Source organism: Onychomys torridus, chromosome 2, assembly GCF_903995425.1.
Source record: "Onychomys torridus chromosome 2, mOncTor1.1, whole genome shotgun sequence".
NCBI lineage: Eukaryota > Metazoa > Chordata > Mammalia > Rodentia > Cricetidae > Onychomys > Onychomys torridus.
This window is the reverse complement of record NC_050444.1, coordinates 147,357,138-147,427,387: the sequence shown is the minus strand read 5'-3', so window position 1 is coordinate 147,427,387 and position 70,250 is coordinate 147,357,138. Positions and strand designations below refer to the sequence as shown.

At 50.9% G+C, this 70,250-nt stretch overlaps 1 protein-coding gene and 1 pseudogene across 3 annotated transcripts; both read left to right on the top strand.

Moving 5' to 3' along the window:
* Positions 1-25,967: 25,967 nt before the first annotated feature.
* On the top strand, positions 25,968-64,332 carry Rps6ka1 (ribosomal protein S6 kinase A1). 3 transcript variants are annotated; one of them, XM_036178003.1, is made up of 22 exons: positions 25,968-26,268; positions 32,759-32,803; positions 41,574-41,690; positions 42,040-42,121; positions 44,454-44,534; positions 44,697-44,776; positions 46,195-46,301; positions 47,373-47,410; positions 47,915-48,057; positions 48,435-48,505; positions 48,756-48,844; positions 50,172-50,236; positions 50,554-50,656; positions 53,170-53,300; positions 54,933-55,058; positions 55,255-55,344; positions 55,604-55,762; positions 60,541-60,702; positions 60,902-60,978; positions 61,093-61,210; positions 62,979-63,116; positions 63,427-64,332. In XM_036178003.1, the coding sequence occupies exons 1-22, from the start codon at positions 26,206-26,208 to the stop codon at positions 63,547-63,549; spliced, it is 2,208 nt and encodes a 735-aa protein (XP_036033896.1). In that variant the 5' UTR covers positions 25,968-26,205; the 3' UTR covers positions 63,550-64,332. The 3 variants fall into 3 exon arrangements, with proteins under 3 accessions (XP_036033896.1, XP_036033897.1, XP_036033898.1); XM_036178004.1 differs by lacking the exons at positions 25,968-26,268; positions 32,759-32,803 and adding an exon at positions 36,404-40,768; XM_036178005.1 differs by lacking the exons at positions 25,968-26,268; positions 32,759-32,803 and adding an exon at positions 36,405-39,096.
* Positions 30,245-30,358, top strand: LOC118578987 (annotated as a pseudogene).
* Positions 64,333-70,250: the final 5,918 nt, after the last annotated feature.

The following is a 70,250-nucleotide window of genomic DNA, read 5'->3' as shown; positions in this document are numbered from 1 at the left end:
CTGCTGAGCTCCAGGTCCGGCAAGAGATTCTGCCTCAAAAAGAAGGGGGAGTCCGGGTTAGTGGTGCACATCTTTAATCCCAGCACTCAGGAGGCAGAGGCAAACAGATCTCTCTGAGATTTGAGGCCAACCTGGTCTACAGAGCAAGTTCTAGGTTGGCCAAGATTACATAGAGAGATTTTGTCTCAAAAAACAAAAATGAGGGGTTGGGGATTTAGCTATGTGGTAGAGTGCTTGCCTAGCAATCACAAGGCCCTGGGTTTGGTCCTCAGCTCTGGGGTGGGGGTGGGGGGTAGGCAAACTAACAATAACAACAACAACAAAATGAAAAACCACAAAACCAGAGAGCAGTTGAGGAAGCCACCTGGTATCAACCTCAGGCTTCTGCACACACATGTGCACACACACAAAGAAGAGTGTGAGCTTCCTGACTTATGGACCTTATTACTCTAATACATGCCCGGCACTCTCCACTTGAAGATGCACTTGAGTTATATGTTAAAGTGATTATGCAATAGCCATCTGCTACCTGAAGCCTCTGTGGCTTCCCACAGTACAGAACATTATGCTCAGAGGCTGCTGATGCCTGTGGGATTTTCACTGGAGGGCCTGGCCTGGCCTCTGATAACTCCTCCCCCAGGCTCTTGCTCACACCTCTTCAGGCTCTCACACTAGGACTCTGATTATAGCCCTCCTTGCTGGGCACATGTTGGTGGCTCCCTGATTCCTTTAGATTAAACAATATGGCCCTAACATGGCCTATTAGGACTTCCCAGTCTTTTTCTTTCTTGGTTTTCCAATCAGGACACCTGTGGAGAGTGTAAGCTATTGAAAGTGGCCATACAGATGAGCTCTGGTTCTGAATAAAGTGGAAAAAACCGTTGAGGAGGATGCCAAACATACACGTGTGAACCCACATGTACGTGTAACCATACACACATATGACTACATCCATGAAAATGGGAAAAATAAACAAGCTCCTTTCAGCTGCTGCTTCCACCACAGGTCAGCTAGGTGTCAGTTCAAATGTTACTTCTTCCACGAGGTCCTCCATGCGCCCAGGTCCCTTGTCACCCATAAGGTCATGGTAGGCTGGGAGGTTCTCACCTGGTGGTGGTGGTGCACACCTCTAATCCCAGCTCTCATGAGGCAGAGGCAGACAGGTCTCTGAGTTCAGGGCCAGCCTGGTCTACAGAGTGAGTTCCAAGATAGCCAAAGCTCCACAGAGAAACCCTGATTGGAAAAACCAAGAAAGAAAAAGACTGGGAAGTCCTAATAGGCCATATTGTTTAACTTAAAGAAATCAGGGAGCCGCCAACATGTGCCCAGCAAGGAGGGCTATAATCAGACATGCCAGGTTTGGGGCTCAAAAAGAATTGTGAACAGAGCAAACTCCTTATCTGGGAAATCAACCAACAATGACGTCATCTTGTTGCCCCTACCCAGGGCACGTCCATGGACTCCCACTGGTGTTTTCATCCAGAATGGCCCTCCGGACTAGCCACCTGTAGGGTCAGATTGTTCTTAGGAACTAAGTATTTCTTTCTATTGATATTCAAACAGGTAAAAGTTGTATATTAAACCCATGATTTTGTAGTTATTGTTGCTCAAAGCAAACTCATCCAGTACACTTGAAGTCCAAAACATCTATCTTCCTTTTTCCCTTCCTCCCCTCTTCCTTTCTGTGGTTTTGGAATGGTAAATTTCCCACCACTGACTACACCCCTAGTTTCTCAGTTCTTTGTTTTCATTGTTTTGATTTGTGTCTTAGGTTTGGATTCTTTGAGACAGGATCTTATTTTGTAGTTAAAACTGCCTATGGACTCCTTTTGTAGCCTAGGCTAACCCCAAACCCAAGAGCTTCATGCCTCTGCCTCTCAAGAGCTGGATTACAGGCATGTACCACCATGCTTGACTTGTGCATCTTTATACATACAGTTCTCTTGCTTAGAATGTTCTTCTCAAACACATCCTTCCAAGTCCCAGGACACTGGGATAGGGATTAAAAAACATGGCTTAGAAATAAGTGGAGGATGGGCTGGAGAGATGGCATCAGTTTCAGGGCATCCAATCCCTTCTTCTGACCTCCTCAGGCACCAGGGATGCACATGGATGCACACATATACATACTGGCATAACATCCACACACATGAAATAAGATAAATAACTTTAAAAACAAAAAACAGGGCTGGAGAGATGGCTCAGTGGTTAAGAGCACTGGCTATTCTTCCAGAGGTCCCGAGTTCAATTCCCAGCAACCACATGGTGGCTCACAACCGTCTGTAATGAGATCTGGCGCCCTCTTCTGTGTCCGTAATAAATAAATAAATAAAATCTTTAAAAAAAAAATTGGAATCAGGTCGGAGCTGGACTCCCACAGGATGTAAACTGGGAATGCAGCTCAGTTGTAGTGTTATCTAGCATGCCCTGGGTTTGATCCTCTCTACTGAATTAAACTAGGCATGGTGGCACAGACAGTGCGGAACACTTGGGTAGAGGGATAGAAGCAGAAGAATCAGAAATCAACTGTGCCTGCGTTGAAGGTCAACCTGGGCTACACAGGACCCTGTCTCAAAAAACACTACCAACTTATTCCACCACTGTATTTGATTTTGCTGTCCCAAGGACTGAAAACAGCGTTCACATACTGAGTAAGCGCCTTACCACTGAGCTACATCCCCAATTTGACTTTGGACAAGCTATTTCTCTGGATCTAAATTTCCTTATCTCTTAGATAAGAATGCCTACCCCTTGATCATGGTAAGGAATGTAGTTATGGCGTATACAAAAACACTGAGTAGGGAATTAGCATGTCAGCCCTCCTTGAATTTTATCAACTTGACTTTTTTTTCTATTATTGTCGGGGACGCGGAGTGCAGCTGCGTGCATATGGGGGTCAGAAGACGATTTTGTGGGGTCTTGTTTTTCTCCTTCCGCCACTACATGGATCCTGGGGATCAAACTCGGGTCTTAGGGTTTGCATGGCAAACGCTTTACCCACTGATCCATATTGCTGACCCAAATATTACACATTTACATAAACTGGGAATGAGAGGACTCCTAGTATTATTGATCTTTGCCTTCACACAGTAGTAGGCTTTTAGGAGAGGCTCATTTGTCCTTCAGGGCCTTGCTGCTTTGGGGAGGGATCAATCCTCATCCATTTAGGTTACAGAGCAGGACGATGCAGAGAGAAGCCGGGTAACCACGCTCCAGTCCTCTCTGTCCAGAGTAGGATTCACGGCAGCCAGAGCAAAGCGCTACATCCCTTCAGCGGTCTCCATGGCAACCCCAACCCGTTCTCCGGACTGTGGGCGGCGTCTGGAGAGCCGACCGCCTCGGTGGCCGCGCGTGCCTGGGTCGCGTGCAGCTTGCAGGCGTCCTCCCGCCGCAAGCAGGCGCTGCTTCCTCCGGCCACACGGGGGCGACGCAGAGCCAGGCTCCGCGCGTGCGTGGGAGCCAATGCCCGTGCTGGGGCCTCTGGGCCCGAAACTGGACGCTCCCCCAGGCCTCTTCAAGCCTCTCCCAGGACCGCCCTGCTTGAGTTCGGCTGCCCAGGTCCTCACTGTCGCTCACCCCGGCACATACCACCCCCGGGCTTCCCAGGTCTGGGCCTTCAGGGCGGCCGGACAGTCCCGGGAGGCCAACGGAGCACGCGCACGCACGTGTGTGGGCGGGGCTTCGGGCTGGGGCGGCCTCCCGGGGGCGTGGCCAGAGGCTAGGGGCCGCACAGGGTGATGGGAGCACGAGAGACGGGCGGAAGCGGTGTGGGCACCCGAGCTGGTTCGCAGGGGATCACGTGGTTGATGGGTTTGGGTGCTGCATGGTGGCCCTCGGGTGTCTCGACTTTGGGGCCCAGTTGTGTGATGGGCCGGACCGCGAGCCGGGGGAGGACCAGACGGATAACACTTGGGCCCAGTCTGGAACTGGATTAGGGCCTTGCTTTGTAGAGTTAGTCGGGGCCTTTGGTTTGTCATCCACTCCTTTACATTCCAGCAACTGCCCAGGCTTGTCATTCGGCGGCACCCTCCCTCCACACACTGGTGGATAGGCCCTACTCAGAACCCAGCCAAGCAGAGAAATTCTTGAGCCCTTCATCTTCAGTTTCAACAAGATTAGGAAGCCAGGCATGGGGCCGGAAGGTTACCAGGAGTTGGAGCCCAGCCTGGCTTCATAGTGAGTTCCATTCCAGATACTACAAAGTGGACTACAAAGTGAGACCCTGTATCAAAAAAACCTAAAACAGCCGGGCGGCGGTGGCACACGCTTTTAATCCCACCACTCGGGAGGCAGAGGCAGGCGGATCTCCCGGAGATGGAGGCCAGTTACAAAGCGAGTTCCAGGACGGGCTCCAAAGCTACACAGAGAAACCTGTATCGAAGGAAAAAAAAAAAGCAAAATAAACTTTAAAGTCCTCATCTTTTTATTGATATATCCACAGTGTTTTTGTGTTTACATAATTAAGAAAGTCTACACATAAATATAGAGGTCGCATGCCTTTGGTTTGTTCAATGTATACTGCCCTGTATTTGTGTTATTACAATAGACATGCTTTATTATTTAAAGTCAGTATTTCCAGAAAATGGATATTAATAATTCAGTAGTTCTCTACTAATGAGCTTCTAGTTTGTGCCTGTGCTTATAACAGTCTTTATAACATTATGAATACATGTTCATAGTAAATAGTTTTAGAGAAAATATTGATAGGAGCCAAGAAATTGATAAAGATTAAGTTTACTACATGTTCTTCTCCAGCTTGTACTTATTTATTTATTTGGTTCTGGTTTGGTTGACAGGGTCTCTCACTTTGTAGCCCTGGGTAGCCTGGAACTCACTCTGTAGCCCAGGCTGGCCTCAAGCTGACAGAGATCCTCCTGCTTCTCCCTCCCTAGTGCTGAGGTTGAAAGTGTGCACCACCGTACTGGACCACTTGGCTTTGTCTTATTTTGTTGAGGCAGAGTCTCTGTGGCCCAGATAAGCCTGGAACTGGCAATGTGACCCAAGCTGGCCTTGAACGTCTAGCAGTCCCCCTGCCTCAGCTCCCTAAGAGCTGAGAATACAAGTGTGAGCCACTCAGCCTTGACTGCTTTATTCTGTAAACTCTACGCCCTGGGGTGCTTAATGCTTAGTAATTCCTGCAAAGGAATCTGGGGGCTGGAGAAAGTTCTTGAGCCAGGTGTACTTCCTGAAAGACACACAGCTGGGACAGAATGGCACAGCCCCAAATCAGGCCTAGTTTTATCTGATCCCATGACTCTGTAGATCTCTTCCTGTTAGCGTTCTGTGTGACTTCCTTCCAATCTTTATTTCTGTGCAACAGGGAAAAAATATTTACATGTAAATATTCATGGTTTTTCATCCTCCAGTCTGGTTTTGAAGCATATTGTGAAGATTGCCGAGAGAGGGGGTAGACCAAAGCAAAAAGCCTGCTGTGATCTGGAGGAATTTCCTCGCAGGCCCACTCAGGAAAAGCTGCTGGCAGAGAAGTGGGTTGGCAGAGCCAGGGTGGTCAGCAATTTGGAGGCAGGAGAGCAAGCAGAGCTTTCTGGAGCTGTTCTGGAAGCTTGGGCCTCGGATGAAGACTTGGGACGATTCTGGGCAGCAGTGCAAACACTGATGCAGCCTTTCAGTTAAGGCTTTTGCCTCCTGTCTGTGCTTTCTGGATAAGTGGGTTGCAAGGAGAGAGAAAAGGGCTACCTTATTTAGGTATGGAAACTTGGTTCTCTTTCTCGCTCTCCAAAGATTGATCTTTTATTTTAATGTATATGAGTGTTCACCTGCATGAATGTATATGTACTACATGTATGCCCAGTGCCCATGGAGGTCAGAAGAGGATGCCAAATGCTCTGGAGTTACATACAGTTGTGAATCACCACACACACACTCACCTACACACACACACACACACCCCTATACACAGACATAAATAATAAATAAATTTAATTATTTTTAGAAAAAGAATTTATTGGAGCCGGGCGGTGGTGGTGCACACCTGTAATCCCATCACTCAGGAGGCAGAGGCAGGCTGATCTCTGTGAGTTCAAGGCCAGCCTGGTCTCCAAAGCAAGTTCCAGGAAAGGCGCAAAGCTACACAGAGAAACCCTGTCTCCAAAAACCACAAAAAAAAAGAGAGAGAGAATTTATTGGGGTTGGGGATTTAGCTCAGTGGTAGAGCGCTTGCCTAGCAAGTGCAAGGCCCTGATTTCGATCCTTAGCTCCAAAGAAAAGAATTTATGCAGGAGCCAAGCATTGTGGTTAATGCCTGTAATTCTAGCACTTGGGGGATGGAATAGGAGGACCAAGAGGTCAAGGTCATCTGTGGCTACATAGCAGTGACACACCCCAAACCACACACACACAGAGAAGCGCAGAGCAACTGCTGCTTTGCAGGTTTCTCAGCCTTCTGGTCAGGGGACTCTTCCTGCATTGTTTGCCTTGGCTGCAGAAATGCAGCGCTTCTGTTTCTTGATCTATATTTTCTTTGTTCCAATTTCCTTTTTGATTCTTAAGATTTATTTTCATTTTTATTATGTGTGCATGGGTATGTGCATGTGAGTGCAGGTGCCCGAGGAGGCCAGAATTGTCAATCCCCCTGGAAGTGGAGCAGCAGGCCAGGGTGGGTGCTGCGACCCAAACTCCCATCTCCTCCATAGGAAGAGGGTGTGCTCTTACCACTGACCCCTTTCTCCAGCCCTTGTTCCAACTGCTTAGTGACTTTTAGGGCTTTTTTTTAAAGTGTGTGTCTGGGGGAGGTATATGTTTATTTACTTGAATGTGTGTTTATGCACTGTGTGTGTTCCCGGTGCCCACAGAAACCAGAAGAGGATGTCGTAACTGGATTTACAGATGGTTGTGGACCATTGAACTTGAGTCCTCTGGAAAAGCAGCTAGTGCTCTTAACCACTGAGCCATCTCCAGTCACAATTTTAAAGCCTTTTTTTTCCCTTCGAAACAAGAGTTTCTCTATGTAACAGTCCTGGTTGTCCTGGAACTCACTCTGTAAACCATTAGGCTGACCTTAAACTCAGAGATCTGTCTGCCCTGCCTCCTGAGTGCTAAGACTAAAGGTGTGCGCCACCACGTCTGACTTTAAAACTTTTTTTTCTATAGAAAATGTCTGGTGTCATAGGCCTGGAATCCCAATGCCTGAGGAGTTGAGACAGGAGGATTGCAAATTCAAGGCCAGCCTGGGCTACAGAGTGAGTTCGAAGGTCAGCCTTGGCAACTCAAGGAAACCCTGTCTGAAACTAAGAAGTGAGAAGAGGCTGGGGAGCTAGCTGGCCGGTAGCGCACTTGCCCAGTGGCCTTCACTGTCAGTTGGGCTGGCTTCAGACTCTCTTAGGAGACCGCCGCACCTGTGGGTGCTCCTGAGCTCTTTCCCTGAGGGGAGGACCCTCTCTGAATGTGGGTGACAAAAGGAAAAAGGAGAGAGTGAACTGGGTACCAGCGTTCTTCCTTCCTCTCCTTCCTGACTACAGCTGTGTGACCTGCTGCCCGGAGTTCCTCAGGAAGCACCTTGTAGTCTGTGTCCCTTAAACTGTGAGCCAACACACAGTCTCCCTGAAGCTGCTTTTCATCAGGTGTTTGACCATGGGACTGAGAATAGAACTAATTCATCTAGAGTGCGTGAAGGCCTTTATTTCATGACCCAGTACCGGGAGAATCAAAATTCCATAAAAATTTTTTAAAAAAACATGTAATCATTTGACATTACCTTTCCCACATTCAATAATTATTAACATTTGCCAAGGTTTGTTTTTCCCTTTGGGACTAAAATTTCTATAAGTCTGGCCAAAGTGTCTCCTTTTTATTTTGAAAGTTACCATTAGTGCTAGCAATATTTGGTTTCAGGGCCTCACATACTCAAGTCTGGCTTTGTAGCCAAGGACGACCTTGCATCCTGATCCACCTGCCTCCATCTCCAGGGTGCTGGGGTGTCAGGCTCCACCACCATACCCAGCTCTGATGTTTCTCCTTTATAACCTTTAATCTACAACAGTTACACTTTCCTTTCATCTTTTTACAAATTTTAACTACTTGTTTATTATTGCATTGTGTGTGTGTGTGTGTGTGTGTGTGTGTTTGTATGTGAGAGAGAGACAGAGACAGAGAGAGACAAAGAGAGAGACAGAGACAGAGAGAGAGATGCAGGGAAGAGCCTGTTTCCTAGTCATGTGTGGAGCTGAGAGGACAGTTGGTGGAGTCAGTTTTCCCCTCACCTTTGCATGACTCCAGCAGTCCGACACAGACCACCAGGTTGGCATAGCCAACACCTTTACTAGCTGAACCACCTCACGACTCTCCTTCTTCGTGGAAGAACCAGAGTGTTTGTCCGATAAAGAGTTCCCGTAGAAGACTTGGTGCTTCCTGACCGGCGACAGTACTTTATTGGTGGAGGCCATGTGCACTTGTGGTGTTTGTTCTTCATACAGGGTTGGTGGATTCCAGCCTGACCTCAGACTCCCCCCTGAGGCAAGGATGACCTTGAATCCTGATCTTCCCACCGCCTTCCGGAGTTCGGGATTATAGGTGTGTATCGCCATGCCCACTCAATTCAGTGCTAGGGACGGAAGCCAAGCTTCCTGCGTGCTAACAAGCACTCTGCCGTCTGAGCTGCCCCCAGCACTATATACTCAGTAGTGCAGCAAGTCTGGAAGTGTACAATGTCTAGCTGCAATATTCCAGCTGACTATCAGTGGACTTAATGATCTCTTTATTATAAAAGTCTCCATCAGCCCTTCACCTGTTGGTTTTAACATCCACTAACGAATCATTATTTTATCAGGTATTGCAAGATGGTGATTTTCCTTATTCTCTTAGCATTCGTTACCTGGATAATTCTTCCATAAAAATGAACTGGTCCTCATAATTTCATTCTCCTGAAATACAGTTTATACTAGACAGGAAATGCTTTGATCCTTGTGGGTTTTTTGTTTGGGTTTTTTGTTTTGTTTTGTTGAGAAAGGGTCTTACTATGTAGCCCTGGCTGTCCTAGAACTATGGAGACCAGGCTGGCCTCAAACACGCAGCAATCCACCTGCCTCTGCCTCCCTAGTGCTGGGATAGAAGGCATTTGCTATCACACACAGGTTTGTTTGTTTTAAAATACAACTTTATTTCCTTTATTTTATGTGTATAGGTGTTTTGCCTTACATGTATGTCTGTGCACCACGTGTGTGCAGTGCCTAGAGAGGCCAAAAGTGGGAATCAGATCCCCTTGGACTGGAATTTCAGATGGTTGTGAGCCACCATGTGGGTGCTGAGACTCAAAACCCAGTCCTCTGGAAGAGCAGCCAGTGCTCTTAACCACTGAGCATCTCTCCAGCCCTTTCTCTGATTTTTGTGGTTTGTTTTTGTTGTTGTTGGGGTTTTTTGTTTGTTGGTTTTTTGGTTTAAGACAAGGTGTCCCTATGTAGTTCAGGCTGGCCTTGAACTTAAGATCCTCCTGCCTCCACTTCCCAAGTGTTGAGTATTACAGGTGTGTACTGCCTTAGTCTTCTCTCTCTTACAATGTTTTCATCATTTTTCTGTGAGTAGAACCAAGTGTTCAGAGAATGAATGGAGAAGGGCCTTGAACTGAACTCAACTCCATGGCTTGTTGCTGTCTACCCACAGTAATCCTCTGAGCCTGTTGCCTTAGCCAAAGAGGAAGGCTTCCAGACCCCCAGCTTTTCTGGACTGTCCATGGAATCACATCTAGGCCTAGATCAAGCAACTCCTTGTATAGGAAATAAAAGCAAATCAACTGAAACTAAACACAAGGAAGGGGACAGGAGTGTGGAGGGAAGCATGCAGTCTGAGCTCAGCACATGGCAGTTCCCGATGACAGTCTCAACACCCGCTTGAAGAAAAGGCCTTTAGCCAGAGATTCCTCCAGGCTCAGCTCCAAACATCCAGGCTGGTGTGAGAGGAGCTGGCTCTGGAGGGGAGCCGGAGCTCTGGTCTTCTGTCAAGAGCTGGTACAGAAGTTACACAGATCTGCCCTGAGCTTGCTATGAGATTCTGCCAATGTCAACTGCTGCCCTGCACTGTGGCTGCCTAGAGGATAGAGGTGTTGGGGGTGGCATGGCAGGTGGGTGCAAATGTACCCATCACAGTACTGCATGTGGGTGTAGTCAGGAAAAAGTTGGCTTGGTCTGAGCTGGGAAACTCCCTTTTGAGTTCCCATCACACTTGAGGGTGCTGGCAATTGTCTCTGTCACTCAGGGGCTGTGTGAGGCTTGGCTTGGTGCCTGCATTGTCACAAAGCCACTACATACCTGTCAGCCTCTTCCTCTCTGGGATTTAGGAGTCGTCTGATTGTAAAATCAGCACCGTGAACGTGCATTGTAAACACCCACGGGAGCAGCAGGGGGCTTGAGTGAGGAGGAGCTCAGAGGGCGGGCCATGGCAGACCTGTGGCAGTCATCTAAGGGAGAGGGCCAGCTGATTCCTACCTACGGGTACAGGCAGGACAGGGACCCAGGGGACCAATTTTGTTGTTGTTGTGTTTTGGTTTTCAAGACAGGGTTTCTCTATGTAGCTCTGGCTGTCCAGGAACTGATTTTGTAGATCAGGCTGGCCACAAACGCACAGAGGTTGGCTTGCCTCTACCACCCTACAAGATGGCCAAAGTTTTAAAGAGTCTAGAAAGCTTTATTTTAAATTGGAGGCGAGCTGGGGGGTGGGGGGTGGAGGAGAGGTGGCACAATCCGGCCCTTGGGAGGCGGAGGCAGATGGATCTCTGAGTTTGAGGCCAGCCTGGTCTACAGAGTGAGTTCCAGGACACGAAGGGCTACACAAAGAAACCCTGTCTCCACTGTGGAGGAGGAAACATGAACAACAACAAAAGACCCAATGTTTTAAATAATGTCATTTATTTGTTTATAGTTTTTTGAGACAGGCTTTCTCCATGAAAATTTTTTAAAGATTATTTATTATGTATACAGTGTTCTGCCTGCATGGATCCCTACAGGCCAGAAGAGGGTGCCAGATGGTTGTGAGCCACATGTGGTTGCTGGGAATTGAACTCAGGTCCTCTGGAAAAGCAGCCAGTGCTCTTAACCGCTGAGCCATCTCTCCAGCCCATGAAATTTTTATATGAAATTCAATACATTGGCCCACCATTCTCAATCAGAGTACAGGTGTAAAGGTAGGTACCGTACCACCATGCCCAACTCTTTTTTTTTTTAAACACAGGGTCTTGCCTCCTGAGTTTGTGGATCACAGGCATGTCCCACTATGCTCAGCTATATGTTATATTCTTAAATTTCATTGTAATAACACAAATTGTTTAGATTTTTGGCTAACAGAAAAATCTCTTTGGGGGCCAGTGAGATGGCTCAGTGGTTGAAGGCACCTGCCACCAATCCCCACAAGATGTCCTCTGACCTAACCACTGTGACATGCAGTTGCCCCCCACACCCTGTGACCCAGTAAATCAATAAATATAAAATAAAGATTTTGCTATTTTTTTTTTTAATAAAGGGTCTCTTTAGAAATGACAGTGTTGTTGGTGCTGGGGTTTGAAACCAGGACCATGTACATGCAGGACACACACCTCCACCACTGACTTCACCCAAGGAAAAATCAGTTTTGCTTTGAGGTAGGATCTCACAATGTAGCCCTGGCTGCCCTGGAACTCACTCTATAGACCAGGCTGGCCTTGAACTCACAGAGATCCACCTCTTGAGCACTGGGACTAAAAGTATGTGCCACTATGCCTGGCTCAAAGAAAAGACAATTTTATCACCAACATTAATTAGAATTGCCAGGATATGGTGACAATAAAAGCCTACCCAGTGTCATCAAAATGTCTTAAAATTCTTGCAGATAAGCCGGGCGGTGGTGGCGCACGCCTTTAATCCCAGCACTTGGGAGGCAGAGCCAGGCAGATCTCTATGAGTTCGAGGCCAGCATGGAAAACCAAGTGAGTTCCACAGACAAATCCTGTCTCGAAAAACCAAAAAAAAAAAAAAAAAAAAAAAAATCTTGCAGATGATACATGTCTTGGTTCTTGAACATACCTGACTGGTCTTAGTGGATTAGTTTCTGCCGGAGGCCATCAGTTTCTGAACTCTGGCTAAGGTGAGCCCAAAAAGGCATCTCCCAAAGCTAACTTTCCAGTTCTGACACCATAAGGGATGGAGGCTCATCAGTGTTTATTGATTTTCCCTAGAAACGAATCTATAATCCATACCTACCCTATCAGGCAGATAACTGGACACTATCCAGAAGACAGGTACACAGATGGCAGGCCTTATAGGTACCGCAAAGGTGACAGGCTGGATGTGGTGGCTCGTCCTTGCAATCCCTTCATTTGAAAGGCTGAGGGGACAGGACAGTTGCTAGTTTGGAACCATCCTGGACTACATGGTTCTGGACTCACATGGGTTAGACGGTGAGAACCTGTCTCAACAACAACCCCCGCCCCAGGAAAAGGTGATGGGTACCTTCAAAGTCCCCCAAAATGGGATGCTGAGCTGTTGAGTGACAGCCTAGAGGGTGGATCATTTCCCTTCCCTAGAGTGGGGCTCCAGAGAAGCAGCCTGTGAAGAAATCTTGCAGCCTCTGACAGACCTGCCCTGTCCCTCTGACTGCCTGCTCCGCTAAGAATGTGCTTTCCTGGAGCCCGCCACACACTGTTCCCCAAGAGTTGCTCGTAAATATTTCAGACTTTGCAGGCCATATGGTCTCTGTTGCAACTACTTAACGTAGTGAGAAAGAAGCATAGAGGATCCACAAATGGAGCATGGCCGTGTTCCAATAAAACTTTATTTACGGGTGCCCAAATCTGAATTTTTGTTTTTTAAGACAGGATTTTTCTGTGTAACAGCTCTAGCTATCCTGGAACTCACTTTGTAGACCAGGCTGGCCTCAAACTTAGAGATCAACCTGCCTCTGCTTTCGAGTGCTGGGATTAAAGGCATGGGCCACCACTGCCCAGCCAAATCTGAATTTTACACAACTGTCACACATCATGAATTTTTTTTCACTTAAAATTACTTTAACATATAAAAACTATCAGACTTGGTGGCCTATATCTATAATCTCAGCACTCAGGAAGCAGAGGCAGGTGGATCTCTGCAATGAGGCCACCCTGGTCTACATAGTGAGTTCCTAGTTAACAGATGCAAAAACTAAGGCTCAGAGTGGTTAGTTTAAGTACTCAAAGTCACACAGCTAAGAGATGAACTGAGAACTCAGGTGTGCAGAGCTGTACCCACAAATACGATTTGTGGCCTACATGTATCCTGTGTCTTCATGCACACAGCAGTAAACAAGAGGTGGGTCTGACTTTGGTCCAGGGTTGGTTTTAATTATTAATTATTTCTTTATTTTGAGATAAGAGTCTTAATGCGGGCTGGAACTCACAGTCCTGCCTCAGCCTAAGAGCTAGGATCACAGGAGTGCATCCCCATCCCCTCCTGGAGCTTGCTACTCATGGGGAAGACAGACAGGCGTGCAGACACCATGGCATTGGGTTACAGTTGTTGGGCCTTGTTAGTGTCCACAAAATCCACTCTGAGGTGGTGTCAGTCATCACAGTGGAGACATGGATGACGTGAAGGTGTGAGAACTGGAGAAAGAATGTTCCAGACAGAGGGTGCATACAGCAGGAGCAAACTGAGAGGAGAGCGGACCCGGCATGTGCGGTGGGCCACAGGTATGATGGTGGCAGAACAAACAGCACCAGGGGAGTGCAGGGGGGCAGGCACCCGTCCTGGGGAGCTCTCTGCAGGTGTGGCAAAGGCTTGGTTTTCTTTGAAGTGCTATGGAGGAGGTGCAATAAAGTTTGGGACTAGAGGTGACACCAGCCACCGCCTCAGACCTGCAGGAGTCTGTACCCCTCACCCCAGCTGGTCCCCACCCTCCTGCCCCAACACTGGGCTGTGGGCGATTACTGATGCCGATGCCAGTCTTCAGGTCTGAGATGCATGAGTTTCCAGGCCAGCTACAATATACCTGCTGTCTGGCTGTGGGCAGTCCTGTTCCTCTCTGAGCCTCAATTTTCTTACCTAGAAAATGGGAGCAGTAACAGGAGCTTGCCTGCCAAGCTTCAGCTCAAACCTCTACATACACATGGTGGAAAGACAGAATTGACTCCCACAAGCTGTCCTCTGACCTCCACGGGAGTGCGGTGCCCTGACCCCAATAAATAAAATCATTCCAAAGATCTGGTAGAATTAAAAAAAAAAAAGAAAGAAAGAAAAGAAAAGAAAGAAAGAAAATGGGAGCAGTGATTTCTGGCTTGTGGCCTTGTTGGGAAACATATGATATCTTGGCCTGCAAAATTCTCAGTTCCAGACAGGAAACACAGTTGTTCCTTGGGCCCTCATGGTGCTGGGGAGGTGGCTGGGGAGGTAAATGACAGAGCATTTACCTAGTACGCTGGGGGTTGTGGGGATTCTGGGTTCTGTTTCTAGTATAGGGAGGAAGGGGTAGAGGGAGAGAAGGAAGGAGAGAGGCAGGTAGGGAGGAAGGAAAGAAGGAAGAAAGGGAGGGAGGGAGGGAGAAACACAGGGAGGCAGGGAAGCAGGCAGGCCACAAGCTCTCCCGCTGTGGTGGTTATGATTTAAGTGTTCGGCCTAGTTCTGACACATTGTGTAGCTTGTCCCTGCCTCACGCTGGCCCACCTGCTGCCAGCAGACATCAGACCCTCCTCTACTGAGAGGCCAAGAGAGAATTCTAACAGAGCAGCTCCCTGGGGCAGGCCCCATCCAGACAAGGAGTTCTTCAACACCACAGGCAGCAGAGCTCAGGCTAGAGCAGAGAGCCATCCCTAGGCCTCAGCCCCCATTTCCGGCTAGAGTTAGCACTATGACAAGGCACAGAATGACGATCTCACTGTGCCCAGTGTGGCCTCTCATACTCATGAGTCAGTCAGTTAGCAAACACCTCAACCACCCACCTAGAACAGCCTGTTCTAACTCCGTTTTATTGCTCTTATTAATACCCAGCAGCACTGGCCATGGAACATGTCAGAATATGGAATTAGACATGGTGTTTGGATTACAAGAGAACCTTGGTCATTTGGTCATTTCGTGGCTTGGCCACATTGGGCATTGCACTTTGCCTCTTTTTCTTCTTTTGAGGAGTAATTGTTGTGCTGATTACGATGGTGTGAATGAGAAATGTCCCCCATAGTCTCTGGCATTTGAATGCTTGGCTCCCACTGGGTGGTCTTGTTTGGGAAGGCTTAGGAGGCGTGGCCTAGCTGAAGGAAGTATGTCACCAAGGGGTGGCTTTTCTGAGTTTTCTCTTTGTTCCTCCTTTTGAGACTTAAGCTCTCTGCTGCTGCCATGCTGCCTTCCCATGGCGGTGATGGGCTCTGGAACCATAAATCCCAAATAGACTGTCTTTTCCAATTCACCCGCCTGAGTGCCCCATGGAGAGCCCATCTGTTCTCTGGTTTCCTTCTTGCCACAGTGATACCTGGGTCTGCAACATCTCCAAGGAAGGAAACATGGGAGGTGGAATGTATTCATCAAAAGTTCAAAGCATCCTGCACTGGTAGCTCACGCCATTACTCCCAGTGTGAAGGAGGCAGAGGCAGGTGGATCTTTGTGAGTTTGAGGCCAGTCTGGTCTATAAAGTGAGTTCCAGGACAGCCAGGGCTCACAGAGAAACCCTGTCTTGAAAAAAAAGTTCAAAACAACTAGGCAGTGGTGGTGTACAGCTTTAATCCCAGCACTCGGGAGGCAGAAGCAGGCAGATCTCTGTGAGTTCAAAGCCAGCCTGGTCTACAGAGTAAGTTCCAGGACAGGGTTTCTCAATGTAGCATTTGAGCCTGTCCTGGAACTTACTCTGTAGACCAGTGCTGGGATTAAAGGTGTATGCCACCACTGCCCAACTGAGAAACCCTGTCTTAAAGAACACAAACAAACAAAAAGTTCAAGGCTGAGGGCCTGGAGAGATGGTTCAGTTAAGAGCACCTGTTACTTTTGCAGGTGATAACTCACAGCCATCTGTAACTCCAGTTCCAGGGAATCTAATGCCCTCTCCTGGTCTTCAAGGGCACCAGGCATGCACATGGTATATACATATATACATAAAGGCAAAGTTGTATGGTAAAATTTCCTGGGGAAACAAAACACACTTAGCTACTCACCCTAGATAAGGAGCTCAGGACAGACCAACCTATGGATATCACTAAAGTTCAACTTAGTGAACCAGTGAGTTGTATTGGGTCACTTACAGGAGCAGAAATGACTCAAAGACAGCTCTGTCACCAAGGTCCACCCCAGCACAGGTGACAGCTCACAACGCTGGGGACCTGGAGCACTGCACAGCCTGCAGGTCGCTCAACAGGTCCTTTCCAGGTGCCTCAGTTGGTCTAAACCTCTCAGGCAGCTCGGCAGCTTTCTGCTTCTTCCAGCTAGTCTGGTCTAAGTCTTCTTTGCAGCTTTTCTCCTCTGAGATTCTTTTTTTCTGAGAGGGAGCTCAGCTTTTATTGTTTACTCTGACAAGAAGAGCTTAGTGAATCTGGTCAGTTTCCCGGAGTCCTTCTATCTTCAGGAGACCCTCTGCAGGATGGAATGTTTTGATCTCGGAGGAAACTGTTACACAACACACCACCCTTTCTCTTACATTCTTTCTGCCCCCTCTTCCGCAATGATTCCTGAGCCTTGCAGGGGTGACTACAGATGCCCACTGATGGCTAAGAACTAGGCCACCATGTCAGGCATGGTAACAGTCACTTGTGCGTAGCAGCTTCCCTGGTGGTTGTGAGTTGAAGGTGACAACCGTGATCTGTGGTCATAAACACACGTATAAAGGCAGTTTGACAGGTCCATCTCATCCATCTAGAAAAACCATAGATGTTGCTTCCCCATTGGGAACCTATGACCTTCCTAGCTACCGGTGTTTGTCCTAGCTTACAGTGCCAGATGTGAACTCCCTCCTGAGGAGTGGGCTTTAAATCCAACTGGAAAGCTGTTGGTCTTCCCCAAGATAGCCGAGCCACTATTGCACAAGCAGGCACATCCGGCCTAGCATGTTGGTATTTCAGGACTCAGGGTCCATAGCCAAGCAGTAATGTTGGTGACCGTTTTCTACAAGCAGCCTGCATTGGCCACCTCTGGCGTTATGAAAGCCAGCCAGCAGAGTGGGAGTTTCTGGTTCAGTCCCAGCTGAATTTCTCCATGTCCTACAATCAAAGCATGCACATGCTATGTCTGCAGCAGTAGGCTCTTACCATCTAGTTCTGGTGTACAACCCACAGCAGTAGCAATAGCCTTTATGGTTTGTGCGGCAGCCTCAGGTGCTTCTCCAGTCAACAAATCACAAGAGTGTAGCCCACATTCAACAACCTTATGGCCTCTGGGAGTGTTCTTTTGGATTTTTTCCCTTTCGGTTAATTAACCCAATCCGAGTAGGGTTGTAAGATAGGTTGTACTTGGTTGTGTCTCTAATGGCTTTCCAAATCTGCAAAACACTTAGCATTATGTCATCTGAACCACCATTCCACAATAAATACAAAGATAACCTTGGTAAAGCACTCTGGAAGTCTCTTGTCACCTGCTCTCAACAGTGACAGCTGGCCCTTAGGGATCACAACTAAGAAGACCAAATGGAGCAGGAACAAGGTCTAAGCCAGCATGGAAGGGTTCCATCCATTTGTATCAATTGCTTCCTCCATAGATTAAGGTTGAGTATAAAGCATGGACAGAAGACACTAACTTAATTAGCTCCCTGCTCTCCTTAGTCATTCCCTCCAGTCGTTACATTTCCATATCCTGGAGCTGGTCCATGGAGCCTCCCTACATTTCTTCGCACCTGATAACCTCAGTGGCCTGCTGTGGAATAATCCTATTGTACATTGTGAAGATGTGTTGCTCTCATTGTTAATAAAGAGCTAAAGGACCAATAGCTAGGCAGGAAGAGGTTAGGAGGAAGAACCAAACTAAAAGAACTCTGGGAAGAAGGGGAGCAGAGTCACCAGCCAGACACAGAGGAAACAGGAGATGAATATGCCGTGTTGAAAAAAAAAAAAGAATGTACCACCACATGGTAGAGTGTAGATAAGAAATACGGGTTAATTAAAGATGTAAGAGCTAGTTAGTAACAAGCCTAAGCTATCAGTCAAGCATTTATAATTAATAAGTATGTGTTTTTTTGGGAACCAGCTGGCAGGACAGAGTTGACTGGTGGTCCTAATGGAAAAACTCATCTTACAGTGGGCCCCACTTAACTTGCTCAGACCTACTCAGGTCTGAGGGGAACAAGCCCTGCTCTGCCCAGATACACCCACTGACTCCCTAGGTCAGAGTTGCCATGGGTTGGCACTCTGGATATATCTGTAGCTGTTGCCTCTCCATCCACCAAAACTGGTAATGTTGGAGAAACCCCTAGCTAGGCAAACCATCTCCACCCCTAGTACAACCTTTTCCTGGGGAGAAATGTACCCTACTTAGTCTGGGGGGATATTACCCACTCCTGGGAAGGGTTTGACCATCTTCACTTGTATTATTCTATCATAGGTATCTTCTATGAACTGCTCCTCAGGCTTTAAAGCCTTCCAGAGCTCCTGGGCAGACAGTTTGGCTTTCTACCAATTTTTTCCTCAGAAACTCCAGCTCAACAAAAAATCTTGCTATATTTGTCTTGGAGTAACCCAGACAGACCTCTTCCTCTGCTTTACTTTTTTTCTGATTTCCTTCAGGTAGCTTTCTTAAACCTCACAGGACTCTCTTTACATGCTTAGTCACTGAGGTCTGCAAAAGCCTTCCCCACTTTATAAAGATATGGACCCAGCAAAGACACTCAAGGTCCACACCAGCCCTGAGCTCTCTGCTGGATCAACCTTGTCTTTAACTCCTCCGCGAATATGGTTCTATCTGGCCCAGGGAACTGGGGTTCAAATACAGCTTCTCTCTCTATTTTTTGGGGGGGTGGAATTGTTCAAGACAAAGTTTCTCTGTGTAGTCCTGGCTATCCTGGAACTCACTCTATAGACCAGGCTGGCCTCGAACTCAGAGATCTGAGTGCTGGGATTAAAGGCGTGCGCCACCACCGCCCAGCCTAAACACAGCTTTTCTTATTCCCAGTTCCTTCAGTAGCACCCGCCTCCTCCTCTACAGACCTCCAGTTCCTGGTGTTTATGGGAACCTCAGATGAAGATAGCTAAGGGTTCCTAAAGGCTTAGATAAGCCAGTCTGTCAGGGACTGATTTCCTGCACACTGTCTCAGGTCACACTGTCTCAGGTCTTAAGGAGGGATGAGTAGTTTCATGACTCGGGTTTTCCTGCCTCCATCCTCAGTCAGACTGGTCTCGTTCACTCATATGTCCCACAGCTTCACAAGCCATGCTGTGACAGGGACAGGCTCTTTCACAGCTTGGTTAAGTCTTCCTAATTGCAGCAGCTTAAACCCAAATATTTCATGATCACACTAGTTCTTGCCTGGGACCATGGCTAATACCCCATCTGCATGCTGGATTATAGGCGTCCTCCTTTTTTTCTACTAAAGGTTGGACGTGAGGGGTACCTTTATTGCTTTTACCATCTCTCCCTCACCCTCTTGTTTATCTAAATCAGTTGCCAAACCCAAGACTAACAGGGAGGATGCTGCCTCATCTCCTTTCTTACTGCAATTTCTCCTTTACACAAACATGTTCTTGCTTTACACATACAAGCTCCTGCTTGGCCAGCATCTTAGACTCAGACACATTTCCAACTACACACAACACAGGCCGGGCAGCCTCCGCTATTACTCATTACCAATAACCTCAACCCTTGTGTGCTAATCTCAATGACAGTAAACCTCCTTCTAAACCTCTAACAATTTTCAGGGCACCTCTGCATCCATGAGGCACGGTGGACTCATCAAGCAGGAGGCAAGCCACCCCACAACCACACTGACAAAGACTGCCATCCTGGGACTCCTCCTGTAGACACTCCTAATCCTGATGGCTCAGCCTTCATTTCATGTCTCCCATAGCAAGAACCATCCAGCTGCTGTCATAGCACACAGGCACACTAACACATCACACAGGAAGGGAAACTATATTGGAATTTCCTCTTCCATACTCCTCCTGTCCCATCAAATTTTGAAGTGTGATCCTAATTAATCTTAGCAATGAAAACCAGGAGTCAGATATTGGGGTGAAAGGTGAAAGATCAGAGAAGCAGAGCAGCAGCCACTAGTGATTCCTTACCTCTCTGGATCCTCTAACTGAATAGGGGCCGAGATCCTGTCTCCACCTGCCTTATATTCCTGTCTCCACTTCCCAAGTGCTGGGATCAAAGACATGAGCCTTCCAAGTCCTGGGATTAAAGGTATGAGCCACCACCGCCTTCTTCTATGGTTAACTAGTGGCTAGCTCTGCCCTCTGATCTCCAGGCTGCTGTGGATATGGTCTATGTGCTGTAAATGTGTTGCTCTGATTGGTTGATAAATAAAATGCTGATTGGCCAGTAGCCAGGCAGGAAGTATAGGCAGGACAAGCAGAAAAGAGGATTCTGGGAACAGGAAGGCTGAGTCAGGAGTCAACAGCCAGACACAGAGGAATCGAGATGTAAAAGTACTGGTAAGCCACAAGCCACGTGGTAACTTATAGATTAATAGAAATGGGTTAATTTAAGATATAAGAACTGGGTGGGGGGGTGCTAGAGAGATAACTCAGTGGTTAAGAATATGTATTGGGCCAGGCGGTGGTGGCGCACGCCTTTAATCCCAGCACCCAGGAAGCAGAGGCAGGTGGATCTCTGTGAGTTCAAGGCCAGCCTGGTCTCCAAAGTGAGTTCCAGGAAAGGCGCAAAGCTACACAGAGAAACCCTGTCTCGAAAAACCAAAAAAAAAAAAAAAAAAAAAGAAAAGAAAAAAAAAGAACATGTATTGTTCTTGCAGAGAACTTGAGTTCAATTCCCAGCACCCACATCAGGCAGTTTACAATTGCTCGTAACTCTGGCTCTAGGGAATGGCTCTAACCTCAGGTACATGCACATATACAGATATATGCACATGTACACATAAATAAATAATAATAAAAACATTTTTTTAAAAATACAAGAACAGATAGCAAGAAGCCTGCCACGGCCATACAGTTTATAAGTAATATAAGTCTCTGTGTGTTTACTTGGGTCCAAGTGGCCAGCCACCTGCAGGAACTGACCAGAACCAGGAAAACTTTAGCTACTGCACCAGGCAAGCTTCATTTGTCAGAACACAAACAAAATATCATAGGACAAGGCTTCTTGGCCTCAGGTGCAAGCCTCGCTACCCATAGTCGGGATCATGCACTCACTCCTCCCCAGCTCATCTCTGCCTCTGTTGGGTCCCTATTTGGGGCCAATCCTGTTGTGGGACAAAACTTTTCCTGGGGAAAGGAAACATACTGTCTACTCACTCCCAATAGGGAACCTACAGTGGACCAAAGTATAGATACCAGCATAGTCCAAATCTGTGAACCCCGAGTTTTATTGGGGTTACTCACAGGAGCAGAAATGATTCAAAAACAGCTGCATCACCAAGGCCCACCCTAGCATGGATGACAGTGGCACACTGCACAGCCTGCAGGCAGCTCAACAGGTTGGCAAGTGTCCTTTCCAGGTGCCTCAGTTGGTCTAAATCTCTCCTGGCAGCTCAGCCTATTTCTGCTTCTTTTGGGCAGCTGGCCTGGTCTCTTTTTTGCAGCTCAGCTTTTTTTCTCTCTCAGCTTTTGCTGTTTCCTCTGGCAGGGAGGGGCCTAGTGAATCTGGTCAGTTTCGGGGACTTCTTGAAACTACTTTTCAGTTGTTTAACCCTTGCTTGAGGAGCTCCTCTTCAGGGTGGAATGTTTGGATCTCACAGAAACCCATCCATTATATAACAGGCAACGCTCATGCACATAGCAGACCAGGAAATAAATCTTTATATGTTCAAAGTATGGGTTGATGAGATAACTCAGTAGGTAAAGGGCTTTCTGCTAAGGCTGAGACCTGAGTAGATCCCCAGGATCCACATCAAAGAGAGAGAGAACTGAGTCCCAAAATTACCCTTTAATCTCTGTGTGGGCTGTGGCATGTCCCCTCCCCCATAAAATAAGCAAATGTAATGATGTTGTTATTGTTGCTATTTTTGGGTGTTTTGTTTGTTTGTCTGTTGTTGTTGTTGTTGTTTTGAGACAGGGCCTCACCGTGTAGCTCTGACTGGCCTTGAACTTGCTATGTAGACCAGATAAATCTTAAGCTGAAAAGGTAATCACTGACTCAGTCTCCCCCTTTACTGTAGTCCAGTTGCCCACCAACTCTTTGCCCAGTGCTCCACCAGCATGTGTGGTCCTCAGTGTGTCTTCCTAAGTGTCACTTAACTCTGTGTGACATTTGTCCCCTGTGTGCAATCTCTTCTGAGCCCTGAGGAGGATTACAAGATTGGGCGAGTCAAAACCCAGGATCTCTACTTCAATTTGGGTCTCAGATAAATGACAGGTAATAATTTAATCAAGTGTGCCCTAGTATTCGAATTCCAGCCCTGAGCAGTCAGGGCTGGAGCACCACAAACTGCTCCCAGGCAGCCAACTTGGACCATGCTGACACTGATGTTCATAATTGCTGCCATCTGGCACCAAGCTGTCCCCAATGTCCTCACCCACTACATTGGATAGAATAGCCCGCCTCATCAGGTTGATGTGAGTACTCCAGGGTACAGAATATAGGAAGAGTGCTTAGAAAGAGCACATCAGTGCTGTGGTAGCATTTAGTTGTGTGTATTCAGTGTATATGTGTATACAGTATATGTGTATAGGAACACATTTGTGTTCCTGTGTGTGTGCCCACTCTACTGAGGTAGGGTCTCTCACTGAACCTGGAGCTCACCAACTATAGCTAGTCTGGTTAGCCAGCTTGCCCTGGGAGACCCTTTGTCTCTGCTTCTCCAGTACCGTGATTGCATGGGGCCACCAGGACTGCCCGGCTTTCCATGGGTTTTGGAGATCCAAACTCCCATCCTCATCCTGGCACTGCTGCTTTATCAACTGAGCCATATCTCCAAACTAATTTATTTATTATTTATTTAGGGTCTCACTGTGTTGCCCTGGAAGTCCTGGAACTCATTATGTAGACCAGGCTGGCTTCGAACTCACTGGGATCTCTCTGCCTACTGTCTTCAGAGTGCCAAGATTAAAGGGGGAAATAGCATGCTGGGTTCCATTCCATTTTTCTTCTTCTTTATATTTTATTCCCTGCTGTGTGTGTGTGTGTGTGTGTGTGTGTGTGTGTGTGTGTGTGTGTGTGTTTCTAAGTGCACAGGGTACATGTGGAAGTCAGAGGACAATTTTGGGAGTTAGTTCTCTCCTTCTACTATGTGGATCTTGGAGACTGAACTCACATCATCAGGCTTGACAGCAGGCGACTTTACCAGGTGCTTTGAGACAGGGTCTCCTGTAGTTCAGGCTAGCCTAGAACTCAATATGAAGCTGAGGATGATCTGGAACTCCAGATCCTCCTGCCCTGCATCTCCCAAGAGCTGGCTATATTTACTTATTTTATTATTTTGATATACAGTCTCACTATATAATCTGGGCTGATCTGCTTCAAATTCAAAATCCTCTTACCTTAGTCTCCTGAACGCTAGAATTACAGACTTGTGCCACTGTGCTGAGAGGGTCTGGTGTATACTTCACATCTATAAAGTATATATAGGCTTATGGGTTTAGTCCTAACTGCAGACCTGAGAGATTGGAGTTCTAATTCCCATTTTTCAGACAAAGAAGTTGAGCTTAAAAGACAGAAGTTTTCCGATGCTGAAAGGGGTGGCAGTTCTGGGATTCAAATAAATGTGTTTTGGGTTCCAATGTCCTTTCCACTCACAATGCAGCTCAAGTCTGCAGTGGTCCAACTAAGGGAAGACATGGGATAAGGGGAGCATGTAGATTTGGGAGAAATTAGTGTCAACTTTGTATGTGCATGTGTGTGCCCATCTATGTGTAGGTCACAGGTTGACATCGCATGTCTTTATCTTTTTGTTGGTTTATTGTGTGGGTCTCTCATTGACCCTGAAGTGTAGCTGGAGACCTTCTCTCCAGCCTCTGCCAAGCCCTGTTGGTGGAAGGCGGAGGTGGAGAGAGCTATCAGCTACCGCCATGACAAGCGAGATGTAAGGCACAGATTGGTAAGCCACGATCCATGTGACAAAGTATAGATTCATAGAAATGGGCTGAATATAAGAGTAAGAGTGGGCTGGAGGGATGGCTCAGAGGTTAAGAGCACTGACTGCTCTTCCAGAGGTCCTGAGTTCAATTCCCAGCAACCACACCTGGCTCACAACCATCTATAATGAGATCTGGTGCCCTCTTCTGACCTGCAGACATACATGCAGGCAGAATATTGTATACATAATAAATAAATAAATCTTAAAAAAAAAAAAAAGAGTAGGAGCTAGCCTGAGCTAATGGCCAAGCAGTTTAAATAATATAAGCGTCTGTGTGTTTATTTTATAAGTGGGCTGTCAGACCACAGGGCTTGGCGGGGGCTGAAGAGAAGGTCTCCAGCTACACAGGAGCTCACTTACTTGGCTAAGCTTACTTGTCTTCAGGGACCCTGTCTCAGCCACTTCAGCAGTGAGCTTACAAAAGCTTAGTGCATGACCAGCATCTGTTTCTATTTCTTTTTCAATTTAACTTTCTTTTTTAAGGCGAGGTCATCATTATGCAGCCCAAGCTGGCCTCAAAGTCACAATCATCTGGTTCCAGTCTCCTGAACTAAATTTATTTTTATTTACTCACCCTTTTTTCCTTTTTTGAGACAGACTATCACTATGTAGCTCTGGCTGGCCTGGAACTCAGATATCCTCCTGCCTCTGCCTCCCTAGTGCTAAGATTAAAGGTGTTCACCACTACACCCCACTTAGAAATGTTATCGTGTTTAAATTTATTGGGGGAAGTTGTCCCTGTGCATAGCACGTCTGTGGGGTCAGAAGACAACTGTGGGTGTTGGTTCTCTCTTTCCACCATCTGGGGTCTGGGAATCACACTTGGGGCATCCAGTCCTGCAGGCAAGCTCATTTACCCACCCCACACTCTTTTAAACCCTGGTGTGCTCCTGATCTGCTGTGTGACTTTGGATAAGTCACTTCATCTTTCTGAGTGTCTAGTAGGAGGTGGTGAGTTCTCAAGAGAATCACAAGCCGCCTGGAGGTATAGGTCCATCATACCAAACACAACTTAAGCGTGTAAAGCCTGGGTTCCTTACCCAGAATCAAGCAAGCAAGCAAGCAAACACAACACACACACACACACACACACACACACACACACACCCCACGTATCTACAGGAGGCTTTTAATAAACTAACCAGCTTGTCCTTGGGCTCTCTCTCACCTGAGAATAAGTCTCATCACACCTGGGCTCTACAATCTCTTTAGGCGCAGGCCAAATACTGCCTGAGGGAATCCTCATTCCACCAGGCCTACCTAGACTTTGCCCTCTTCACAAGGCTTCAAGCTCAAACCAGACCACCATCAGGCCTGCAGCGGAAGAGACGCTGGACCTGGCCTGAAACCAGCGCCCTCAAGTGACAGGGCACAACACAGACTGGGACCGGGGGGGGGGGGGGGGGGGGGGGGGGGGGGTGGGATTGCGTATTAGGAAATCACCCTGGGGGCGCTGTGGGTCCTGGCCCTAGCCGGCTTGGGACACCGGAATCACATAAGAGAGCCCAGTGTGGGCTCCCAAGATGGGGGTGATCCTAGGGCTCGGCGAGCTGAGAGCCTGAGGACACACGGCCCAGGATCCTTTTCAAGCCTCTGTCTGGATCAGGCCCAGGACATCCCATGTAGGGTGGCAGGCCCTCCCCCTGGAGGGAGAAGGCACATCTGGGCTAAGATTCCAAATGCTGCTAGGACAGGACAACGGTGGCCCGGACGGGGTCTGCACAGGGACGCACAGCCCGGGAAGAAGAAACCCGCAGTCTCGGGTGGGCAGGGCCGAGCGCGGGCCAGGGGCTCGTTTGGAGGCGGGGCCGACTCCCAGCGCGTCCGGGGCGGGGGTCCGCGCCGGGAATGCCGCGCCGTGGGGACTGGGCGGGGCTGCTCAGGCCCCGCCCCCGCGCAGGTAGCCAATGGGCGCGGCGGCGCCGGGTGACGGAGGAGCCGAAGTGCGAGTGCCGCGGCGGCGGCGGACGGCCCAGGCAGAGCGCGAGGGGCTCGGGGGCGCGCGGGGGTCTCAGGGCAGCGGCAGGGACCCCGGGGGCCGGAGGCGGCGTAGCCCGGGGCCGCCGGGAGGAGCGCGGGCGGTTCGGCGGCGGCGCGATGCCGCTCGCCCAGCTCAAGGAGCCCTGGCCGCTCATGGAGCTGGTGCCGCTGGACCCGGAGGTGAGTGAGAGGGGCGGGGGACAGGCGCCGGCCGCCGGCCAGCCCGGATCCGCACGGGGGCGGGGCGGCCCGCGGTGTCTTTGCAGCCCCGCGAGGACGCCAGTGCCCTCTGGTCTCTAGCCCACTGCCGGCTCCACCCCCCTGTGGTCCGGGTGTGCGTGTGCAGGGGACGGTTCTGCTGGGCGCTCAGTACCCCCCTGCGGTAGCCAGGAGAGGGAACCCCACGGAGTGTTAAGGTTTGACACCCTAAGCACCCCTAGGACCCGTCCCGCTTATCATCTTTTGGGAGCCGTGGGAGGTGCCCCAATCAGTGCAGAAGGGAAAGGCTTGGGTCAGATGTCTGGGGTTCTACTAGAGACAAGGATCATGGGAATCCGGATTCTCCCCGTTCCTTCTCCCCGAGAGCTCACATGGTTCCTCCACTTCTGACCTTAGGAAGGTAGCCCTTCTGGACCCATGGCAGTTATGGAATGCGGGATGATACCACCTCTGGAGTGGAGAACCTCCTGGTTTGCTAATGACACCCGGGTCTCTTACTTCAGGTTATGCTAAAGAGTGGGGAAAGCCCTTAGACCTTGTGAAGACTGTCTCTGGAGAAGAGATTCTGCGTCCGTCTTCCTTTTCCGTAGAAAAGGCTAGGCCCTTAGGCAGTGTGGCTTCCACCACCGATAGCTCTCCCAGAAGCTGCTCCTGTCTTTCGAGGGGCTCTGTGGTCCAACCCTGAGCATGCAGGAGGCCACTTTTGGTGGTGTCCTGTGACGCTGGGATCAAGGTCAAGTCTTGAACCAGCAAGTGTAAAACTTTGCCTTGCTCTCATGCTGGGAAGGAGGCAGGTGAAACTCTGCCTTAACTGGAGCTGTTCAGGGGTACAGAAGACGGATGGAGACCTTACTTGGCCCCCAGAACCTAGATTGTTTTTCTCCTGGCTTGAACCCTTACCTATGTTTTGGACTTCAGGGCAGTCACCATATGCCCTGCCTCTCAGGACCACAGGTAGAAGGCTCTACAGTGAAGATACCAGGTCTTCAGGCACCCAGAGCATGCTGCCCCTTTAAAGGGGTGGCCTAAACTGGCTATTGGAGGGTGGGCGCGGCTGGATTAGGTAACCAACCTGAAGGCGCAATTTGGAGTAAATTGTTCTGGGATCCCTGCCATGAGGTTTTTACAGGCCCTACACAGCCCTCAGAGGTTCTCTCGCTGACTCACCCTGGTAGGTGAGGAGCACTGCCCTGTGCAGCCCCTGCTGCCTCCCCCCACCTCAGGACTGGGCACAGGGCCTGCGGGAAAGCTCAGAGGTGTATTCCTTTGCCTGGGCACGCCCCTGCCACCTGGGCCTCCAGAGGAAGCTAGAGAGCTGAGCTGGGCATGGTTCACAGTGTTGCTCTAGCAGGGAGGGTAGGGATCTAGGAGCTCTGGCCTCCTCCAGGGCAGCACTTCCTGCTTCCCTTTGGGAAATCCTGAGGCCAGGGCCAGCTTCATAGAGGGCCAGGTTAAACCAGAAACATCTTAGTTTGAATACTGTTGCACCTGAATGCAGGGAGAGGAGACTGTCGGATTTCCTGGGATGGGGAGAGGATTTCCCAATGAGCTTTACTTCAGAAATGCTGTGTGGCCCTTAGTCCATGTTCAAGCCGTCTGGGCTTCTCTTTCCAGTGGCACAGATGAGCTCCTAACTCTGCTTCCTGAGCCTGACAAGGCGCAGAACCCTGGGCACTGCTGCCCGTATGCCCTCCCCCAGGCCATGGAGGTGCCAGTGAATAACTGGGTGTTATTGTTTGGGTAACAGGAGCCATGGGGCCGTGAGGGTGTGCATTCTTCCTTGAGAACAGGGCCTTGCTGTTCTTTGTGCAGATGACATGTAAGTGATACATGTGCCTGACCTGCAGGTACTGGCGCCATTGTGGGCAGCTTCTAGCCAGGAAGGAGGCAGGTAAGGGGGCTGGCAGGGACATTTGGCAAAAGAGGTCTGGGATCTGAATTGCCCTGTCTTCCGATTGCTGTCACCACAAATGGGCTGCTGGGCCCAGGCGGAATAAACCAATTGGAAATACGGGTGAGGATGCTACCTGGGTTTTTCTTGGTTTGGGCAAAAACAGAGCCTTGTCTCCAAGCCCTGTCCTGCCGGGGCTTGCTATCTTTTGTCCATAGATGTTATGTCACTTTAATTTTCACACTTCTCAAGATAGAAATTATGACGCCCTTTTTCAGAGGGGACAGCTGAACTTGCAGATGCTAGCATGTGCGTTAATATCTGGAGCAGGATTGGAACTCGGCACTCTTACTGTTGCCCCACCAAGCAAAGGAGGCTTGAAGATGAGCGTGGGTCTGGTTTAAACTGGCACAGGTGGCAGGTACTCCCAGAGCAGCTCCGGATGTTGGCACACACTCCTGTGTCCGCAGGGCCCTTGTCCAGCCTTGGCTTGGGCTAGCAGTGTCCTGGCACTTGGCCCCCAGGCTCCAGCAGTGCCCAGGGCTGCCAGTGCCGGGCTCAGACCCCAGTTCCTGGGGCTGCTTCCTGCCTGTGGGGCACGGGCTGTCTTTCTCCATCTGCTCTGCTCCCAGCCTTGCCGGAGCTGCTGTGGACCCTTAGGTGGAGAGAAGCATGCCTGTTAGGACCCAGCTCCGACTACGGGAAGGGGTGCAGTGCTCCAGGGGTTCTGAGCAGGTGCCTGTCCTCACAAGTGGTGCTCCTGAAGAAGAGAGGAGAGTGGAGTGCTCCAAGAAGCCAAGGGGCCTTCCCTGCCCCGGGCTCTTTGCTCTGGTCCCAGGGTCTGATCTGTCTTTTTCTCCCCCTTCCTTCCCTGCTTTCTTTCCTTCCTTCCTCCCTCCCTCCCTCCCTCCCTCCCTCCCTTCCCTTCCTTCCTTCCTTCTAGGGCCTTGTTTGTGCTGGACAGGTACTCTACCTCTGAGCTAAACCTCCTCCCCTAGGCCTTTTTGCAAAATCATTATTAAAGATTTATTTGTTTTATTTGTGTGAGTGTGTGTGTGTGTGTGTGTGTGTGTGTGTGTGTGTGTGTGTGTTGGTGTCAGCAGGAGCCAGAACAGGTCATTGGGTCCCCTGAAGGTGGAGGGACAGGCAGTCGTGAGCTGCTGGCCATGTGCGCTGGGATTTGAATTCATACAGCTGTGTTTTTCCCATGTCCCACCTGTCAGACCAAAAGGGCAGATGATGGCTGCTGTCCTCTCCGTGGCCCCTTTCAGTGCTTTTTTGAGGACCAATCACTTCTCTAGAGACCTTGGGTATCAGTACTTAGAGAAGAATTATTGGGAAGGGAGGTCCCTGGACTATGCTTAAAAACACACACACGCGCGCGCACACACACACACACACACACACACACACACACACACACAAGTTGGCCCCTCCTGCCGTGTCCTCTCTCCTTCATCAGGGATTCAGGCTTGCAGACACACTGATGTCAGTTTTGGTCTCATGGCTGCCACCTGCTAGCTGTGGCGAGTCCCTGAGTGCTGAGGCTCAGCTGAAAGAGGGCAGCAGGAACCTACTCTGGCCTCCTGGCTCTCCTTGCTGGGCTGACCCTTCACCTTTCATTGGGCAGACTCTATGTTGGACCCTGGCTCAGCACTGAGGAGCCAATGAAGGACAGGTCATGCCCCCCCTTGAGTTAACCTGTGTGCTCAGTGCTGTGGGTACAGAGGAGAGAGGGAAGAGTTAGAGGCTGTGTGGGCAGAGGAGGGAGAGTTTGGATTCAGCCCCATGAGAAGAGCAGGAAGGGTTTTCTTGGTAGGGTAAGTCACGGTGCAAGTGCTTGGTCGTATTCAGGGTCTTGGGTCATTCAGTAGAAACCCCAAAGAGGGCCCAGTAGTGCTTGCTTTGACAGGATGTGTACCAAAACTGGAATGAGCTGGACAGTGGTGGGGCATGCAGAGGCAGGCGGATCTCTATGAGTTCAAGGCCAGCCTTCTCTAGAGATCGAGTTCCCGGACAGCCAGAGCTGTTACACAGAGAAACCCTGTCTGGAAAAAACCAACCAAACAAACAAACAAACAAACTGGAGTGATACACAGAAGGTTAGCATGGTCTCTGGGTGAGGATGGCACACCAGTTTATGAAGTGGTCCATCTCTAAGATGTTTCCGTAGTTACTATTGTGTATACGTGTACATGATGTGCATACATGGGCACTTATGCAGCTGCACATAGGTGGGAGCTCTCTCCTTCCACCCTTCCCTGCATTGAGGGGTCCAACTCAGGGTTTCAGGCTTGGTGGCAAGTACCTTAAACCAATGAGCCATCTCAGCAGTCCTGATGTTTAAAGCTTGAGAAAGAAGGTTCTTTTTGGCTGCCCTAAAGTGCTGTGAGGTGGATGAAAACGTCAAAATTTGTTGCCTTTATCCAGAGTGCTCTTCAGGTGAATGTAGCGTGAGTTTTCATGGCCAGCCACCTGGACAGACACTTTTGTGGTAAATGTTGTCTGACTTACTCCTTTAGCAGACCAGAAGACAAATAATTGTGTATTAGTTAGAGATGGGGAACCAGGCGGTGGGGTGGCTGCAGTGTTTCCTGCTTGTGGGCCGTCCACATGCCAGGTGTGTATATTTGTGGGCTTGACTCACTGACTGTAGCAGCTGCCCGTGAAATACATTGTTTTCATCCCCCATTCTACAGGGGAGGAGATTGAGCTGTGAGAAGTAAAATGACCTCCTCAGGGTCATGCAAATGTAGAAGCCAGAATTTGAACTCACTTCTTTATTTGTTTGCTTGTTTACTTATTTATTCACTTACCCATTTGTTTGTTTGTTTATTATGTATACAGCCTGTATGACTGCAGGCCAGAAGAGGGCACCAGATCTCATTACAGGCGGTTGTGAACCACCATGTGGGTGCTGGGAATTGAACTCAGGACCTCTGGAAGAGCAGTCAGTGCTCTTAACCACTGAGCCATCTCTCCAGCCCCTGAACTCATTTCTTAACCCTTGGGCTGGGTACTTGGAGATAATGGCCGTGAGTTTCATGCTGAGGAACTGGGACTTGATTCTAGCTTTGTCTCGGTCACAGAGGATGTGCGGTTTTCAGTGAACAGTGACTGAATGGAGCGATGTGGAGGAAGCTGAGGGTTTGGAGTACCTGTGCAGGGCTGGGGCAGGGGCTGGTGGGCAGGCTGTGATTGATGGTGGGACAGTACCTCTGTGACAGCTAGTCTACTGGGTAAACTGGACTCAGCAAAGGCTAGCCCTGCCCTTAGGCCCTGACCAATCTGTCCATTCTCGTGTGTGTGTGTGTGTGTGTGTGTGTGTGTGTGTGTGTGTGTGTGTGTGTATCCATATGACACTTGGACTTGGCTCTTGGGGAGCATTAGGGGCATTAGGGGGGCTCAGGGCAGGAAGGACGACCTGGCAGGCGGGGGGAGGGGGCAGGCACTCCAGGAGCAAAGGAATTACATGTAATAGGTAGCAGCTGTACCTGCTGCCGCCAAGCAAGGCCAGAGCTGCCCTGTGGACCTGGCTCTTGGCTCCAAAGTCCTCATCTTAGGGAACCTCCTGTCTGTCTCACTGTACTCGATCCGGGCCAGGAAGGTGGGGACGGCTTCTTCAGTTGGGTTTCTGACCTCATCGCATGTAGGAATAGAGAGACCAGGATGTGTAGTTTTCTTCTGGGGTGAAGTCCAGGAGAAACAGCATAGCTCAGAGGTGGGTCTTACACCTGCCTCTCCCTGCAGGTTACCTACTGGCTGTGGTAGAGGCCACTCTGCACAGGCCTTTCCTTAGCAATCCCTACATTTGGGGTCACATTTCAGATCGCTACTTTTCAGTTGTGTCAGGGTCCTGGGGTCCTCCTCTACCTCTTGAGCCAGGGCCTAACCCCTAGGACTGTCAGAAAGACTAAACGGTGCCACAGGTGTGCAGTGAGCCCAACCTTCGCGTGTGGCGGGCATGCATATCTGCTCTCCTGGGACTCCCCATTTATTGGGAAGGGCGAGTCCGTATGTGACCAGTGGTACGGTAGAGAAATGCAAAGGTGTGGTGGATACAGCCATCACTGCGAGGGTTCTCAAAGTGTAGGGCAGGGCTCAGGGAGGGACACCTGCCCCAACTTTGTCCTCTTCCATCCTTATAGCAATTTGTGGAAGTTAGGGTATCTATCCCAGTGGTCCAGATTGGGAAACTGAGGCCTCTCATGGTTGGTTAGTTTGCAAATGGTTGCACGATCTGCCTTGGCAGAATGTGGCTGTGTGTGCCTTCTCCCTAGGAAGGGGTGCTATTTGAGTTGAGACTTTGTAGCTGATGGGGTGTTTGGTAAGCAGAGGGAGATTGGGTATTCTGAATCCTGGGAATATTCTGCCTGTGTTGGGAGGGGCTGTTGCTAGAGGACTTGGATTCTTGCACAGTGAAGTAGAGGTGGAGAGGACCCATGGAGAAATAACTTGTCTCTACGGCCTCCCTGGCTATTGGGAACAGCCAAGGATGGAGTCCCAGGATGCGTCTGTCTCCCTGAAGATGAATTGTGACATTCTGTTTCTCTTTTCCAGAATGGACAGGCCTCAGGGGAAGAAGCTGGACTTCAGCCATCCAAGGTGAGGACCAGGGATGGCGGGTAAAGTTGTGGCCATGAAGAAGAGAGCGTTGCTCTTGTATCAGCTGGATGTGAAGGCCTTGGCTTCTCTTCCCTTTGTGTAGCTTGGCCCTCCTCCTCTGACTCTGTCTATGCTCAGGGCAGACTGGTTTCAGCGTTCCTTTCTCAAAGATGAGGAAGAGCCCTGTGCCCAGAAAGGGTGGGGACAGGGACAGGATCCAGGAATTCTGGTGTCTGTCACCCAGGACACTTCCTGGGGTTATGTACTTGTAGTTTGGGCCTAAGGAGTACTTGGAGAGGTCTGTGTACTCCTTGGTGGGTAGGGCTGGGGCAGCAAGGGCCTGGGAACATTTGGGCCTGGGAACTGGAATGGTGGGCCTGGGAGCCTGGTGGCTCTTCTGTCCTGACCGCGCCCAGTGCCTCCCAGATGGTTTCTTGGGACTCCCAGCTCCCAAACTGAGGCATGTCCCCTTCTCCTAGCTGCCTCTGTCCCCTCTGGATGCTTACCCCTTGCTGGCTTTTTATTTTAAAAAAAAATTACTGTTTTTATTTTTTAAACAGGATCGTACCATATAACTGGCTGGCCTGGAACTCACTATTTAGACCAGGCTGGCCTCAAACACAGAGATCCACCTGCCTCGGCCTCCCAAGTGCTGGGAAAGGTGTATGCTACCATGCCCAGCCCAAAAAAATGTATGACACTTGTTTGTTTGTTTGTTTTTGTTTTTCTAGGCAGGGTTTCTCTGTGTTGCCCTGGCTGTCCTGGAACTCGCTCTGTAGCCCAGGCTGGCCTCAAACTCCAAGATCCACCTGTCTCTGCCTCCCAAGTGCTAGGATTAAAGGTGTGTGCCACCACTGCCCAGCAGCACTTTTCTTTGATAATTTAGTGTGTGCCCTTGTGTATATGCGTGTGCGTGTGCATGACCCTGGACGTGTGGAAGTCAGAGGACAACCTGCTGATGTCAGTTCTTCTGTCATGTAGATGCCAGGGGTCAACCTCAGTTTGTCAAATGGGCAGCAGCCATCTTTATCTTCTAGTTACCTCACCAGCTCCTGTGTGATCTTAGTTGGGCACCTTGTCCTCTCTGAGCCCGGGCTTCCTCATATCTGTAGCAGGAAGAACCATACCTCAGTCATAGAGAGCCGTGATGTCACAGAGATAGTGGGCTCGAGGGGCTTTGGAAGCCCTCTGGGCAGGGTCTGTGCAAACCCAGGCCCCAGGCACTCTCCCCACCCAGAAACTCTTCTGCGCTGAGTGTCTGTCCTCATCTATAAGTTGGGGACTAGGCCTTTCCCCCCGGACTGAGTGAAGGACAGATAAGGTGGTAACTGCCAGGCATGCACTGGTACATTACTCAGTCCTCCTTCCTCCCCACGGCCCCACCCTCTAGCCTGGGTCAGGCCAGCTATAGGCAGGACCTTTGAGTTGGAGTCAGGGTTGGTACTGGTGTTTACATTGATTTAGCTTCCTAAGATAAGGTAACTGAGCTGGGTGTGGTGGAGCCACGTGAGAGAAGTAGGCCCCTACCCCCTCCTGCTGTTGGTTACTATAACAACAGGGCCTTGGGGGCCAGTAAGCATGTAGCTTGGACCTTGGTTATCTCTGACCGTGTCTGGAGATTCCATGCACAAAGGAACTCCCTCTGGTTTCCTTAGAATAAGATGAAGGAGCCGTGGTGTGACAGTGGTGTCCCCAGGGGAGAGTTGTGCCTTCAGATCTTGGGTTTGGAGGTTCAGGGGGCTCTGAGTAAAGGTTTTGGGGAGCTGGTAGTGGGCTCAGTTTGTTATCTCAAGAGTCAAAGGGGCTGGGCCTGGTGTTGCGGCTGTGATCCCTGTGCTTGGGAGGTAGAAACGGGAGAATCAGGAGAAAATCATCCTCTTGTACGTAGTCAGTTTTAGACTAGTCTGGGCTACATGAGACCCTGTCTCAAAACCAACCCAAGCCAGGCAGTGGTGGCGCACGCCTTTAATCCCAGCACTTGGGAGGCAGAGGCAGGTGGATCTCTGTGAGTTCAAGGCCAGCCTAGTCTACAGAACGAGAAGATCCAGGACAGGCACCAAAACTACATAGAGAAACTCTGTCTCGGAAAAAAACCAAAGGAAAAAAAATTATAAAACCAACCCAAAAGATTGGCTAACTTGGGGAGGAAGCTTGTCTAGGCAGGAACCTTTATTCATTCCACAACCTAAAGCACTGAGGTGGAAGGTCCTGGTGCAGGAGGTGGCTCAAGGTTTTCAGTAGTGAGGCAAAGACAGGGTTTCTTTCTGTAGCCTTGGCTATCTAGGAATTTGCTATGTACACCAGGCTGGTCTCAAACCTGCAAAGACACACCTGCCTCTGCTTCCCGAGTGCTGGGATTAAAGGTGCACACCACCACCCGGCTTTGTGCTCGGTTTTTATTCTTTTTTAGGTTTATTTTTTATCTTATGTGTATGGGTGTCTTGCCTTTATGTATGTCTATGCCTCACAATTGTGTAGTACCAGAAGAGGCCAGAAGAGGGCGTCAGATCCTCTGGAATTGGAATTAGAGATGATTGTCAGCGGGCATGTAATTGCTGGGAATCAAACCTGGGTCCTTTGGAAGAGCAGTCTTGTTACTGATAAGTCTCTTAAACAATAAATCGAATCTCCAGCCCTGTTTAGAGTTTTCAGAGGTAGAACTACATTTTCCAGATGAGAAAACTGAAGTCTTACATCACATGGAGCTGGGGGAGGGGGGGGTCAAGCCTTGTTTGACCAGAGCCGCATTCCATGAGTACAGTGTGCTGAAGAGGAAGGGCACTGGATATCTACCGTTCCCCCCTCCCCCCCAGCACTGAGTGTGAGCTCATCAGCAACGGCTTGAAGATCCTCAGTGGCCACGGCTGGGCTGAGCACACTAGTGGGTGTGCAGCGTATGGCCCGGAACTTATCGTTGTCTGGTGGATGGAACAGGCAGATTGTCCTTCATCACGTATTTGTGCACCGAATTGTTTCACTGAAAGAGACCCCTTGCCCAAACTGCTGGACACCTCCAGCCCCAGAGAGCACCCAGGTGCGGAGAGAGGTGGAGACAGGAACGCTGTGGTTGGTGCTAAGATGGAGAAATAACATGGTCATGGGGTCATAGAACCTGCATATAACACTTCCCCCCCCCCCCCCCAGTAGAGTGATTAGTGATCCTAGCCTCAGCCAGCATCATCTGAGCTCTTGGCTGAGTGTGAAGCAGAGAGGTGGCCTCCTGTGTGTGGCAGGTGAGGGAAGGCTGGGTGGGCTCTGGGGGACCTGACGACCACTACCTTCCCTGCATAGTTAGCATTTGGCTGGGCTTTGCGTAGCAGGATGCATGCCTTCCAGGTGGAGGGGAGGAGACAGGTGGACTAGGGAGCCAGGCAGTCTGAATCCTGTTCCTGTGACTTGTTTGCCTTGCCTGGGGCAAGTTACTCTTCCGAAAGGGCAGAATAGAGCCTAACGGTGAGCGCAGAAGAGCCTATCTTGCTGGGCGTGATGGCAAAGGTGCTTAATCACAGAGGCAGGTGGATCTCCTTAGTTCAAGGCCAGCCTGGTCTACTTACTGAGGTCCAGGTCAGCCAAGGCTGTATATCAAGACCTTGTCACAAAACAAAACAAAACAAAACAAAACCAAAAAAGAACCTAGCTCTTAGGGCCACCTGGAAGAGAGAATGTACTGTGTACAAATTAAAGCATCCAGGGTTTGTGCCCAGTGCTGGTATCTAACACTGGCTTCTGTGTCTATTACTGCTGGAAAGAGGGTTGGGGCTTAGTGTTGACGGCAGGGCAAGTACTCCTCGGGTCCCTTTAACTTCTGTATACTCTCGGTCTTCGAAGGGCCCCACTCCCTCTCCCTCTCCTCTCCTGGGAGTGGACTGGGCAACCCAGGCCCCCTCCCCTGGCGATCTCCGGAGCTGGACCCCTTTGAAGCGCCTGCAGGTCTATTTTGAGAGCTGATTTCTCCCGCCTCCCTTCCTCTCTTCCTGTTTATGAAACCCTGATCCCTCCCGGATCCCTGGTGCTCCCCTGGCCCTGGAGCTTAGGCAGGATGTGACTCTGGGCTTTAGGGAGCCTCAGGCAGGTATTGAGAGAAACTTCTCTTGGGTGACCGGAACTAACCAAATTACCTGCTTAGCACCTGGGACGCATGCCTGGGCTCTCTTCCTTTAGCCTGCCCTGGGGAGAGCCTGTGGTCCAGAAGAGAGAGGTTTTGTTTACTCCTTTCTCCGTGGCCCACTTGGCTTCTAGAGAGCCTTCATTTGAACAGAGGAGGGCTGATTCCCAGATAACGAGTTTTTGCCTGGGAGCACCTGGCTCGCCCCGAGTCATTGCTTCACTTCTTAAACGCCTTGCTCACAGTGCTCTTTCTCAGCATGGACCCTTTTTTTTTTTTTTAGTCCCTTTCTGTCCAGCAAATACCTGTTCGTCCTCAAGAGCCAGCTGGACTGTCTCATCTAGAAAGGGTTCCCGGACCTCACCACCCTGACAGTCTCTCTACCTCCGGGCAGCTTAGCACCTTAACCCTGTGGCAGGACAGTTGTGTTTTGTTACCAGGTATTTCTTTTTGGAGCTACCTGAGGATCAGACCCAAGCCAGCCTTAGCTGTCTGTGTGTGTGCTTCCTGGCATCTGTCTCCCACCTGGGCAAAGCAGGGGCCAGGAGCTGTCAGTCATGTCCAAAGGAGAGGCGCAGGTCTCTAGTGCATACAGGAAGGCCTTGATGGAGATGTCAGGGTGGGAGTGGGCGTGGGGTCAGCGATGAAGTTTGGGGGAGTTTTGGCTGGCTCGGGAGCAGGCTTTTTAGTCTAACCCTTAGCTGTCCCCTATGTCATCCACATGGGGCTTGTCATTTTCCGTTGAGTCCTATTTGCTTATCGCTGAAAGTGGAAGAGGAGCCTTCCTTGGGAACCATGCCAAGCCCAGGCCTGGTGGATCTATCTCAGCAAAGGCTGGAGGAAGGAGTGACCGTGTGGTTAAATGACCATGTGACGGGAGACTCGGGTCTCATTGCTCCTTCCCCGGCCTGACCTGGTACCTGGGACCAGCCCCTCCCTCGGGATGCCTAGGCATGCTGGGAGTCATACCTGGAAGGCCCTGCAGATTCTGCCACCAGGAGAAAGGATGGTTGGTAGCCATTGGGGCCAGCGACTAAGAAGGGCTTGACCATAGTGAGCAGGACACCCAGAGTAGAGCTCCTAGGGGGCAAGGTTCAGATGCTGTGGCTCTGGGCTTTTCTTCCTGCTGCTCTGTGGAGGAGCAGGAACAGGACTCAGGAATGTAAGCTGATGTCTGTCCCCCCCAATACCCATCAGAGGCCTCAGGTCCTCACACAGTTCAGCAAAGGCAGTTTGAGGCCATTTCCTTCCTCTGCCCCTTCTGGTACCCTGCTCACCACAGCGCTTCTTTCCTTGTTTAGGGGACTCGCGGGTTGAGGGAACCTGGTGTAGGTGTTTGTGGCCAGTCTTCGGGCAAGCTGCCCTGCCTGAATCAGCAGCAGGCACTTCGGTCTTGGGGAGGAATCTTTCACAACTCCACAGGCCATCTACCACACACTTATCAGAGCCTGTGAGGAAGGGAAGGGGAAGTACAGTGTGCGGGAGGGGCATGTGTTTCTCCACTGCGCTGTCTAGAAAGGGTTTCCGATTACCAGCCTGCGCGTATCTGTTGGTTCCTGTGAGTGTGTTAATGACAGGAGATGCAGCCCCACAGAAAGGGATGGGCCTGGTCCTCTCCTGCCCTCAGGAGCCCATTCCTCTTCTTGGGTCTTCTGACTTATTGTCCATCCCGGGTCTTAAGATTAGTGTGTCTGAACAGAAACAGGATGAGGCAGGGTGCTGCCTGCTCTGTGGGGGAAGGGGTGTCTCAACTCCGGGCTGGGCCTTGCTGACTTCTGTCCTATATGTTCCTGGGGAGCCCGTAGTGTGTATGTTTTCAAGTGCTGAATACATACTGTGTGTGCATCTCTTCGCCATGTGCCTTGTGTCTACATTCCTGTCTTCCCTCCTTGGGGGTCAGGGGACAAAAAGGGAGATACCTTTGGGCTCTGCTCTCCCTGGGTCATAGCTTGGGGTCTGCAGTGCCCTCTCCTTATCAGGGGAGCCTAACCCATCTTGAGTTCCTCCTTTCTGCGAAGAGGGAAGTGAGGAGAGGAGCCAGAGACCCTGCCTTCTGGGCTAGGAAGGCTAACAAAAGCAGAAGTCACAGGAGTAACAGGCCCCTCCGGCCAGCAGCGTGAGTCCCACCATGCAAACCCCAGCAGATTTCCCCAGGGTTGAGAGAGACTCCGGCTTCTGTCCCAGAAAGGTGAGGAGATGAGTCTGTCGTCATGACTCTGGGCACGGCATAGGTTTGGGGAAAGCTCTCTGTCCCCAGTGGGTCTTCTCAGGCAGACAGTGGACTTAAGCAGCTGATCCTGGGGTGGGGTGAGCTGAATCGCTGTGTGGCCTCGGCCTAACTGCAGCCAAGTCTTCTGCCTGATCCCCCAAATGACTCTGGGGGACTGATTTGCCTGCAGTGTTCTTTGGTTAGATGGTGCTGTTGAGATCCTTGGAGTCCCCGAGAGTGACAACTTGGAATGGGAAGTCCCAGACCAGCTTTAGGGCTGAGAGAGAGGGCAGGCTCCAGTGGGCAGGAAGTGGGCTCTGGCTGACTTACCTGCCCACCCTTTCCTGGCACTTGAGGCTGCTGACTGCAGTCAGGCAGGACCCAGAGGAGGGACTTGCCTCAGGACAGCTCTGCCATTGGTCTGTCTTGAACCTGAACCACAGTTCCCTGTTCCCTCAGCGGGGCCAGAGGTTTTAGAGATATTTAGGTCAGAGTTCACTTAAGAGGTGGCTCTCTCAGCCTCTCCTTCAATCCTGGGGCCACCTAGGAAGTCCCTGGGAAAGTTTTGGAAGACCCCACAGAGATGGGATTGCGCACAGGCTCTGTCCTGGGGCCGGTAGCTTGTTTCCCCTGTGTCTTCCCACCCTAAGCACTTGAGAAAGAGCCTCCAGCTCTGCCGTGGCCCTTCCCTGGGGATCCCTGCCCTGCCACCTGCCTGGGTTTGCCCTGGATGCCTGTCAGTCTGTGGAGGTTTTAAACTCTGCCTGGCTCTCCGCTGCCAGCACTCTCTCTCTTGTTGGGTTCCAGGACCTGTCTCTAATTGATAAGTGCCTGTCTTCATGAATTGGGTGCATGATAAATGTTGAGTGGCTCCTTTTGTCTCTGCATGTCCACATGAGTCTCTGTCTCTCATGGGCATGAGCTCCCTCCTGTGTAGTGGTTTTATGTTCTTGCCTTTGCCTCTTGGTACAGGTTTCCCACCCATCTCTGTATTGAACATGTGTGCCTGTCTGCCTCTGTCTGTCGGGTAATGGTCCCAGTCCATCTCTTGCTGCCTGGGGATATGTCCTTATATTATGCCTCCCTGTCTGATGAATGTTTATGTACATGTACAGAGTGTATGTATGTCTTCTGGCCCCTGCCTGATGGGTGTCTGTCCTTGTCTGCTGCTACATACTAGATGCCTATCTGTGCCGACTTTGTCAGGTCCCTGTTTTAGGTCCTATCTGCTCAGCAGCCGGGCTGGGCTGGGGCTTTCTCTTTGTAGGCCTACAGGGAGGATGAAGGGGAGGGCCAGAGGGCAGACCTCAGGCACCGGGGAGTAGGGGGAGAGAGAAGAAGGAGTGAGGGTGGAAGCCAGGAGCTGGGAAACCACAGGCCCTGTGTGATTGGCTGTCTTGGGCCTGGCCCAGCCCCCGCGCCCTCACCCTGCACATCCGCCTTGGGCCCAGCCACCTCCTCGGCAGTCCTGGTGGGTTGTTACCTACCCTTGCCATGGTGCCGTGGCCCTGCCGGGCGGATGGAGCAGGACCCCAAGCTGCCCCGTCTGCGGCTCAGGGCCCTGCTCCCCTGGCTGCTCAGGAAGCAACGGTCCAGGATCAGCCAGGCTCTGCCTGGCCCTGGCCCTGGCTCTGGTCCCCAGCAGGACTCGGTAAGTATACCCGGATATCTGGTCCTGGCTTGTAGTGGCCCCTGGAACAGGTGTTAGGCAGCCAGTGTAACCTAAGTTAGCTTTTGACTCTCCTGGCCCTGCTAGATGACCAGACCTTGTCTGAACTTACTTCCTGGGGAAGTAAGGAGGCATCTCGGTGCTTCAGGGCAAGACTGGCAGATTAGAAGGCCAGAGAGGTCCCAGAACAGCAGTGACCAGACAAGGGCTCCTAGATGCTTATCAAGGGAAGTTTGGTGGGACATAGCGTCTTTAGCCTTAACCCTCAATTGCTCCACATGGGCTCTGAGTGGGTTGAGAGGGATGTCTGAGTGACTCTTGGGTCTCTGTGTACCTCAGTCTTATCCATACAACCAGGAGGTGTGCCTCATCTCATCCTGACTAGCAAAAAAGGCCCAGCTCTACCTCCCCATTATGAGCTCAAACCTGACTTCCTATTGTGGCCAAACCCAAACAGTTGGGGGGAGGGGAGCCTCAAGGGCGGGCCTAAGAAGGTCCCTACACCAGAACCAAGGCTTGAGTCCAACTCATCTTGGCCATGTCTTTACCTTCCTTTGGGTCTGAGCAGGCCCATGTATCCATGCCACAGGAACAGGGCCTCACCTGAGTTGGCATTCTGGTAGTTGGCCTTCTTGGCCTTTGAGACGCTGCTGGTACCCATGAGCCTGAAGGCTGTGGGGGGAGTGGTCTGTTGGGCCTCTTTTTATCTGGTGGGATGCCTTGGATAAACTGTATGCCATGTTGCCCGGGAAAGGCTCCACAACTACCACCTCTGTCCACCTGTCAGGATGAGGGCGTCCTCAAGGAGATCTCCATCACACACCACGTCAAGGCTGGCTCCGAGAAGGCTGATCCATCCCATTTTGAGCTCCTTAAGGTTCTGGGCCAGGGATCCTTTGGCAAAGTAAGTCAGAGAGTTCCTTATTGGGAGAGCACTGCAGGTCATGTCTGAGGTGGGGGGCACCACAGGTCATGTGACTGAGGTAGGGGGGCACCACAGATCATGTCTGAAGTGGAGGGGGTACCACAGGTCATGTCTGAGGTGGGGGAAAACCACAGGTCATGTCTGAGGTGGAGTGTCAGGTTACTTGAGAGTCCACCAAAGGACCAGAGGACAAGGGTAAGAGGTCACCTTGATAACCCCAAGAGAGCAGAAGGTCCCCTTGGGATCCCAGGGTCAATGTGGAGGCCGCGAGCCAGCCGGGTCAGCCACCTCTCACCTGCTCCCTGGTTTTCCTGCCCCCCCATCTCAGGTCTTCCTGGTTCGCAAGGTCACCCGGCCTGACAGTGGGCACTTGTATGCCATGAAAGTGTTAAAGAAGGCAACGTTGAAAGGTGAGTATGAGTACTTCCCTGGGCGGAACTGAAGCTGGGCTGAGGATGAGGAGGAAGGCCAGGCCGCAGGGTTGTGGAGCTGATGTAGGAGGAGCCTGTTGTCAGGAGCCTCTAGGATGGAGGTGGAAAGCAAGCCGGCACTCAGCTCCCCCCTCCCCTCCTCTAAAACCAAGTGAAGGGCTAGTGGGGTGCAGAATGTTTGGGGGTGGGAGATTCTGAGCTATTACATTGTTGGGCAAAAGTGTTGTATTGACAGAGTTGGTTCATGATGCCCAAGGGGGACCTCTCTGGCCCCTGGGAGGTTCAGGGCATGAGAGAAGTGGCCGGGAGCCTGAGGGTGTAGAAGCTGGGGACCCATAAGAGAAGATGAATTGGGGGCAAGGCCACAGAGTTAGGTGACAGAGAGGTTCAGAAAGGAGCCCCAAGCCAAAACCCAGAGTTCTGGAGACTTAGAAAGTGTATGCAGATGGCTGGTGGTTGGCTGTGGGTCCGTTGTTGATTCTGATTGGTCTGGGAGCCAGTGTGGCCAGAAATCAGGTGGAGACCAGGGGCTGTAACATGGAGAAAGGGAGGGGTCATCTGTAAGGACAGAGCTGTCCTTGTCCTACCAAGGGCTGTCTGCTAGATGGTAGTGGCTTTAATGTAGCTGGCAGTAGATCTTCCCTCAGGAGACATCATGGAACCCGGAGGGGAGGAGAAAGATAAGATACCGTCCCTACCATAAGGGGCTCATGGACTGGGTGGGAGAGCCTTGCCGTGGCCTGGCAGTGAGGTAGAGCAATGCCAGGCTTGTGTGCATGGGTGCCCAGGCCAAGGAGTTGAGGGATGGGCATAGACTCATAGAAGTCAGGTGAGAGGTCTGGGAACTCTGCAGGGGAAATGTAGGACCTGTGCCTTGAAGGATGCTGAGAATTTACCAGAACAAGATGGTAAGGTTTGGACCCCGGGGAAGGAGGAGCCATGTCCCTGAGGTGCCTGGAAATATGAGGGGTGGTTGAAAGAGGCTGCACTCGCTAACTGCAGCATGGCCCCTGCCACATCTGGATTAAAACAGTAAGAAGTGGTGGGACGGGCGGTACCAGCACCGTGGAAGCCCAGAGCGCCCGCCCTGGCCTGCAGAGATGCTTCCTGGAAGTGGTGGGGTCTGAACCCAGTCAACCAAAAACCTGTTGGTGGTCAGAATTGGCCTGGCGACTTCTGTTCTTTATCCCCACCCCCACCTGACATTCATGAGCCCTTCAGTGGAAGCATGTTGGAGGTAGAGGCAGAAGGATCAAAAGTTCAAGGCCTGTGGTGGCTGCATAGTGACTCTGAGGCAAACCCGGACTGCATGGAAGCTTGTCTCAAAGAATCCTCTGTGGTGATAGACTGTGGACCCTAATAAAATTTGCCTGAAGATCAGAGACCAGAACAAGCCACTAGATTGAACATACAGGCCAGGCAGTGGTGGCACACACCATTCTTTAAATCCTAGCACTTGAGAGGCAGAGATCCACCTGGATGTCTGTGAATTCAAAGCCACCCTGAACTACATGAGATTGATTCAGTCTAGGAGAGAAACAGAGCCAGGCAGTGGTGGCACACAGCTTTTTTTTTTCTTTTTGGAGCTGAGGATCGAACCCAGAGCTTAGCGCTTGAGCAAGTATTTACCACTGAGCTAAATCCCCAACCCGAGCTAAATCCCCAACCCGGCACACAGCTTTATTAGGAAGGATGAGACAGGAAGTGATGGCTGGGTGGAGAAAGGTATATAAGGCATGAGGAGACAGCAACTGAGACTTTTTCAGGCTGAGGAGTCCCAGAGCTAAGACGTGACAGTGGCTTGTTCCTTTGTCTCTCTGATCATCAGGCAAATTTTATTAGGGTACACAACATATCACCACAATCCTCCCCAGCAACGAAAACGAAGAAGAAGAAAAAAAACATTGATAAACAATGCTTGTGAAGAATGTCTGCTTAGCCCCACCCAAGAATCACATTTTACTGTTGCATTTCATTCTTGTGGAAATGGAAAGGGAATTAATAAAGGTGTGCTGAAGGAGGTACACAGTCAAAGTCTGGGGACCTCAGGAAATAGAGGCGCAGGATGTTCAGTGGCTCTAGAACATGGTGGAAGAGTAGGACACCAGGACTCTGCTGTTCATGAGCAGCGAGAGCAAGAACAGGCCGGGGAGCCAGAGCAGTGTGGGGGGAGAGAGCAACTGAATGCCCCCAAGGGTCAGAGAGCCTGGGGGTGCAGACTCGGAAGGATGAGTGGGACCGGCACGTGGATCTGGGCTTGGGGAGGCTGTGTGGTGTGTGGAGACTTCAGTGACTTCCTTTCTCTGGCCAGTGCGTGACCGTGTCCGCACCAAGATGGAAAGAGACATCCTTGCTGACGTGAACCACCCATTCGTGGTGAAGCTACATTATGGTGAGCTCACAGACCCTGTCCGGTGCCACCTCAGTGTCCGCCCTGCCTGTGACGCTCCTTGTCCCCTGCCCCACCTCTCATGGGCCAGCCCTCGGGAGCCAAGAGCAGAGGCACTGGTCACAAGGCCCAGCTGACTCCACCTTCGCTTCTGTCCTCTCTTAGCCTTCCAGACTGAGGGCAAGCTCTACCTTATTCTGGACTTCCTGCGTGGTGGTGACCTGTTCACACGACTCTCAAAGGAGGTAAGTGACATCCCGCTGCTGGGGATGTGATGCAGAGACCCTTCCCGGGGCCTTGTGAAGAACACTCTGAGTGTGGCCTAGGCCTGTAACTTCCCGGCTTGACAGTCCCCGAACTCAAGAAATGTCACCTGACCTGAAAGAGAGGCCACCCCTGGCAAAGCCTCTGTGAGTTTCTCTAAGGATAGGCTGAAGACGAACGGGTAAATGTGACCATTCTCTCTAGTTGCTGAGGGAATCTCTCAACACTTGCAGTAGAGTGCCAAGGGCTGTGCTGGTCCAGGGAAAAAGAGAGCTCACACACACACACACATACACACACACACACAGACACACACACACACACACACACACACACACATAGACACACACACACACAGAGACATACACACACACACACACGTAGACACACACACACACACACACACACACACACACAGACACACACACACAGAGACACAGACACACATACACACACACAGAGACACAGACACACATACACACACACACACACACACACACACACACACACACACACAGAGACACAGACACACATACACACACACACACACACACACACACACACACACACTAGAAGTAAGGTTCTTGCCAAGCAGTGGTGGTGCACGCCTTTAATCCCAGCACTCAAGATGCAGAGGCAGGTGGATCTCTGTGAGTTCGAGGCCAGCCTGGTCTACAGAGTGAGTTCCAGGACAGGCACCAAAACTACACAGAGAAACCCTGTCTCGAAAAAACAAAAAAAAAGTAAAGTCTCGTTGCTACAATCCCCTCTAGCCCCCTGTAGGTACACATTTTTTGTTTCGTTTTTCCAGACAGAGTTTCTCTCTGTAGCCCTGGCTGTCCTGGAACTAGCTCTGTAGACCAAGTTGGCCTTGAACTCACAGAAATCCACCTGCCTCTGCCTCTAGAGTGCTGGGTGGGATTAAAGGCATGGCCATCAGTGCCTGGCTAGGTGAACATTTTTGTTGGTTTCTTATTTAACCTTCTTAGGTTCCTTTTTCTTAGGTTCCTTTTGTAGATACATTCTGTGTCCCTACCCCTGCTTTCTTACCTGAGAAGTTTTAGTTTCGGTACACTGTTCTGTGCTTGGCCTGTCCAGTCGGTGTATCTTGGATTGTTCTGTAGCAGGGTGTGGAAAAACTCCTTGTCCTACGTTGTGACTGCATAGCTCTTCCTTTGCCCGGGAGAGACGGTTTAATCTCGTCTTTTGAGTACTTGGATATTTCACTCTTTACTATTTCCAAACTCCAGCACAGTGGGTGACTTATGTATTCGAGAAAGATGTGCCATTGTGCTGTCCCCAGGGTAGACCCTCAACCCCGAAAGGCTGTGACCGCTCCACAGCCCAGCTCTTGGGGAACAGGACGTCCCGTCCGAAGCTATCTCTTTCTCTGTGGCAGGTTATGTTTACAGAGGAGGATGTGAAGTTTTACCTGGCTGAACTGGCACTGGGCCTGGACCACCTACACAGCTTGGGCATCATTTACAGAGACCTCAAGCCTGAGAAGTGAGTGAAGCCCTGCCCTGTTCCTGGACTCTCTACAGGGTGCGAGACCTGGGCCTCTGCTAGAGCAAGGCCACTCCGAGGGAGATGGTGTGGCTCTCTCCAGGAACTTAGCCTTTGGGGGGCTATCAGGAGGTGGTGGGATGGCCTAGTGGCAGCAGCAAATGGACCTTAGGTAGTTAGGGACCACCTGGTCAATAGTGTTATTACCAAGGGCCACTGGGCAGCTGTGTCATGTGTCCTGTCCCGTCCTCCGCACCAGTGCAATGTGACATTAGAGATGCTGCCGTTAAAGATCATTTCCTGATGCACCCCTCCTGGGGTTTTCCTTCCAGTGCTTCCTTAAGAGCTGGGACAGAGTCTGGTGGTAGAGTTGGACACACCTCCAGTCAGGCGTTGGTGCACAGCTGTGGTACCCAGCTGCTAAAGAGGCTAAGCCCAGGGGCTGGAGAGAGGGCTCAGTGGTTAAGAGCACCGACCGCTCTTCCAGAGGTCCTGAGTTCAATTCCCAGCACCCACATGGTGGCTCACAACCATCTGTAATGAGATCTGGTGTTCTCTTCTGTATACATAATAAATAAATTTAGGGGAAAAAAAAAAAAAGAGGCTAAGCCCAAGAGTCTGAAGCCAGCCTGTACGCTATGGTAGATGCTGTGCTTAAAAGAAAGACAAGTTCCAGCAGTGCACGCCTTTAATCCCAGCACTCAGGAGGCAGAGCCAGGAGGATCTCTGTGAGTTCGAGGCCAGCCTGGACTACCGAGCAAGATCCAGGGCAGGCACCAAAACTACACAGAGAAACCCTGTCTCAAAAAACAAAACCAAAAAAAGAAAGAAAGACAAGTTCCACAGACATTCCCGTCTTGTGGAAGGCAGTTACTTTCCTGAGATGTAGTTTCCCTCTAGTAGGATGGGGTCCTAATGTCGCTGCCAGGCCTCTGGTCTGCCACCTTTCATTGCGTAGATCTGGGCCGAGCCCTTCTTCTGGGCAGGCCCAAGTTCCTCCATCCCATGGTACCACGAGAACCCACATAGCACCTGCTGCTAAGGCTCCTGACTCCTGTCTCTCTGTTCCAGCATCCTTTTGGATGAGGAGGGCCATATCAAACTCACTGGTGAGTGAAGTGCATCTGCTCTTTTGGACTCCGGGGAAGGGGAAGAGGAGCTCCTGATAGGTATCGGCTGAGGCCTGGGAGTCCCCTATGCTTCCTGAGAGATGGTGCCAGTTATCTCCATGCATCCAAAGCCCAGGCCTGGTTATGGTTTTTATTTTTATTTTATGTGTGTGGGGAGAGGAGGTTTTGCCTGTGGACCTCATGCATTGCCCACAGAAGCCAGAGTCCCCTGAAACTGGTCATTAGCCATCATGTGGTAGCTGGGAATCGAACCTGGGTTCTCTGGAAGAACAGCCAGTGCTCTTAACTGCTGGGCCACCTCTTGAGGCCCCCAGGTCCCAGTTCAGAATCAAGCTCCCCACTACAACCTTTGGCAAATCCCCTTGGGTCTCAGCTTTGTCCTGGTATGGAGGTGATCCCCTGCTCTGGCCAGGGGAGCTAAGTGTGGTGACAGTGAGGGTGGCAGGGATCCTAAAGATGGCTTCTCTGCCCTCCATGCCGCAGACTTTGGCCTGAGCAAGGAGGCCATTGACCATGAGAAGAAGGCCTATTCATTCTGCGGGACAGTGGAGTACATGGCCCCCGAGGTTGTCAACCGCCAGGGCCACACCCACAGTGCAGATTGGTGGTCCTATGGGGTATTGATGGTAAGTGCCCCAGCAAGGGTAAATGATCCAGTCCCAGGTTCAGGACTCAGTTTCCCCATGTGTACAGCGAAGAAGGGTCATCTCACCCTCCCCTTGTCTCACAGCCAAGCTTGCCTCACCCTGCCCACTCTTGCTCCTTCTTCCTTGGAAGATTCATGGGTTTCAGTCCAGCTGAAGTACCCTTCACCTGACTTGGGGTTCTCCAGGGATCCCAGCAGCTTCTGGAATCTACGCTTGGGATGGGGCAGAGGCAGGCACGGTCCTTGCTCCAGATAGACTAAAGTCCAACAGGCTGGCAGAAATCCTGGGACTGGATCAAGGTAGCCTGGGAGGGAGGAAGAGGAAGGACAGATGAAAATTTCACCTTTTCCCTGCAGTTTGAGATGCTGACGGGCTCCCTGCCCTTCCAGGGGAAGGACCGGAAGGAGACCATGACCTTGATTTTAAAGTAAGCACCAATGCTGCCCTGGTACTAGTACGGTCTTCCTAATCCCACCCCAGTCTCGGGGCCAAAGAATGGCCCTTCCCCTGCCTCCACAGACCCTTGTCATCTCCCGGGGCCAGTGGAGGTGTGGGTGGTGAGTTTGTAGCTGGCTTCTCTGGACCAAGCTGGGAAAAAGACCTAGGCCAAGGGAAGGAAGGGGCTCTGGAGCTTCTGGGGTGGGGCTTGTCACTGATGAGACCTACGACTGTTCCAGGGCGAAGCTAGGCATGCCCCAGTTTCTGAGCACGGAAGCCCAGAGCCTCCTGCGGGCCCTGTTTAAGAGGAATCCTGCCAATCGGCTTGGTAAGCAACCCCAGCTCAGGGGAGGAGACATGGCTGTGAGGACAGGGTACAGCTGCAGCCTGGGCCACAGGGCCACATCTGGGACTGAAAGGGGCTGTTGTCCTTTGTGTGAGCAGACAATGCTGCTGGCCACCCTATTTTCTGGCTCCATGTATGGTGTTGGGAGGGTGACCTGTGTGTAGGGGGGAGGCAGGAACTGAGTCATCCCTGCCCACTCAGGGACAAGGACAGAGGCCCCCACACAGCTTCTCTGCCAAGGTTGCTGGCACATGAGCTCAGGAGAAAGGAAGGTCCCAGTACTCGCTGCGTCTGTGCCCACTGCCTGGCACCTAGCAGTCACTGTAAATATGTGTTGAGTGACTGGGTACCATTTATGAGCCACATGATTGGGCAGGTGACTTTACCACTCTGAGCCCCAAGTTCCTTGTGTCGGTGGAGACAGTGTTCCCAACCTGGTTCCCAGGGTTCTTTGAGTCAGAGAAGGACGAGCCTGTCGCGTATTCTACACTGTTTGCTGACTTTTTAATTGCTGGCTTCATCTGGACTTCAGCCAGCTTCCTAAGGCCCTTTGCCAGTCCCTGAGCTGACTTGAACAAGCGTTTGTCTCAGGGATGAAGAGGGCAGTAGGAGTAGGGAAAGATGGGCTTGTGGCAGGAACAGATGAAGGACCTTGTGGGATCCCAGAAGTCCGGCTTCTGTCCTGACTGTTGCTTGGACAAGTCACCTGTCCTGCCTGGCCCTTCCTTCTGTCAGTATACTGGTGTTCGATCACAAAGTAGAAATGCTGAGTGTGCTGTGGGCTTCAGGGTGATGGATGCTGATGCAGGGCAGGGTGAGCCCAAGCTGTCCTCTGCTGCAGCAGCTGGTCCAGAGTACTGGGGGACAGGCTCGGTCCAGACCACCGGGGGACAGGCTCGGTCCAGACCACCGGGGGACAGGCTCGGTCCAGACCACCGGGGGACAGGCTCGGTCCAGAGCACCTGGGGACAGGCTCGGTCCAGAGCACCTGGGGACAGGCTCGGTCCAGAGCACCTGGGGTCAGGCTCGGTCCAGAGTACCAGGGGGGACAGGGTCATTCCAGAGCACCGGGGGACAGGCTCAGTCCAGAGCAGCAGGGGGGACAGGCTCAGTCCAGAGCACCAGGGGGGACAGGGTCATTCCAGAGCACCGGGGGACAGGCTCAGTCCAGAGCACCAGGGGGGACAGGGTCATTCCAGAGCACCAGGGGGCACAGGCTCAGTCCAGAGCACTGGGGGACAGGCTTGGTCCAGACTACCGGGGGACAGGCTCAGAGCCTGAGGCTGGACCTTTACTTGGTTTATTGCAGGCTCTGGTCCTGACGGGGCAGAGGAGATTAAGAGGCATGTCTTCTACTCCACCATAGACTGGAATGTGAGTGAATGTCACACTGTGGCTCTGTGATGGACACGGGGAAGGTGGGAACCAGGGCCTCTGTTATCACACCATGGCTCTGTGATGGACACGGGAAGGTTGGGAACAGGGCCACCTAGGACCTCCGATGGGGGAGACAGAAGGCAAACAGCCCTTAAAATGCCCTTGGAGGGCAATACCATGCCCTTGAAGACTGGTCTCCCAAGGCTTCAGACTTGCTGTTATCTACTGGGTGGCATAGTCTCCACTCTTCCTGCTGGGGCTGCTTGCAGGCTGCAGGGTTGCCATGGTGATCAGAGCATATCCTCACCTTGCAGAAGCTCTACCGTCGCGAGATCAAGCCACCGTTCAAACCAGCTGTGGCCCAGCCCGATGACACCTTCTACTTTGACACTGAGTTCACATCCCGCACACCCAGAGGTATGTTCCTGATCTGGTTTGTGTGTCCAGGGCTGGGCCCAGTGAAGCAGATCTCTGGGGGAATCCTGGGATACAGAGGTGACCAAGGACTCTGGGAGCTCAGGTGTGTGGGTAGATAGGCAGTGTCTGGCTCCGTGGGATTCATACTCAGTCCTGGCCTCATACTACCTGGCTGCCTCTCTAGGGCTCTATGGGCCTCTTTGTCTCTGGGTGAGGGAATGAGATGTGGGGGTGGTTTAGGCTACAACAGGAAAGTCAGGACCCCGGCCCCAGGCATCTTCCAGCCGGTTGGGAAGACTAACCAGGTCAGGCCTCCACTCGCATCAGGCATGAGGAATCCAACTTGGCAAACCTGTGATGGAGAGTCTGGCAGAGTGGTGGTGACAGTGTATGCCCACAGGTTGGATGAATGTAGGAATGGGCTCCAGCTTCTGGTGCTGGGGGGCTCCTTTGCTCGTCTGGAACATTTGACAGTCACTGACACACTCATCCTTTCCTTGGTGGCTACATAAAGCCAGTGAGGGTGATCCCAGTGTCCTGGGCCAGATGCTGCCAGTGGATGGGGAGATGCATGTCAGTTCTGTGATACCTTCTTCTTTTTTTTTTTTTTTAAGATTTTATTATTTATTTTGTATACAGTGTTCTGCCTGCATGTATACCAGCAGGCCAGAAGAGGGCACCAGATCTCATTACAGATGGTTGTGAGCCACCATGTGGTTGCTGGGAATTGAACTCAGGACCTCCGGAAGAACAACCAGTGTTCTTAACCTCTGAGCCATCCAGCCCCCTGTGATGCCTTCTTAGAGGGTGATTTTTTTTCTCTCTGGAGCTTGCACACCACTGATGACAGGAAGCTCATCACTTCTGAGCTGTTTATCTTGTCTGTATCTGCCGAGTCCAGGCCAGGTCCCTGCTGTCCCTCAGCCATAGGAGAGAACGGTGGTGAAGACAACCTAGAACAGTGATGAATGAAACAGAATCGTGGGAAGGAGGCTGTAGACGTCAGAGCAGCAGACAGCTTTCTCGGGGGAGGGCGTATGACCGAGCCTTGAATGATGGACAGGCAGTGGATTATCTGATCCAGGGGACAGCATGTGTGGCAGCTCTGAGATTCTTCTGAGGGTGTGAGCTCCAGTGGGACTAAGGCCACATGGGTCTCACAGGCTTGGGAGAGTGGTGAGCATCCCCTGGCAGTGCATGTAGAGTGCCTTGTGGTTGGACTGTCCCTCAGCTGAGATGGAGAGGGAAGCATCCTGCACCTGGCCTGAGCTGGAGGCCCTGCATCGGGGTCTCACATTCCTCCTGTGACAGGCTGGGATGGTCTGAGTACGTGTTCATTTGTTTATATTGTGTGAGTTCGTTGTTTGGAGTGTTTTGAGACAGGGTTTCTTTCTGTAGCTCAGGCTGGCTTGGAGCTCACTGTGTAACCCAGATTGGCTTCCAGCTAGCAGCAATAATCCTCCTGACTCTGCCTTCTGCGTGCTGAGGTTACAGGCATGGCATGTACCACCATGCCAGGTTTGTGTATGTATTCATTTAGTGTGTAAATGAAGAAAACTGTAAAAGGTCTCGACTACTCCTAAAGTGTGGAGATCTTTCCTGTAGATGGCAGGGAGGAAGCCAGCGGAGGGAAGAGTCCAGGCTGAACATGGCCGGCAGACTAAACCAGTCCATGAGAGGAGAGACGGGGAGGGAGAGCAAGAGAGGAGAGGCTGACCAAGAGGAGTGGCCTGGGCCAAAAGGTCAAGACTGAGCTAGCCAAAATGACTGAATTATCTAGGAATCAGGCTGGGGGAGGGAAGCAGAAGCCAAGCCCTGGGAGGGAGGGGTTTAGGGTAGGGGGTGTGGTGAGGAGTGCTGGGCGGACCCACAGGTACTAAAGGATGCTGGGGGGGGCGGACCCACAGGTACTAAAGGATGCTGGGGGGGACCCACAGGTACTAAAGGATGCTGGGGGGGGGACCCACAGGTACTAAAGGATGCTGGGGGGGGCGGACCCACAGGTACTAAAGGATGCTGGGGGGGACCCACAGGTACTAAAGGATGCTGGGGGGGCGGACCCACAGGTACTAAAGGATGCTGGGGGGGGCGGACCCACAGTACTAAAGGATGCTGGGGGGGACCCACAGGTACTAAAGGATGCTGGGGGGGGACCCACAGGTACTAAAGGATGCTGGGGGGGCGGACCCACAGGTACTAAAGGATGCTGGGGGGGCGGACCCACAGTACTAAAGGATGCTGGGGGGGGCGGACCCACAGGTACTGAAAATTGTCCCAGAGTTCTTTAAGACCTAATATATGTTTGTATTTCTTTTGTGGTCTGGGAATCAAACCCAGGACATCGTACATTCTAGGCAAGTACTATACCACTGAGTCTCACATGTGAGCAGATAGGCAAAGGCCTGGCATGGTGGCATGGCTGCCTGCTAGGGATCCCTGTAGGCTCCCTTTGCTGGACTGCCTTGGGATCGAGAGCACCCCCTCACCCGCGTGTCCCCTCCTCTCCTCGACAGACTCTCCAGGCATCCCCCCGAGTGCTGGTGCCCATCAGCTGTTCCGTGGATTCAGCTTCGTGGCCACTGGCCTGATGGAGGATGATGGCAAGTCCTGGACCACTCAGGCCCCCCTGCACTCGGTGGTCCAGGTGAGGGAGGTGGGGGACAGCACCCCAGTTGCCCTTTTCTATCCAGAAACATAAGAGCCTAGAACACAGGCTCTGGAGCAGGACAGGTCAGACTTCTCTGGGATCCAGACAACCTCCAGACTCCTGGATCTTCACTGTCTTCTTGTGTAAACCTGTTAGTGAAACACAGTCATTGACACCTGTGGCCCTTGTTATCCGCCAGAAACAGAGATGGAAACTTCTTAGGAGGAATGCCAGAGATTGCCCTGAGGGTGGGATGGGGGAGTGGCTCAGGTGTCCCTGATAAGAACAGGTGGCAGGGACCTTGTGTGCTCACACTTGCCCCTCTGTCTATAGACTGCTCCATGGAAAGTGTACAGCTGAGAAGCAATAATGTAGACATCAGAGCTCATGGCCTGGGCTTAAAGCTTGCAAGGTGACCAGACTCTAGAGGAGACACTGGCCCTTGGGCCTCAGTTTTCTCATCTGCAACTAGGGTAATGATAGAACCTTCCTCTGCAGGGCCATAAGGCTTTCCAGAGCTGATGTGTGAAGTTGGGATCACCATGTGATTCCTTTGTTTGTTTGAGACAGAGTTTCTAAATAGGTTAAATACTTTGCCCTGGAACTCTTTATTGTAGACCAAGATGGCCTTGAACTCACAGAGATCCAAAGGCCTCTTCCTCTGGAATGCTAGAATTGAAGGCATGTGCCACCATGCCCTGCCCACTAAGTAATTTCTTACCTAAATTGGGATGTCCTAATCCAGGACAAACATTAAGCCAGACTAGATGTGAGGCTAGCAGGCATAAGCCAGGGTTGCCCATAATGTATGTTGAAACACGGGCTGGAGGGATGGCTCATTGGTTAAGAGCACCAGTTGCTCTTCTAGAGGTCCTGAGTTCAATTCCCAGCAACCACAGGGTGGCTCACAGCCGTCCATAACTGTAATCCCATGATATCTGATACCTCTTTTAGTGTGCAGACAAAATACCCATATGCATTATATACATAAATAAATCTTTTTCTTTTTCTTTTTTGGTTTTTTGAGATAGGGTTTCTCAACCTGGATCTTGGTCCCTGCCCTGGATCTTGTTCTGTAGATGAGGCTGGCCTCAAACTCACAGAGATCCACCTGCCTCTGCCTCCCAAGTACTGGGATTAAAGGCTTGCGACGCTGCCGCCTGGCTCAATATACATTTTTTATGTATATACCAACCTTGAGACATGTGGTATAGACCCATATACCCCAAGAAGCAGAGGCCCCTTACTCAAAGTTGTATTAAATGGCAGACCTAACATAGAGTTGCTTTTTTTTTCCCCAGCTTAGGTCTGCCCAGACTTCTAAAACCATAAACTATCAGTGTCTGGCTCTCCTAGTCTGTCGCAACTTACTGTGTCCTGTATTGTCATGTCCCCCACCCCCATGTCCCCTTGGGCTACCCCGTGACTACACTATAGTGAGTGTGCCCATTGCAGAGAATAGAAACTGAGGCTCACAAAGGGGCAGGTTCTTGACTGAGGTCACACAGATAACACTCAGGCCCTGTGACTCTCCTTTCTCCAAGCCATCTTCACTGAGCCAAGGCATGATGTTAGGGATGACCCCTGGACCGTAGCAGCTGGGGTCAAGCTATCTCTTGTCTTGGACAGCAACTCCACGGGAAGAACTTAGTTTTCAGTGATGGCTACGTGGTAAAGGAGACAATCGGCGTGGGCTCCTACTCCGTGTGTAAGCGCTGTGTCCACAAGGCCACCAACATGGAGTATGCAGTCAAGGTCGGCTTCCCAACCATGTCCTGACTAAGGCTGCCGGGTTGGGGGTGAGGCCAGCTCCTGTGGCGCTTTGATGGGAGGGTCTGTGGATTACGACGGCATGTGCTGATTCTGCCTGGCCCTGTAATATGGGCTTCATGGCGGAGAGAATTGGACCACGGGGGTCTAGGCCCCTGACATGTGTTCCCCCTCTCTTCAGGTCATCGACAAGAGCAAACGCGATCCCTCAGAGGAAATTGAGATTCTTCTGCGGTATGGACAGCACCCCAACATCATCACCCTGAAAGATGTGAGTGGGGAGGGTCCTTGTTTTTGACTTCAGGGCCTCTTCCCAGAGCTCATGAGAAAAGGTAGGGGTCCCTGAGCCCTCCCCTGCAGACTCGGGCATTCTCTGAGCCCTCTTGAACCATCAGGGATGAGGCCAGCGCCCACTTCCAGCGGGATGGCAGCCCAGAAGGGTGGAGGCCCAGCAACCCAGCCCTAAGGGTTTCTTGTCGCGAGAGCTGGTAGTTGAGAGGGTCCCAGCCTGATGGCGAGGTCTCTGGCAGGTGTATGATGATGGCAAACACGTGTATCTGGTGACAGAGCTGATGAGAGGTGGGGAACTGCTGGATAAGATCCTCCGGCAGAAGTTCTTCTCGGAGCGGGAGGCCAGCTTCGTCCTGCATACCATCAGCAAGACTGTGGAATACTTGCATTCCCAGGGGGTAAGTCTCCATTAGTCATGATGTGGGCAGAGAGCGGACCTGCCTCAGGAGTGGCAGTCTCCAGTCAGAGGAGACTAGGGATGGGTTGGTGGGTTAGTCTAAGAGGAAGAAGAGATGAAGCCAGACTCAGGGACTGGTCCAGGACCTACTGTGTGCCCTACGCCATGCTAAGGTTTAACTTAAGGGACAGTTTCCTTTGTTATTCCAATCCGGTCTCCATAAAGTCCTGAATTAGATGTTGTCACTGGCCCCTGGCAGGTCAGAAGTCTGAGGCTCAGAGTGTAAGGTCGTTTTCCTGGGTTCCCACAGCCCGGGACAGTGGAGGCTGGAAATTGGAGGGAGGAGTAGATTGTGTTTGGAAGGTGCAGGGTCCCTGTGGGGAGCTCTGAGGCTTCTCAGGGGGAGAGGGTGGCCCAGATGCTAAGAAAGAGGGCCTTCTTTGTTGATTGCTGTTGGCCCGGGTGAATAAATCAAGTGGGAGGGTAAAGTTCCTCATGGTTGTGAGTTCTCTCTGGGTGATGTGATGTGTTGGTGTGCTTCTGATCAGGCACTGAGGGGGTTAGGGATATAGTCAGCCTGGGGTCACGCGCCTTTAGTCCCAGCACTTGGGTGGATCTCTGTGACTTTGAGACCAGCCTGGTCTACCTGTCTAGACCTTGTCTCCAAAGAGGAAAAATAAAGAACACTAAGTCAAACACGGCAATCCACCTGTAATCCCAGCACTTAAGAGGCCAAGGGAAGAGGATCATCACAAGTTGGCAGACAGCCTAGGGTGTGTGCCACATCACCTCACATGTATATGTGTGTGTGAGATCGCATTGTATGTGGGCAGGTATGCATACACATATGTGCCTGAATGTGGAGGTCAGAGGTCACACTGCACTGTATGTATTGATGTAGGGTCTCTCACTGATCCAGGATTGTGCTGACTAGCCAAATAACTTACTTCAGGGTCCCTGTCTCCACTTCTAAGCATTGCAATTACAAGCACCCTGCCATATCTGCCCAGCGTTTACATGGGTGCCAAAGATCGGAACTCTGGTCCCCGGGTTTACATAGGGTCCTGTTTAGCTTTCTGTTGCTGTGATTATGACCAAAAGCCACTTGGGGAGGAAAAGATTTATTTGAGTTTATACTTCCCAGGTCGTGGTCCAACACTGAGGGACGTCAAGGCTGGGCTGAGGCAGAGACCCTGAGAAACACTGCTCACTGATTTGTGGCTTGCTTGGCCTGCCTTTGTTATTGTTGTTAATTTGTGTATATTTTATATGTGTGGATGTTTTGCCTACAAGCATGTCTGTGTGCCACATGCATTCCCCAGTGCCTGCAGAGGCCAGAAGAGGGCATTAGATCCTGTGGAGCTAGAATCACAGACAGTTGTGAGCTCCCGTGTGGGTGCTGGGGATCAAACCTGGGTCCTCTGGAAGAGCAGTCAGTGCTCTTAACCTCTGAGCCATCTCTCCAGCCACGTTAGTTTGTATTTTAAGACAGGGTTTCTCTATGTAGCCCTGGCTGTCCTCTTTAAATCAAGCTGCCCTTGAACTCAGAGATCCATCTACCTCTGCTTCCTTAGCACTGGGATCAAAGATGTGCGCCACCTTGCCCTGCTTTTGTTTATTATTTTTGAGACAAGATCTTATAATATAACCTAGGCTAGCCTGAAACTTGCTATATAGCCCAGGCTGAACCTGAATTTACTAATCAACCTTGCCAGGCTGGCCTAGAACTCAGAGATCAACCTGCCTCATCCTACTCAGGGCTGGGGTTATAGACATGAGTACTAACACCCAGCAAGAATATTTAACTATTACAGGCCACTGGCCTTCAGGGCATTCCCGTTTTCTTTGTCCTTAATGAACTATATCTGTAGAGGAAGACTCTAGAAAGTGGGCGTATTGTGATCATGTCCAACCATTGGCATCCAGTTCCATGTTTTAGTGACTGGGTTGGACGTAGGGGTCATGGTGTCTGCACGGGTCCACAGGCTCAGGATCTCCTCTACTCATAGCTAGGGGCCAATCACAGGACCTGAGCTAGTCACGTAGAGCAGCTGGGCTCCCGTTTGTACTTAAGCACTGGCTCTTCTTTTTCAGGACCCTTTGGTCGCTATGGGTTGAGTTAGGCATTCTGCTACAAAACAGTGAAATGGGGGTGGAGGATCAAGATCCCTTGTCCTCTCAGTGTGACATGTACTTGATCCTGTGTAGCATCCACAGACACAGCCTCCCCTGGTTACCCAAGCCAGGTGGTAGCAACCCCATGCCCTCATTGGGAACACCCTGGTCTTACAAACTTATCCTGTCAGAGTCTTTGGATCAGTTATTTTGCTAGACTTAAACATGGCAGTGTTTGGTTACATATAACTTCCTACGAGAATTCTTTCACGTTTGTTCGCTTAATTATTATGTGTGGGAGTGTGTGTGCCACAGTGCATGTAGGACAACCTGTGGGGTCAGTTCTCCCCTTTCAACATGTAGGGATCGAACTCAGGTCATCAGACTTGGCTGCAAGTGTCTTTACCGACTGAGCCATCTCAGAGGCACAGAATTCTTTTACAGGGGACTTTACCTTATAAACAAAGCTTTGGTTTGGTTACCACGTGTGTTTTTAATGGTCATGTTTGAAGTGACTTTGGTTTCTTAAATGGCCAATATAAGCAGACTAATGATAAAATATGTCAGATCAGAGAGTAAATATTTCCTTTTCCTGTTTCATTTGCAAGTTAATACTGGTTAACAGTCCCCCTAAGGGCTTTGGTTCAGTGGTAGAGTGCTTGCCTAGTGTGCTAGAGGCCCAGAGTTCCATGCATAGTACTGGGGGTTGGGGGGGCCACAGGTGGTGGCACATGCTTGTAACTACAGCACTCAGGAGTCTGAGGCAAGAGAATCATGAATCTGAGGACAGGCTGGGATGCTATGTAATGAGCTACAGGCAGGCCAGCCTGGGCTACATAACAAGACCTTGTCTCACAAAACAAAATCACACCAGGGCAGTGGTGGCGCACACCTTTAATCTCAGCACTCAATCCCAGGAGGCAGAGGCAGGTAGTTCTCTGTGAGTTTAAGGCCAGCCTGGTCTACAGAGTGAGTTCCAGGACAGCCTGGGCTACATAGAGAAAACTTATCTCAGAAAAAAAAGAAAGGAAGGAAGGAGAGAAAAAGAAGGAAAGGAAAGGAAAGGAAAGGAAAGGAAAGGGAAGGAAGGAAGGAAGGAAGGAAGGAAGGAAGGAAGGAAAACATTGGGCCTGAGTAGCTACATGGTGACTGTCACCTAGACCCCAGGAGCAGTGCTTTGTGGGATTTCTGTGTTTCCCACTCTGTCTGGCTTCTCTCATGCCTACCCAGCCTGCTGTGACTTTCTGTGATAATGTACACACCTGGCGGCTGGTAGATAACTATGGAGCTTTCCCAAGACGTGCCCCCCACCCTTTCTGTTCCAGCCATGGTGAGGCACAGTCCCTGTCAGACTTACTCATTTCTTTATGTTGCTAGGGCAGGGTAAGATCACAAACTTCCCTCTCCCTGTTCCCCCAAAGTATTCTTTGTGCTCCACTAAACTGAAAAGATCCTGCAACCATGGTCAGGGCTGAGTTCAAGTTCTGCCCTTGTTTCTTCAAGTCAGTTCTTCTCTCAGGGTCTCAGTTTCCCCTTGTAAAATGTCACCTGCCTATATACTGAGGTGTGGTGAGTAGCCCCAGTGAGATTGTGATTGTGGAGACCCGCCTGTCTCTACCTCCCAAGCGCTGGGATTAAAGGCGTGCGCCGCCGCCGCCACCTGGCTCATCCAGGGTTCTTACTGCCGAGCCATCTGTCTAGCCCTGCTTTTGTTGGTTGGGCGGTTGGTCGTTTACAAGGACTGTATCGAAGGTCGGCCTCTAACCTACTGTGTAGTCAAGGATGAACTTGAACTTCTGATCCTTCTGCAGGGTGCTACATACCTAGTCCTCCATTTTTTTCTTTACATTTTTATTATAGTGTGTGTGTGTGTCTGTGTGTGTACATGTGTACGTGCACAAGCATGCATGCGTGCATGCACTCATGCTGTGACACATGCATGTGGCAATCAGAGGACGACTTATGGGAGGAGGTTCTCTGCTCCCACCAAGTGGATTCTGCTGATCACACTGGGGCGTTGGGCTCACCTGTGAGCGCTTTTCCCCACTCAGCCTTCTCGCTGACCCCTTGACTTACGTTTAAGGGACTCACTGTGGGAGCAGCAGAGTCTCAAGGCTGGTGACGGTGTTGGGGACAGGATCCTGACAGGGGAGAGACAGAGAGCGCCTGGGCAGAGCCCGCACGTTGTTGGTGAAATGGTGGAGAAGTGCAGGGATAGCAAACTTTAAAAAGGAAGAGGAAAAGGGAAAAGGACCCATACTGTAGGAAGGAGGGGCTGCCCTAGAAGAGAGTAGGTGACGAGGAGAGAGGAGGGGGACATTAGGGAGGGCCACAGGGTCCTCACGGAGATTGCAGAAGGCAATACCAAGCTGGTAAGGTGGTCCAGCTTGTGAAGGTGCCTACTGCCAAGGCTGTCAGCCTGAGTGTGATCCCCAGGACCCACAGGGTGGAGCGAGAGAACAGACTCCCTCAAGATGTGCGCTCTGGCACACCACCACACAATTTTCTTTTCAGGCAATACCCACGTAGGGCCCCCATTTCAACATTTCCCTCCCTCTCGGGGTCTGGCCCTTTTCCTGTGTGCGTGACTTTGCCAGTTCTGACAGTTGGCATGGGTCACTGGTACCTCCTGCACCCTGTGCTGACCCAGCCCTCGGCCCCTAGGTCGTCCACAGAGACCTCAAACCCAGTAACATACTGTATGTGGACGAGTCCGGGAACCCCGAGTGCCTGCGCATCTGCGACTTCGGCTTTGCCAAGCAGCTGCGGGCTGAGAACGGACTTCTCATGACGCCTTGCTACACAGCCAACTTCGTGGCACCTGAGGTAAGTAGAGGCGACAGGAGCTCGCGTGTCTGCTCTCAGAGGCCCCTTCTAGAACGGAAGTGGTCATGTTATGATCTTGACCCAGGTATCAAGGAGAGACCTATGGCCCATGGCCACGGCTGCTTCCCACCTTTCTGGGAACTGGTCCTTTCCAAATGCCCCTGACCTAACCACTTCCCTCCTACCTTCCTCCTGCCAGGTGCTGAAACGTCAAGGCTATGATGAAGGCTGTGACATTTGGAGCTTGGGGGTCCTGCTGTACACCATGCTGGCAGGGTGAGTGTGGAGTCTGGGCCTGTGGTCCTGCCTCTGAGAGCTGCCAACCTCCTAACCTCCCCCTGTGCCAGGATGGAGGCCAGAGGCTAAAGCTGGGTTCGGGGACTTCTCTAGATACACTCCATTTGCCAACGGGCCCAGCGACACACCAGAGGAGATCCTCACCCGGATCGGCAGTGGGAAGTTCACCCTCAGTGGGGGAAACTGGAACACGGTCTCCGAGATGGCCAAGGTGAGTCTGCGAGGCCTGGAGGACAGGGCCAGGCTGCTACCATTAGCAGTTCACGGACAGGTTTCCTGCAGACTCTTTCCCCTAAGTGGAATGTTCCACAAATCCCGCTGCAGTCTTGCCCCAGGTAGAAGATCCCTAGATGTACAACCTTCCCCGTTTGCCTGGATAGCTTCACTGGTCCTTCCATGTTCTGGGGCCGAAGGGATGCAGAGGGCTGCGTAACTCCTGTCCCTCTCTGTGGAAAGTTGGTGTGGTAGACAGTACAGGCCTGCACACTGAGACTGGTCTCTATGGCAAGGCATGTGGGCACCTGTCCATGCCCTGTGGAATGCCTTCCCAGAGGAGGCTACACTTCAACTTTCAGCATTGGGAAGTTCCTTTTTATTTTTTCTTTTTATTTTATTTTATATAACTTTGTATTAAAAAAAAATTGTTTTCTTTCTCTTTACAAAGCAACCCCCTGTTCCCCTCCCTCCTCTTCTCCTGCTTCCCCCACACACACACATACTCCCATCCCCTCCTCATAGAGGGGAAGGCCTCCTTGGGTAGTCAACACAGGCTGGCACACCATGTTGGGGACGGACTAGCCCCTCCTCCTTCCATCAAGGCTGAGTAAGACGTTGCACCGTCGGGAATGGGTCTAGTCTAGGGAAGTTTCTAGTCACCAAGAACCTCTGTGGAGCATCGGGTTGGACCTTTCACAAACAGCACCGCCTACACCAGCGTTTGAGGCGGGTCTTGTTAGCTCTGATTCTCAGAGGGAAACTGAGGCTCAGAGTTAAGTAACTGTCCAGGACAGTCAAGCTGGTGAATAGGAGATCTTAAATAGAAATAGAAACCAAGTTTAGGGTTTTTATTTGTCTAAGGTTTTGTTTCAGGGTTTGGTTTGGTTTGGTCTCACTGTATATAGTCTAGTCTATACTACAACTAGGTCTGTAGACCAGGCTGGTTTTTCATCCAGATCTGCCTCCCCACTACTGGGTTCAAAGGTGTGCACCGCCACCCCGAGTCTTTATTTTTAATTATGTGTATGTGTGCTGGAATGTGCATGTGAGTACAGGTGCCCACAGAGGCCAGAAGGCCCAGGGCTCCCTGGAGCTGGGGCTGCATCCCTTGTGAGCCTCCTAACAAGAGTGCTGGGAACTGAACTCCAGGTTTCGGGGAAAGCGCTAAGCACTGAGCTTGTGTGCTTTGATTTTTTTTTCCACTGAAGACAGTCTCTCCCAACCCTCTCTGGCCCACAAGCCTATGTAGCTGAGGCTGATTTTGAACTCTTGATCCCCCTGGCTCTGCCTCCCAAGTGCTGGGATTAAATACCTGGCATGTTTTTCATGGATTTTTCTCTTTGTTTTCGTTCTTCATCGTACTGGGGGATGGAACCCAGCACCTCGTACATGCCAGGCAAACTCTCAACCTCTCAGCTACATCCTCACCCCAGGAAGAGTCCAATTTGAATCTGTGTCTCCTTGATCCCCAAGGCTTTAGGCAATTCCCACCTTTTCACATGGCTTTCTGAAAGAGAAAGAGAAGGGAAAAGATGTCCCCCCAAATTCCTGAGTAGCAGAGATGGAAAGAAAAGACGCTTGAGCTGTTGTTAGGGGAAGGCTTTGATTGTCTGAAGAGTGGACTGCAGGGGCTTCTGTAAGGGCCTAGGCCAGAGATGGCTGGACACAATTGCCTCCCGGTCATCGGCCGTCCGTGAGGCACTCAGTGGGACACAGCTGCCTCCGTGCAGCAGCCATCACCCCCTTGCCCACTGTGCCTCCAGGACCTGGTATCCAAGATGCTGCACGTGGACCCCCACCAGCGCCTCACAGCCAAGCAGGTCCTGCAGCACCCGTGGATCACACAGAAAGACAAGCTTCCTCAGAGCCAACTGTCCCACCAAGACCTGCAGCTTGTGAAGGTGGCTGTGGAATGCCTGGGGCTGCTGAATGGCCGGGGGCGGGGTTGCTTCAGTGGTGGAGCCAGACTGTTCTGTGTCTGTGCCAAAACCAGATAGACATAGCCTGCCCCCAAGGGAGTCCCAGACTCACATGCCACAGTGTCATTGTATTCTCGGGTCCCAGGGAAAGCCAGTGGCCATGAAGCACCACCAAGGCTGGGAACAGTGGGCTGGATGGGCTGGGGGACCCTGGGAGGGGTGGGCCAGACCCTGCGGTGTGTGTTTTGTCTGTCCCGTCCCTCATGGTTTGATCTCCTACCCTCTCTCTTAGGGAGCCATGGCAGCTACGTATTCTGCGCTCAATAGCTCCAAACCCACCCCCCAGCTGAAGCCAATTGAGTCATCTATCCTGGCCCAGCGGCGGGTGAGGAAGCTGCCGTCCACCACCCTGTGAACCACAGTATGGACAAACTCCTTGGAGGCAGAGTCTCTCCCAGAGGGAGCAGGCCTGAGTCACAGGACCAAGTGAAGCGGAGTCCTAAAGGGCCTGGGGAGCAGCCAGCCCAGATCACCCAAGTTAGGGTGTGAAGTGCCTTCTTCCCCAGGACGGGCTCTTCTGGGCTCGGGCTCCATTGTGTGAAATCCACTCACTGTACAAACTATTTTTTAAGGAAGGAAAAAAAAAAAAACGGCATCATTTACCATGGATTTTTACAAGATCCATTTGCCTTTCTGGCCTTTGCAGTCCCAGGAGGAGCAGCGAGTCACATGGAGACTGAGTGGCCAAGACTCACTTGATCAGCTTTGGGGCCCTCCCTAAGCACCCCTCTGTTGGCCTTGGAGCCATCTGCACATGCCTCCAAAGCAGCCCCTTGTTGCCTCAGAGTCACCCACTGGCTATTCAGCAGAGCTTGGTCCCCAGCCGGCTCCCTTCTGTTCTGGGGTTCCAGAACGACTTTCTGCTAAAGCCAAGAACACCACCCTGTCAAGCTCTTGGTCCAGGCACCAGCATCCACATTGCCCATCCACAGTGGGCCCCTGCAGGCGGGGCGGACGGCCCCGTGGAGAGGAGGCAGAGAGCACTTTTTGGCAGACTTCCTGTCTGTCACTGGACAGAGTTCACAGGAGCCCGGGGAGTGGGCCACGGGGGGACGGGGGCCTTTTCATTTCCTCCTCAGCTGGTAACTCAGGGTTCATCTGTCCAAGGCCTTTCTAATAAACCTACAATCCAGTCGAAGCTCATGCTCTTCTGCTCTTCATCCCCTTGAGGACTTTGGTAGGGACAGGAAGCAGGCTAGAGACAGCTTAGCCCACCCGCTTGGAGCACAAGTCATTTGAGGAGCCCTTGAGAATTGCTCTGGTTTCCTCGTATGCTGTAATGACACCAGCAGGGACAAATGCTGACCCCGGAGGCTGGCCCTAAGGTGTATGTCCCTCCCTTTGAGGTGAGAGTCCCCCCAGGGCCCCACTCTCGAGACAAGTGCTTTACCACTGGTTTCCGCCTTCCTTTACTCCGAGGCCAGGGATCGAACTCAGAGCCCTCACATATGTCATTGAAATATACCCACCCTTGCACCTGTATCACTTAATCTTAACCCTGTCAGGCTGCCGGGCGGTGGTGGTGGTGGCAGCACACGCCTTTAATCCCAGCACTCAGGAGGCAGAGGCAGGTGGATCTTTGAATTTGAGGCCAGCCTGGTCTACAGAGTGAGTTCCAGGACAGCCAGGGCTACACAGAGAGATCCTGTCTCAGAAGAAAAAAAAAAAAAAAAAAAGTTCCTTTCCTTGGCAGGAAGACAATTGGAAATTGGGGAATTTCCTAATGATCAGAAAATACAAAGTTGCCCATTGCCTGGGCTGCACACATTGACAGCTTGGCAAGGTCTGGGAAATTCCTGTTCTCACAGAGGGATGTTGAGACACACTGACATGTTCCCTCTGGATCTTGTACTTTATATACACCACACGTGCACAGTGCCTATGGAGACCACAAGAGGGCTTGGATTCCCTGGAACTGGAGTTAGACAGTTTCAAGCCATCCTAATGGGGATCTGGAACTCAGGCCCTGAAAGAGCAGTACATGCTCTTGACTGCTGAGCCATCTCTCCTGCCCCATGGATCCTGAGGAATTCTTGCATTTTGCCCATGTGTGTTCCATGCTTTCTATGAATACCTCAAAAATAGTCTCCCCACCCCTCCCCCCAGAGGAAGGGCTGGCTTCCTGCCCCTGTTAAACATCGAAACACACAAGACCTCAACATATAAGTTTAAACCCTTCACTCAACTCGGTAATGACAGGTCAGCAAAGGACCTGTCGATCTGTGGCTTGGCTGTTTGATGAAGAACTGTCAGCGTATTATCCACTGAGCTGCACTTCACACCAGGCAGGGTACTGACGTCACACCCATACCTAAAGCGATCTCGAAGGGCTGAGGTGGTTCAGTTGGTAGAGAGCTTGCCTCGAATGCGCAAAGCTCTGGGTATCCCTAATTATGTAAAACCAATCATGGTCACTTCACAGGTTCAAGGTCATCCTCAGCCACATAGCAAATTCGAGGGCAGCCTGATTCATAAAGAAAAAAAAAAAATAGTCTCATGACTTGGGTGTTTTTGTGTTTTTGCTATTAGAGGAAGGAAATTGACATCAAGTGAAGAAGTGTGCCCACAGTGTCCAAGCAAGGAAGTGGCTATGCCCCTTTTTTTAAACATTTATTTATTGTGTGTGCACATTTATGTGTGTGGGCACACATGCCACAGCAAGTGAGTGGAGGTCCGGGGACATCGTGCAGAAGCTGGCTCTCTGCTATCATGAGGCTCTGGGGCCTGAACTCAGGCCATTAGGCTTGGTGGCAAGTACCTTTATTTGCTGAACCATCCCACCAGCCCCATGCATATTTGTTTTGTTTTGTTTTTGAAAAGGAGAATATTTCCTACTGCCAGGCAGGCCTCTACGTGGCCCAGTCTTGCCTTGAACTCTTGGGTTCAAAAATCCTCCTGTCTCAGGTACACCGTGCCCGTGAGATAGGAGCCTAAGTCTATCTTGTCTCAAAGTTCATAGGTGTCCTATATTTGATCCTCATTCAAAGGCTACATTTCAACTCATAATGACTCATAAAAGCCTACAGTTAAAGAGCCTTAAAGGTCTCGACCCAACAACCCCTGCCTCCTAAAGGAAGCCCCTTCAGATAGTCACCAGACCTCAATCAAATATCACCAGCAATGGAGAATCCACCACACCACAAGGTGGTCCTCCAACCCATGGAAAGTTCCTCCACCCTGAGCTGAGATTCTCTGAGTAAATATACTTTTTTCTTGAAATGGAGAGGGGTTCCCCACTAAGTCTGGGGGACTCAGGAAAAAAATGACTCACTGCAAAGGAGAGAAACCTCACTGGGTACCTCCCTCCAGTGACAAGAGCAGCCACAAGCCACAGGCAAAGGGGTGACACTAAGACTGTGCCAGGGAAGCCTCCCCGAGAGGTGAGTATGAGGGCTCAGCCCCAGGACCCCAGGATTCCAGCAGTGACCCTGCCTTTCTCCTCCTGCCCAGTTCATCTGAGAAAGCATCAATGGGTGGGTACACCCCAGACACCAAGTCAGTCAGATCTGTGATGTCCTCAAATGCCAAACAAAAGTATACTTTATTTTTATTCCTCTGTGTGTGTGTGTGTGTGTGTGTGTGTGTGTGTGTCCCCTCTGTCATCTTCAGAAATGCATCCTTTGAGACAGGTCTCATGGCCCAGAGCTCACTAGGCTACACTAGCTGGCCCCAGAGTCAGAACCCCCTGTCTCTGCCCCTGAGCACCAAGCTTTTCATGTAAATTCTGGGATTTGAACTCAGGTCCTCAGGTTTGCGAAGAGGAGCTTTACCAAGCCATCCCCCATCTCCAAACACAGTTGTGAGCATGGATGAGGATTCTTATAACCACAAGGAGGGTGAGGAAGCTGGAGAACTGGTTGCTGAGACAGGGTCTGGTTTGGTTGGGATTTATGTATTTATTTTTGAGAGTCTCAATTTGCTAGGCTGGCCTCCAACTTTTGAGGTAGCCAGGGATGACCTTGAACTCCTGATCCTTCTGTATCGCCTTCCCAAATGATGGAGTGCAACACCACCTCGGCAGCTCTGGCCTTGCTGTCTGGTGGTACCGGGGATTTGACTGAAGGCCGCAACATGCTAAGAAACTCTCTGCCATTTGAAGTATGGGCAGTCTTGGTTTACAACCCAGCTCTGACCACGGGCCAGCAGACACTGGCTAATCCCTTGACCTCTCTGCCTTGATTGCCCCATCTTTTTTTGTTTGTTTGGTTGGTTGATTGGTTTTTTGAGACAGGGTTTCTATGTGTAGCCCTGGCTGTCGAGGAACTTTATAGACCAGGCTGGCCTGGAACTCACAGAGATCCACCTGCCTCTGCTTCCTGAGTGCTGGAATTAAAGGCGTGCACCACCACCTCCCAGGCTGGTTTTTTGATGTAGGTGAAACAAGATAGCTGAGGAACAGCTCAGGCTAACAGCACGAGTTCACTGCTGCCCTCCTCCCTCCCAGATCATATACACACTTTCCTTACTCCAAACGAGGAGCAAAACCATACCAAGGTCTGGAGAGAAGTCAGCTTCTCTGAGGAGCCCTACCCAGGGAGAAGAGAGAACCTTCCACGAGGCCTTCGCTCTTTCCCTTCCTGCCCAGAACCGCTCTCTGAGCTACAACTCGTGTGTGACTCAATCTGAGACTGCTTTTTATAAGTCATTTCCTCTGTCTCTTCTCTTCTGAGGCTCCACACCTGCCCCAGAGGCTGTGGGCTGAATTGAGAAATCAAGAGGCAGATGACACACATCTGACCTGGGCATGAAGTTTACCTCTGAGACAGGCCCAGGGTCACTCATCCATGGCAAAAATTTCTCCCTGGGGCTGGATTTAGCTGGGTCCAGTCCCTCCTACAGTTGCTATGGAGCTTTAATAACAGGGGCTTTAGGGGGCATCCAACTAGAAACTAACTTTGAGGAATGAGTGGGGGTTTAGGAAGGCACAAATGAGGCCGAGGCTGAGTCTCACGCCAGCCATCACTAGCTGTATATTCTCTTATTTATTTATTTACTTATTTATTTAAAGAAAAATTTTTTCCAGTACAGGGTTTCTCTGTCTAGCTTTGCGCCTGTCCTGGAACTTAGTCTGTAGCCCAGGCTGGCCTGGAACTCACAGAGATCCTCCTGCTTCTGCCTCCCACTCGCTGTATATTCTTAAGCAGGCACCTGGCCTGTAAATCTCAATTCTTACAGCTAGCTGCAAAGGCTCAGGCCACTTTAGAAAGAATTAACGTAGCCACATCTGGTGACCCAGGACTGTAGTTCCAGCTACCTGGGAGGCAGAGACTGAAGGATCCAAGTTCAAGGTTATTTTGAGCAACTTAGGTGACTGTCTCAAGCTAAAAAGCAAAAACAGGACTGGGACATAGCTCAGTGGTAGAGCACTTGCCTAGCATATGTAGGGACCTGGGTTCGATCCCCAGGACTGGGAGACAAATGAACGGGCGTCAAGGCTCCAGCAGTAACCATGAGCAGAAAAAGCCATTCTGCTTTTCTTTGTCCCAGCTCTCTGATGAGGTGAATGGACCTGTGGCCCTGGGAGTCTGGTGAAGGTGGAAAGGATTATCTCAGATAATGTCTCCAAGTGTGCCACGTCAGGTAAGCCTAAGAAAGTGGTTGTTTGGTTTTTGTTTGTTTGTTTTAGTTTTTTGAGACAGAGTTTCTCTGTGTAATAGCTCTAGCTGTCCTGGATCTCACTTTGTAGACCACACTGGCCTTGAACTCACAGAGATCCACTTACTTCTGCCTCCCAAGTGCTGGGATTAAAGGCATGTACCGCTATACCCGGAAAGAAAGTGGTTATTGAAAAGGCTACTTAGAGCCGGGTAGTGGTGGTGCACACCTTTAGTCCCAGCACTCAGGATGCAGAAGCAGGAGGATCTCTGTGAGTTCCAGGCCAGCCAAAGCTACACAACAAAATCTTGTCTCAAAAAAATGGGGGGTGAGGGGTAGGGCTACTTAGGGCTGGAGAGATGGCCCAGCATTTAAAGCATATAATCCTCTAGGACCCTGGTTCAAGTCCCAGCACCTGCATCAGATGAGTCCCAGCCACCAGTAAGTCCGGCTCCAGGTGACCTAACACTTCTTGTCTTTGCACACACACAAATCTACACTCATATACGATCATGATAAGATTTCAAAGAGGAAGGAAAGGCTACTTAAAGAGCAGCATGATAAGATTTCAAAGAGGAAGGAAAGGCTACTTAAAGAGCAGCGTTGACAGCCTGGCATGGTGGTCCATACCTGTAATCCCAGCACTTCAAAGACAGAGGCAGGAGGATTGCCATGAGCTTGAGACAGCTTGAGCTTCAAGGTGTGTCCCCCAAACAACAAAGAAGCAAAAACTACAGCCAGGTGTGGTGGCACATGCGTGTCGTCGTAGTGGGAGAAGCAGCACTTCCTGTGGGGCTGGAGTCATGGCTTGGTGGTTAAGAACACTGGCTGCTCTTACAGAGGAGTGGGGTTCGATTCCCAGCACCCACATGGCAGCTCACCAATCCAACACCCACTTCTGACCTCAGCTGGCATCAGGAACACATGTGGTACATATACATACATGAAGGCAAAAGGCACATATAAAATAAACAAATATGAAAAAAAACCAGGCATGTATGTGCTGGGTGTGGCTAGCAGTGATGACTCACCTTTAATCCCAGCCTGCAGGAGGTAGAGGAAGGTGGATCTCTGTGAGTCTGAGGCCAGCCTGGTCTACACAGTTATTTCTAGGACAGCCAGAGCTATCCTGTTTAAACCAATAAATAAATAAAAATAAATAATAAAAAGTACTGCATGTGTGAGGCGACCCTAGGCTACAGAGCAAAACTCTGTCTTGAAACCACACACACACACACACACACACACACACACACACACACACACACACACAATCACACACATACACACACACAGTCTCACACACACACACACAGTCACACATACACACACAAAGTCACACAATCACACACACACACACACACAGTCACACACAATCACACACACACACACACACACAGTCACACACACACACACACAGTCACACACACAATCACACATACACACACAGTCACACACATA

Bases quoted from the DNA above. Each gene is read 5' to 3' on its own strand.
- Rps6ka1 (XM_036178004.1), top strand. From the start codon at position 40,637: ATGGAGCAGGACCCCAAGCTGCCCCGTCTGCGGCTCAGGGCCCTGCTC. The intron at 42,122-44,453 runs GTGAGTATGAGT...TTCTCTGGCCAG, and splicing joins AAAGAAGGCAACGTTGAAAG to TGCGTGACCGTGTCCGCACC. The intron at 55,059-55,254 runs GTCGGCTTCCCA...CCCTCTCTTCAG, and splicing joins ACATGGAGTATGCAGTCAAG to GTCATCGACAAGAGCAAACG.